We start from the raw sequence: 68,904 nt of genomic DNA on the forward strand, positions 1-68,904 counted from the left end.
ACCCAGGAGTCCTGGCTCCCACCCCACTGCTCTATCCACTGGACCAGTTTTCCACTCTGCTATTGACCATTATTTTAAAAGTTGACATTGTTCCTCATGTGTCTGACCAAGCGGGTCTTCACCCACAAAACCCTCTGCTGGGAAATATCTGTTCGTCTATAAGGTGCCACAGGACTTCTCCTTATTGTTCCACGGGGTCATCTTGCAATTTCTCTTGCCAAAAAACTGGGCAGCAGATTAGGATCGGGGGCACCAGCAGCGTTGGAGAGAGGAGGAGACCCCAGGGCTATGTTAGCAGGGGGCGCCAGGTTGGCATTTTGGGGCACTGACAGAGTGGGGAAGGCAGGGAGGGACCCCAGGGCTGCGCTAGCAGGGGACGGACGGCAGCTCGGGACTCAGCCAAACAGTCAATAATCAAGTGCATGTTTCCTGCTCACTTGGGTGAGTATAAACATTTCACAGGATGCAGAGCTATTACCCCTTCCTTCCCCAGGGCCTTCAGCACCCTTCAGAACTACGTTTAACCCAGCAGCCCTTGTAGTTAGAACAGGGAGGGAGGCAGAGGAAGGGGAGCTGGTCAGAGCTTCTGGGGCAACAGGAAGAGGCCAGCACAGCAGAGTAGGTGAGCTCATGGGCCTGCACTCAGAACTGCAGCTTGTGTTTTCCCCAGACACCCACCCACCCCTGGCTATATAGAAAATGAGAACTGGTTTCCCCCTTCATGTCCAGCCGAATAAGGGAGCCTTGCCCATGCAGGGTATATATGGAGATACACCCCTAAGGGCTGGAAGGGACCTCCAAAGGTCATCAAGTCCTGTCCCCTGGCCTCTTGGGAGGACCAAGCATCATCCCCTCTGGATGCTTTATACACTTCTTGACAACCCCAGTTAGCACTGATCTAAAATTCAATTTGTTCCTCAAAGAGCCAGACACCAGTATTAGAGACAAAAGGTGAGTGACGTAATACTTGTTACAGCAACGAAGGGTCCTGTGGCACCTTATAGACTAACAGAAAAGTTTTGAGCATGAGCTTTCGTGAACACAGACTCACTTCATCAGATGCTGGGCCACTAAAGACAGTACCTCACTCACGTTGTCTCCCTGATTTTCCTGGGACCATCACTGCTACAACAATGCTGTAACTATATATCGTTATTGAGGTCTCGGTGTAATAGAGCGTAAAAATGAGGACCAGGCCTTATGGACTCAGCATGGGCCAAAGCGCTAGTTCCTGCATTGGAACTACAACTTCCTCCGAAGAAAAGTCTCTCCAATTGTTGGCCTCTTCTGTGCTCTGTGGGGCAAAAGTTTATCACCACCCCCTACGCTCTCTTTCTACCAAGGGAGGAAAGGAGAGAGATGCAGTGCAGGATCTAGTTAACGTGTTATTCGCTAAGGTGCCACAGGACTGCTTGTGATTTGTGATTTGTCCTGCACTTGGGCCGGAAGAATCCCAGGCATTGTTACCGGCTGGGGTCCGACTGGCTCGGTAGTAGTGCTGCAAAAAAGGACCTGGGAGTTGTCGTGGATGCGAAGCTGGACATGAGGCAACAGTGTGCCATTGTAGCCAAGAAGGCTAATGGCATATTAGGTTGCATCAAGAGGAGCGTTGCCAGTAGATCCAGAGAAGTGATTATTCCTCTTTATTCGGCTTTGGTGAGGCCGCATGTGGAGTACTGTGTCCAGTTCTGGGCCCCCAGTTATAGGAAGGATGTGGACACACTGGAGAGGGTCCAGTGGAGGGCGACCAAAATAATTAGGGGGCTGGAGCATATGACCTATGAAGAAAGGTTGAGGGAATTGGGTCTGTTTAGTCTGCAGAAGAGAAGGCTGAGGGGGGACTTGATAACAGCCTTCCACTTACTGAAGGGAGGCTGCAAAGAGGCTGGAGAGAGGCTGTTCACAGTGGTCACGGATGGCAGAACACGGAACAATGAGCACAAGTTGCGGTTGGGAAGCTCCAGGTTGAACATTGGGAAAAGCTTTTTCACTAGGAGGGTGGTGAAGCATTGGAATGGTCTCCCCAGGGAAGTAGTGGAGTCTCCAGCCCTGGAGGTGTTTAAGTCTCGCCTTGACAAAGCTCTGGCAGGGCTGATCTGATGGGTTTGGTCCTGCTTAGAGCAGGGGGCTGGACTCGATGGCTTTTTTAGGTCTCTTCCAGCTCTATTGTTCTATTCTTGTATGATTGTGCAGCTGGAAGGGGGCAGGCTACCAGGCTAGGTGGGCCCCTGGGCCTGAGCCAAGGCCAAAGTGTAAAGGCGGCAGCCGCTGACACCAACAGTGGCGAGAATCCCTAGACGATGACTTTCCATTGGTGGCTAAACCTAACCAAACCAAACCCACCTCTCCGCACGGCCACCAGGGGCCCCAGCAGTCTCCACAGCCAGGCCAGTCACGTCCAGCAGCACCCAAACTCCTGCTCCAACAGACGCCACCACCAGGGACCGATGTCTGGCAAGCCACCAACTCATTGCAAGCCACGGGCTCGAGCCATGTGGCACCACCCTCTAGTGGCCACACTGAAGAGTGGCAATGACCTCTTGTATTGCACCCGCTCGGGTGGGCGTGTCAAACTATGCTGCCCCCTTGTGGCGAGGGCTGGTATGACACCCCCTTGAAAACAGGAGGGAAACAATGCAGATCAGGTGATCTGGAGTCAAACATGATAATGAGGCATCACGTCATTTGCATAGCACGTCCAGGGTTCCTAGATGCCAGAGTTTTGCTTGTTGTGATGTAAAACAGAGCCAATGCCAGGGCTGAAAGGGGGATGCCTCTGTCTCTACAACAGAATTAACCTATCAAACTGCATTGTCACTATTTTGGAGCAGCTCGGTGTCTCTTCCTCTGGGGGTTCAGATTCTGATGGCCCCTCCTGTGGGGGGAACCCATCACCTCCACCATGCCCAGCTTCAGGGCCTTCATCCCCTTCCTCCTCTTCATCTTCCCCGGGGCCGTCTCCCACTGTCACACAGCCACAGCCAGCAAATGCAAGAGGCACATGGACTTCATGCCTGGGCACAGCCTGCTTGGCGAGGGCGTCGACGTGACCACGATGGGCAGGAAGGGGGCCTATCTGGTGGACAGCAGCACTTGGCAGCGCCCAGACGGCACCTGCACCGTGTGCCAGAACCAGCTGCAGGGAGGGCACTGGCAGAGGCTGCCGCTGGCCGCGGTGGACTGGCGGGTCCATGTCAGGTGCCGCAGGAAACTCGGCAGCTCGGTGCAGCAGTCGGCGATGGGCGTGATGGAGTTGGCAGCGTCCGCTGTGCAGAACGACTGGAAGGTGGGGCTGGACGTGCCGGTGAAGCCCAAGGTTAACATCCAGGTGGAGCTGGCCGGGTCGCACTCCACACTGGCTAATTTTGTGGTGGAGCATTCACGGAAGGACAAATACAGCTACGTGAGCCACGAGGTCTCCTGCAGCTACTACTGGTGAGGGCTGGGCTGGGCTGGGCTGGGCTGGGCTCACCTCGCACTGGAATCACAGCAATGCCTCACAGAGACTTTCCCCTTGTCATGGGGTTCCGGGGCCCCAAGTTCTGCACCTGTCCACAAGCAGGAGTGACTCTCACTCAGCAGGAGTTTATTAGCCAACAGGGCACAGCATCGTACAGAGGAGTCAGTACAGCCAGTAAAATCCCCACTGGGGAGAGGAGGCCCCGAGGGGCCCCCCAAGCCAGGGCCTTGCCTCCTCCTTCGTCTCTCTCTCTCCCAGCCCAGACTAACTGCTTCCCAACTCCCAGGTCCAATTCAAACCCCTCAGTGCCCACCTCCTCCTTTGTCTGCAGCACAAAGGTGTCACCTGGTCACATGAGTTACCCTCTGTCAGACACACACACACACACACACACACACACACATCCATCCCCCACGACATCACACACCTCTAGGAGGTGCTCATGGCCAGCAGGTTTGAATAATTTTTGGTGAGGCCCAGAACTGGTCCAAGCAGACACAGGCATCAATGTCCCCTCTAGCCGGGTGGTGATCAAGCCCCTCCCTCAGTACGCCCCTTCCCCAAGCCCTTCTCCCCTGGTCTTCTGCCCCATCCCTCCCCGCATTAACCTCCCACTTCTAAACCCCCGCCCCTGCCCTATCTCTTCCCCAGGTGTGTCCCACGCTCCTCTTACCCACCCGCCCTGAGCTTTCCGAATACCACGACCCAGCTTCCCGCAGCCCTCTGGACAGGCAGGAGAGGAGTCGGCCTGTGGGGCCACCAGCATGTGAAAGGGCAGGGGAGGGTGGCAGAGGGGCCGGGGTCTTGACTGCCAAGGGTAGCTCAGCACCCACTAGTTTCTTCCCACGGGTGCTCCAGCCCCAGGGCACTCACAGGCTCCGCGGGGGCACACGAGTTCAAACACCGGCGGGGCCGGGCTCACGGGGCTGAATGCCGTGCATGGCGTGGGCCCATGTATGTCGCCGGCTGCGGAGGTGCTGACTCCAATCCAGGCCAAGCAGCGGGAGGAGCAGGCTGAGGAGCACAGGGCTGGTCCCCTCTAGGGCGCGCCAGGATCGGTCTGACCCCAGGGTGCGGGAATGGCTGGTCCAGGTGGCACCCTCCTTTCCAGGCTGGCCCACAGAAGGGGACAGGCTTCAAGGGAAGCAAGCAACAGAACAGGGGCTTTCCCCTCTAGGGGCCACCAGCTGTCACCTGGGACTGACCAGCTGTGGCAACTCCCTCCTCCTCAGTGTGAGGACAGCTGGGTGACCGACCATGGGCAGAGCATGGGCCGGCTGTCAGGAGTACCAAGTCGCTGGCAAAGTTCCCAGAAGAGCTGTGAGTTGCAGCAGACCGGGTGGCTGCTTTGAGTGGAAGTCGCCTGCTCAGATCCTGGCTTGTGGGTGGGCCTGGCCGAAGGATGCGCCGATATCTCTGCTCTCTCCCAGGCTGAGCTTGCTCCCCTCCTTGTGTCCCTGAGCAGGTTCCGGGTCAGAGGGATGCCCCCACTCACCAGCCATTTCACTCTGGTGCTGGAGAACCTCCCGGACCAGTACGATGGCACAGTTCCCTTGACTGGCGTTAGCCACGTGACACTGGATTCCCCATTGTAGCAGATTCATCCAGCTGTTCAGTTCCCCTCTCTTGCCATGTGCCAACTGTAGCTGGGGGGCCGGGCGCGGGACGTGACAGCCGGGCGGGTCTGCAAAGTCTTGTTCTAGTAGAGTCCAGACATGTGGAGGCTGAAATCCTAATATAGTGATATTACTAATATAATCTCTGCCATCCTGTGCCAGCAACGCCCAACTGCAATTTACATTGGCCAAACTGGACAGTCTCTACGTCAAAGAATCAATGGACAGAAATCTGCCATCAGGAACGGTAACATGCAAACACCTGTTGGAGGACACATCAATCTCCCTGGACACTCAGTAACTGATTTGCAAGCAGCTGTCCCACAACAAAAAATCTTCAAAAATAAACTCCAAAGAGAGACTTCAGAGCTGCAATTCATTTGCAGATTTGACTCCATCAACTAAGGACTGAAGAGAGACTGGGAGTGGCTGGCCCATTACAAAAGCAGTTTCTTCACTCTTGGGCTGTGTCTACACGTGCCCCAAACTTCGAAATGGCCATGCAAATGGCCATTTCGAAGTTTACTAATGAAGCGCTGAAATGCATATTCAGCGCTTCATTAGCATGCGGGCGGCAGCCGCGCTTCGAAATTGACTCTCCTTGCCGCCGCGCGGCGCGTCCAGACTGGGCTCCTTTTCGAAAGGACGCTGCCTACTTCGAAGTCCCCTTATTCCAATGAGCTCATGGGAATAAGGGGACTTCGAAGTAGGCGGCGTCCTTTCGAAAAGGAGCCCCGTCTGGACGCGCCGCGCGGCGGCAAGGAGCATCAATTTCGAAGCGCGGCTGCCGCCCTCATGCTAATGAAGCGCTGAATATGCATTTCAGCGCTTCATTAGTAAACTTCGAAATGGCCATTTGCATGGCCATTTCGAAGTTTGGGGCACGTGTAGACACAGCCTTGATGTTCACACCTCCCCCTTAACTGCTGATAATGGGCCACATCCTCTGTGACTGAATAGACCTTGTCAGCTCTGGCCGTCTCCTTGACTGAAACTCCCTCTTTATACCCTCCCCTGAAACATCCCCAGTCGTGCATCTGACAGGTGCAGGTCTTTGCCCACAAAAGCTTATGCTCCTAAATGTCTGTTAGTCTATAAGGTGCCACAGGACTTCTTGTTGGTTTTGAAGATACAGACTAACTCAGCTCCCCCTCCGATGCCTGTCACCATCAGTTGAAATGAGCAGCTGCAATACACACTCAATAACACTATGGAAAGCTCTGGGCTGGAGGGGACCGAGCATGGCAAGAGAGGGGAACTGAACAGCTGGATGAATCTGCTACAATGGGGAATCCAGTGTCACGTGGCCAACGCCAGTCAAGGGAACTGTCTTCTGTTGGATTCAGAGTCGGCTCCTTTTGGGAGACCCACACTGAGACAGCAGCTGAGTCATTTCTACGCTTGCTTGGCTGTGGCGGCCACCTGGTCCTCCTCCATCCTATGGACCAAGAAGTTGGGGGTTGCAGAGGTCGGGATGGGTCACCTGAGGCCCGCGTGGAAAGGCTGACGTCAAAGCTCATCCGTGCCTATTTTCCGACACCAGATGCAGAACGGGTGCATTTCTTCCAGATGGCGCTCACCCTGCTTGGCACCTTGTATCTTCACGAGCGCCTTGTCCTGGGCAGTGATTTTAACATCGCCATTGAGGCGTGGGACTGCACCATTACTGAGGGCAGCCAGGCCACTGAGGACATCTTCAGGAAGATCATCGATCATCACTCTCCGGTGCACGCCTGGCACAACCACCACCACAGCAAGGACTCCACCTTCGACTCTGCCAGGGTGGGGGTGGAGTGGTTGTGCCTCTCCTGGTGGCACCCTGTCCATCTCTCTCTTATCTATCTTGGGTGGGCCCACACCTCCATTGTTCATCTGGCCCCATGATGGCCATTCTCACCACGGAGAGGCCAGGACCGGCCTGTGGGTGGTTCAGTAATCTCTTGGTGGAGGATGTGGCTTTGTGGCTCTTTCTGGGAGTTCTGGCTGGCCGGGTGAGAGCTGTGGCATGCTTTTCACCCAGCACAGTGGTGGCGGGAGGCAGGGAAGGGGCGCACCCCACTCTTCTGCTGTGACAACCCTTGGGGCACCAGCCAGCGGACGGATGGCATCAGGCAGCTGTCAACAGTAATTGATCATGGAGCAGAAGAGTCATCTGGCTTGCAGCCCCAGGGATCCATCCACCTGTGAAGCACACGAGGAGGAGCTCCAGGGCCTGGCCAGCCATCGGATTTGGGACACATTCATTCGCAGAGTCATACAAAACGAAGGTTGGAAGAGATCTCAGGAGGCATCTCGTCCAGCCCTTTGCTGAAAGCAGGATCAACCCCAACTAAATCATCCCAGCCAGGCCTTTGTCAAGATGGGAATGAAAATCCTCTAAGAATGGAGATTCCACCCACCTACCCACCCTCCCACAGAAACCTATTGCAGTACTTCACCACCTCCTTGTGAAACAGTTCCTCCTAATATCTAGCCTACACGTCCCCCACTGCTTCTTGAGACCACTGCTTCTTGTTCTGTCATCGGTCACCACTGAGAACAGCCTGGCTCCGTGCTCTTTCGAACCTGCCTTCAGGTAATGGAAGGGGGCTTTTAAATCCTTCATCACTCGTCTCTTCTGCAGACTGAATGAGCCGAGTTCCCTCAGCCTCTCCTCCGCCGTTGTGTGCCTCAGCCCCGCTCCCCATTTTCATTGCCTTCCACTGGACTCTCCATTTTTCCCCATTCTTTCTGAGGTGGGGAGACCAAACCTAGATGCAATATTTCAGATGTGCCAAAAAAAAGAAAGCTCATGTCAGGGTTTTCCCACTTTACCTAGGTGGCCTTCCCCATTCCGTAAGGGTCGCACAGTTTACCTGACCTTCTTGTTGCTAACATATCCATAGAATCCCTTCTTGCTATCCGCACATCCCCTTGCTAGCTGCAACCCTGATTGTTCTTTGGCCTTCCTGATCACACACCCCTGCATGCTTGTGCAGTATTTTTATATGCCTCTCTAGTCGTCTGTCCAAGCTGCCACTTCTTGTAAGCTTCCTTGTCGTGTTTAAGCTCTGCATAGACTTATCTGCTAAACCAAGCTGGTCACCTGCCGTATTGGGTAATTCCTTCTGCACATTGATATGGTTTATTTCTATACCCTCAGTAAGGCTTCTGTGAAATACGCCTCTCCTGGCCTCCTTTCCCCCTCATATTGCATTTGCAGGGGATCCTATCCATCAGCTCCCCGAGGGAGTCAAGGTCGGCTTCTCTGAAATTACGAGAAGTCCTGTGGCACCTTGTAGACAAACAGATTTTTTGGAGCATCAGCTTTCATGGGCAAAGATCCACTTGGTCAGATGCATGTAGTGGAGATTCCAGAGGCCGTGCTCTCCTGCTCTTCCTTCCTGTTGTCAGGATCCTGAACTTGCTCATCTCATGGTCACTGCTTCCCAAGTTGCCACGTCCATTTCCCCTACCAATTCCTCTCTGTTTGTTAGCAGCAGGTCGAGAGGAGGGCTTTGCTGGAAGGGTAATTCCCCTTTTCTAGACATTCCAGCCACTCCATTTTTGAAATTCTTTTCATAGTTGTTAAATCCTGAACCCTAATTATAGATAGATAGATATCAAAGTAATATCTAATTATTAACCCACCAAATGTACCAGATCTCACTGAGACAATATAAAACAAAATACATCTCGTGTTTCTAAGTCCATCTGAAGTGCTAAGCCAGTAAAAAGTATGAAACTTTCCTCCATGTGAAATCTCTATTTTTTTTATTCTCCCATCTAAAATGACATCTATGATTTTCCTAAAACTCTGGAAAAATGTCAACTCTTTAATCTGCTTGCACATAGGAAAATTTCATTCTGATAGCTCTCATGTGTAGATAAGTTGGTTTTATGAAGGAGAGGTGTCAAACAGTGGGTCTGAAAATGAATCTAATCTTCATTATTTTTATGCTGAAGTGAGCATCTCCACAGTTATCAGGCCTCTTTTTAAAAGTGATATTTAAACTACACAATCTGTTAACCTATATATTTTCTAGCTCCTTTGCAGAGAATACCCAAAATTATCTATTTAAGACCCAGAAAATGAATTGTTGTGAACTTCACTTCTGAGGGCTTTTAGTGAGAGATTGACAATCCTGCCCAGATACATTCAGTGCAATATTTCTAGAAAAGTGTACTGTACTTGCAAGATGGTATTGCTGTGGAGAAACAAGAACATAAACTTTAAAAAGCAGCCATTTTGTAACTTGTTTTTAGAAGTACTTAATTCTAGCAGAAGTCTGAAGTTGTAGGAAAAAGTTAAACCATATGAAGCTTTCTGTCCTGAAGAAGCACTTGGAAGAGGGGAAGGTGATCAGGATTAGTCAACATGGATTCACCAAGGGTAGGTCATGCCTGACCAATCTGATTAGCTTCTATGATGAGGTAACAGGCTTTGTAGACAGGGGGAGGTCAGTGGATGGGCTATACTTTGACTTCAGCAAAGCTTTTGATACAGTCTCCCACAATATTCTTGCCCATAAGTTAAGGAAATATGGATTGGATCCATGGACTATAAGATGGGTAGAAAGCTGGCTGGACGGTCGGGCCGAACAGGTAGTGGTCAATTGCTCAATGTCTGGTTGGCAGTCGGTTTCAAGTGGAGATCTCAGCAAACTGAGTGATTGGGCAGCAAAATGGCAAATGAAATTTAATGTGGGTAAGTGTAAGGTAATGCACATTGGGAAAAATAACCCCAATTACACACACAATGTGATGGGGGCAAATTTAGATACAACAGATCAGGAAAGGGATCTTGGAATTATAGTGGATAGTTCTCTGAAAACATCCACGCAGTGTGCAGCGGCAGTCAGTAAAGCAAATAGGATGTTAGGAATTGTTAAAAAAGGGATAGAAAATAAGACTATCATACTTCCCCTATAGAAAACTATGGTACGCCCACATCTTGAGTACTGCGTGCAGATGGGGTCTCCTCACCTCAAAAAAGATATACTAGCATTAGAAAAAGTTCAGAAAAGGGCAACTAAAATGATTAAGGGTTTGGAAAGGGTCCCATATGAGGAGAGGCTAGAGAGACTGGGACTTTTCTATCTAGAAAAAAGGAGACTGAGGGGCGATATGATAGAGGTATATAAAATCATGAATGGTGTGGAGAAAGTGAATATTGAAAAGGTATTTACTTGTTCCCATAATATGAGAACTAGAGGACACCAAATGAAATTAATGGGTAGTAGGTTCAAAACTAATAAAAGAAAATTTTTCTTCACACAGCGCACAGTCAACCTGTGGAACTCCTTGCCGGAGGAGGCTGGGAAGGCCAGCACTCTAACAGAGTTTGAAAAAGAGCTTGACAAATTTTTGGAGGTTAGGTCTATAAATGGCTATTAGCCAAGGGTAAAGTATGGTGCCCCTAGGCTTTAGTCAAAGGCTGGAGACAGATGGCAGGAGACAAATTGCTTGATCATTGTCTTCGGTTCACCTCCTCTGGGGCACCTGGCACTGGCCACTGTCGGCAGACAGGAAACTGGGCTGGATGGACCTTTGCTCTGACCCAGTATGGCCGTTCTTATGTTATGTTCTTATGAGTGCCCCAGGGATTGGTTCTAGGGCCAGTATAGTTTAACATCTTTATTAATGAGCTGAATGAGGGGATGGATTCCACCCTCAGCAAGTTTGCAGATGACACTAAGCTATGGGAACAGGTAGATACATTGGAATAGGTACAGAGAGCCCTAGAGAAATTGGAGAACTGGGCCAACAGTAATCTGGTGATGAGGTTCAACAAGGAGAAGTCAGTTACAGGCTGGGGGCCGACTGGCTAAAGAGCAGTACAGCAGAAAAGGACCTGGGGACTATAGTGATGGATATGAGTAAACAGTGTGCCCTTGTAGCCAAGAAGGCTAAGGGCATATTGGGGTGCATTAGGAGGACCATTTCCAGCAGATCCAGAGAAGTTATTATTCCCCTTATTCAGCACTGGTGAGGTCACATATGGAGTATTTTGTCCAGTTCTGGGGCCCCCCGGTAAAAAAAGGATGTGGATGTATTGGAAAGGGCCCAGCGGAGGGCAACAAAAATGATTAGGGGGCTGGAACACAAGACCTATGAGACGAGGCTGAAGGATTTGGGCGTATTTAGTTTGCAGAAGAGAAGAGCAAGAGGTCCTGCCTTCCGGGAGAGGGGTAGCTCAGGGGTCTGAGTATTGACCTGGTAGACCCAGGCTTGTGAGCTCAGTCCTTGAGGAGACTATTTAAGGCATCTGCAGCAAGTAGTTTAAAAAAAAAAAACTAACACAGATGGTGCTTGGCCCTCCCAAGGGTGACTGAACTCAGCTTCCTGAGGTCCCTTCCAGCTCCATGATGTCTGTGCAATCGCCTTGCTGCTCAGGGTGAGAACCATGGATACAGCAGGTCCTAGAGAGTCACTAGGAAAACAGGAAGTGAATTAGCAGGGAAGCCAATGGAAGCAGAGGGTGGGTTTTGGATTCGGAGCAGTGACCGTCCTGTTCCAGCTGTTATGTAACCAGAGGAGAAGTGGTTGGACACCAGAGAGCCAGGCATGGAGAATCCAGCAACATCCATGCCTTGGGAAGGGCTAAATCTTGAAACTGCAGGTATGCAAGTAGAACTGGGAATGTTCCATCAGACACAATCAAGTTATTTCCCTTATCTCGAGGTTTGTTGGACTTCTCTGTGCTGGGCACATGTAACTCCCCCATTACACTGTAACTTTCCAAACTGAGTCCCGGGGAAGGAATTCTCTGAGTTTTAATCCTTTTTCTTCTTAGCAGCCCTGTGACACCCAGCAACCAAGTAATGGTTCACCAAGTGCGTTTTCTTTGTTTTCGTTAATAAAACATCACCTTTTTAAGGGAATGGTCTGATTCCCGTGTCCTAGAGGGCAGGAGTTTCCGTGAGCACGTGTTTCACACTGCAATCCCACACTATTCGGAGACATTAGTTTTCTGAGTCTCAGAGCAGTAGCCGTGTTAGTCTGTAGCTTTGAGAACAACAAGAAGTCTTGAGGCACCTTATAGACTAACAGATATTTTGCAGCATAAGCTTTCGTGGGCAAAGACCTACTTCGTCAGAGGCATTCACTGAATAGCCTGTAGCAAGCGTGGAAGGAGCTCATCTACCACTTGTACCGGATAAAACCACACAGCAGTCACGTCAACGCATTTTGTTAGCCTTTAAAGTGCTACATGACAACTGTTTGGTTTTGTTAGAATACAGATTAACACGGCGACCTCAGTTGCATCTGATGAAGCAGGTCTTTGCCCACGAAAGCTTATGCTCCAAAATATGTTAGTCTCTAAGGTGCCACAAGACTTCTTGTTGTTCTCTAGTTTTCTGAGCTCACTCCGGAGGAAGAGTTAAAGATCTCAAGGGTATCCCACAGGCCCAAATGTGTCCTCTGGGGTTCTCAGAGGGGTTTTTGCATTTGGGTGGTGGCCGTGATACCAGACCAAGGTCAGGGAATCTGTGACCTTGGGGAGATTTTAAACAGAAGCTTTTTATCTTGCATGCTCCCACCTTCTGCACTGGGAGTGCCGGAGTGGGGAATAGCCTTGACAAGGATCATGACCCCAAGCTGGTCCTTCCAGCACTTGCACCAGGAAGTTGTCCCCAGCACGCTCTAAAAAGTTCCTGCATTTTCTGTGCACAGCTGGTTTGCTCTCCCAAGAGATGTCAGGGTGATTGAAGTTCCCGTTCTTCCTGTTCCTTTTCCAGGCTCCGGGCACTCATGTTCACACACCTGAGATAACTAGCCAATGGCGCTATGGTCACAGCCTCAATCAGGAGACCTCACCTGTTGCACCCTCCTTCTTGTATATCCTCCTGGGATCCCACTTCCCCACTTACCTCAGGGCTTAGGTCATCGTCCCCTGGGGAACCTAGTTGAAAGCCCTCCTCACTTGGTTAGCATCACTGCCTGTGAAGAAGCTCTTCCCTGTCTTCGTTAGGTGGATCTCATCTCTTCTTAGGAATCCTTCTTCCTGGAACAACATCCCTTTGGGAGATGGATCATAGCTCCCACTTCTATGTCCTGGAGAGAAGTGGGGGTGTGGAGAGAAGCACCCCCCAGTCTCTTGATGGTGGATCCACCCATCCACCCCTTACCTGGAGGAGATGCATGGAAGGGCCAGAGCCTTCAACACCAGCTTCTCCTCCCTCCATCTGACAGCTGCTGTTGCTTACAGAGTGCTCCAGGACAAATTCTCGAAGGTCAGCATGTGCAGCCAGGACCGACTGGAGCTGTCTCTCACTCTGCACGAGTTCTCAAAAACCCTCCATCTCCTGCCCCTAAAATATTGCTGGGGTTGGACTGGGTGACCGCAGGATTCTACCTTGTGTTCTGTCACCCTCTCACCCCCCCTTACCATGTGGATCTCCCCTTTTTCACCCCCACCTTGCTACCAACGAAGGGGTCATCCATGGCCTTCAGAACTGGTGTCCCATCTCACTCCTCAGCGGTCTACAAAGTTATGGTGAAAGCCATCTCCCTATTGTCAGTGCTGGAGAACGTGACCCATCCTGATGGGTCTTACGTGGTCCTGAGCCATTCCATGTTTGGCAACTTGTATGTGGTCTAGGACCACCTAGAGTGTGGTTTCAGGGATGATGTGTGGCCTGCCCTCCCGTCTGTGGACCAGGAAAAGGCATTTGACAGTGTGGACTGCGAGTATCTCCTTGGTACGCACAAGGCATTCAGTCTTTGGCCCCAGTTCGTGGGGGTTTGCTAGGATCTGTACACCTCCACAGAGTTTGGTCAAGCTCAACTGGTCCCTGATCAGCTTGGTCGCTTTGGGCAAGAGCAGCAAAGGGTCCTGTGGCACCTTATAGACTAACAGAAAAGTTTTGAGCATGAGCTTCCGTGAGCACAGACTCACTTCATCAGATGCAGCATCTGATGAAGTGAGTCTGTGCTCACGAAAGCTCATGCTCAAAACTTTTCTGTTAGTCTATAAGGTGCTACAGGACCCTTCGTTGCTGTTACAGATCCAGACTAACACAGCTACCCCTCTGATACTTGGGTAAGAGGTGTGCCAAAGCTGACCCCTCCCAGACCAGCTGTATCCTCTGACAGTTCAGCCCTTCCTTTGCCTCCGTTGCCAAAGGAGGTTGAGGGGGTTGGAGCTTCGTCAGCTGGAGTTGTGGCTGCTCCTGTCAGTGAATGCTGACGACTTTCTTCTCAGTGTACAGGATCTGGGTGACCTGGTGCAGGTGGAGGCCTTCCAGGTGGTCTAATCAACGGCCTCCTTTGTCTGGGTCAACTGGACCAAGAGCTGTGGCCTCGTACTTATCATGGACAGCAGTGACAGAGAGGTTGCCGTGTTTGTCTGTATTCTAACAAAACCAAACGGTTGTCATGTAGCATTTTAAAGACTAACAAAATGCGTTACGTGACTGCTGTGTTGTTTTATCCGGTATGAGTTGTAGATGAGCACCTTCCATGCTGGCTACAGGCTATTCAGTGGAGCACGGGCGCACTGCTCTATCCCAGCGTTTTCCTTTCGGCCGTGCATCTGTCTCACAATGCTTTGCTGATCCCAAGCAGCAGGCACATCCAGGAGCTGTGATCACTCAGCCAACAGCAGCAGGCAGGGAGGGCCCCAGCGAAACTGCACGGCAGTTCTAATTGTACAGGGACAGACACCAGCAAGTTCCCCAGAAATATGCTATGTTCTGTGGCTCAAGGCCTTTGCTTTGACACTGCAAGCTCACTGATTAGTTCACTGCTTTGTCAAAGGACTGTGGCTGCACAGCAGCCGTTGCAACCCGAGCTGATTCCCCAGGCCCTTCAGATGAACTCCCGGGTCATAAATAAACCCTCACCATCAGCTGATCGGTTATAGCAGGACAGGGTGTAGATGCGTGTAAGTGTTAGAGCCAGAGGCTAATCTCGGTTATACAAGAAATAAAAAGAGAACTGCCGTGTAAACTGCTCAGGCTGCATCTCTAGTGGCAATTGAGCGACAAAACTTTTGTAGTTCAAAGGTGCTAATTCTCAAATGCTCCAACAACCTAGGTTTAGCTGTGGCAAGTGCTAGGGTGAACAGTGTATGCAAGAGGCTTGGGGTCGCCCAGCAGGGGTGAGCTGAATTCCTGTGACTGGGGAGAGGAGGACCCTTTGGGGCCCTGGACTTGGGGTCCCAGGGGGTGAAAGGACGGAGAGACCAAAGCACCATGTTCCCCCAGCTCATCTCATTGTCCCTTTTCTTTGCCTCCCAGAGCTGCTACAGGGGCTTACTTCAGCTTTGCCTGGAGATCAGAATGATTGGGTTCAGTGGGGTTCTTCTGGGTTTAGAGTGGGGCTCTGAGGCACCAGGTGCTGGTCCCTTTGACACTGGCAGGGTACTGTGCTGCAGGGTGAAGTCTTAGCAAGGGGCACTCTCCCTGGGCAGGCAGTACTGGACTAGTGTGTCACTAGGGAGTGCTGTGCTGCAGGAAGGGGGCAGAGCCCAGCAGGGGGCACTGAACTGCGGGGAGGGGGCAGGGCCCAGCAGGGGGCGCTGTGCTGCAGGGAGGGGGCAGGGCAGGGCCCAGCAGGGGGCGCTGTGCTGCAGGGAGGGGGCAGGGCAGGGCCCAGCAGGGGGCGCTGTGCCGCAGGGAGGGGGCAGGGCAGGGCCCAGCAGGGGGCGCTGTGCTGCAGGGAGGGGGCAGGGCCCAGCAGGGGGCGCTGTGCCGCAGGGAGGGGGCAGGGCCCAGCAGCAGGCCCTCTCCCCTCACAGGCAGTGCTGGGCCCAGTGCCCTGGTGCAGGGTTGTCTCAAGGAGGGTTCCCTGCAGGCTCTCTTGCTCCTCACACCCTGGGTCAAGACCCAGAGGGGAGACATTTGCTCCACCCTGGAGGAGAACAATTGCCGGCCACAGCTTCCTACCCTGCTGGCTGTGGCCGGGGGCGTGAAGGGGGCAGGAGCTAATCGCCGTGGGGAGCACACTGAGCAGTGAGAGGTTTAGTCCAGTCCTCCGCCCACACGACAGGGCCAAGCACCGTCTAGACCATCCCTGAGAGACGTCTGTCCAACCTGCTCTTAAACATCTCCAGCGATGGAGATTCCACCACCTCCCTGGGCAATTCACCCCAGTGCTCACCCACCCTGCCAGTTAGGAAATTGTTCCTAATGTCCAACCTAAACTCCCTGGCTGCAGTTCAAGCCCCTTGCTGCTTGCCCTGTCCTCAGAGGCCAAGGGGAACAATTCTTCCCCTCCCTCCTTGTTGACCTCTTTTAGGTACTTGAAAGCCAAGAAGTCCTGCGGCACCTTATAGACTAACAGATATTTTGGAGCATATTTCATGGGCAATGACCTGCTTCGTCAGCTGCCCACGAAAGCTCGTGCTCCAAAATGTCTGTTACTCTATAAGGTGCCACAGGACTTCTTGTTCTCAAAGGCTGTGGCCACACTTGGCCAAAATTCGAAATGGCCGTGCAAATGGCCATTTTGAAGATTACTAATGAGGCGCTGAATTGAATATTCAGCGCCTCATTAGTAATATTTGAAATGGCCATTTGCACGGCCATTTCAAAATTTTGGCCAGGCTTGGCCACAGCCAAAGATACAGACTAACACGGCTACCTCTCTGGTACTTGAAAACCGCTATCATGTCCCCTCTAAGTCTTCTCTTTTCTAAACTAAACAAGCCCAGTTCTTTCAGTCGTCCCTCACAGCTCATGTTCTCTAGACCTTTCATCATTCTTCTTGCTCTTCTCTGGACTTTCTCCATTTTCTCCACATCTTTCTTGAAGGCCCAGAACTCCAACTGAGGCCTAGTCAGTACAGAGCAGATCGGAAGAATGACATCTCATGGCTTGCTCACAAATACAGGAGCCATGCAAGGACAGCTTAGTGGCTGGAACATTGGCTTGCTAAATCCATGGTTATGAGCTCAATCCATGGGCGGAGAAAGCCGGGGGGGGAAAAGGGGACGGTGTTTGGCTTGGCCAAGAGTACAGGGGGCTGGACCCAAAGATTTCCTGAGGTCCTTTCCAGCTCTATGAAATACATAACCCCAAGGGGAGCCAAGCACACAAAATTGTTATGATACCAAGTGTTATTTACCTCTAATGACAGAAGGGGCCAACCCGTAACTGATCATGCAGGGCAGAAGACAACAGGGAGAGAGCTCACCACTCTTTGAAGGCAGCGATGACAACTAGAGTCCAGAGTGTTGGAGACAGGCAGACCAGAGCCCCCAGCGTGATTGGTGGGGAGGAGAGGAAGTCCCAAGGGAACTGATGCAGAAGTCAGATGCAAGCATGAGAACCCATCACTTCACTGGGGGGAGGGATTGTTTGTAGGCAAACAGCCATGGTTCAAGGGGAACACTAGATTTACTTATGGGCAAGGGAGTTCAAGGGAGTATCCCAGAGTGGTTCTGTTCAGGCTGGACAATAGAACTGCTCCTCCTGGCCATGGGCCGGGGGGCCTTCGCCGGAGCTCGTAATGCAGTCAGGCAGCTTCAGTATTTTGGACACCAATAGAAGATTTCTTGCTAGAATTGTTCCGACAATGACTGACCCGCCGTGCGCCGCTGCAGGTTCATTAGTGTCCAGAGCAGAGATTCCCCATCAGTTGTGACAGGTCCCATTGTGACGGGGCCTCCTGCCCTGCCCCCCTTCCAAGGGGTCCCGCCCCCTAGTGGCTCTCCCTTGTTAGTAGCCCTGTGTGGCTTAGTCCCCCTCAGTAGCGCCCAGCGGCTAGTCCTTTAAGTTCCAGCCCCGCAGGCCACTGTGGCCTAGTTACTCCCTGGGCCAGCTCCCCTGTGACCCCACGCACCTCCTGAGCCTCGACCTCGGGGCCAGGACCCAATCGACCCCACGCTGCTGGAGCAGCTCCTTATATGCAAAGCTGCCCCAAGAAGCTTCCCTTGGATTGGCTCCCCGCAGGAGCCCTTTCCTCATTGGTTGGTGGACCAGTGCAGGCTCCCTCCAGCCAGCCTTAACCCGTTCTTTGCAGTGCGCTGGCCCCCCCGCACTCCCGCCCCGTGAAGTATCGCCCGGGGGCTGTTTCTAGCAGCCCAGCTTTCCCCACAGCTGGGCCCCCGGACTGCCTCTCTGGCTGCAGGCTCTGGAGCAGCCCATTGGCCATACTGGATTGCCCAGTGCAGCCCAGCCGCATGGAGACCACTGAAAAGGGAAGGTGTAGCGGCACGTGGCTCAGCTCCTACGGTCGTGGGTTCTAATCCTACCTGCCAACGCGCTGCCCTGCTAGTTGTGTCCCAGAGGCTGGTGCGGTCCTTGCTGTGGAATGGCCGTGCTTCCCTGTGACGACGCCCACGAGTGTTCCCTTTGCCCAGGGGCTTTAGCTGTGCCTTCCCCTGGCTCGTCCTAAGTCTTTCTTCTGACCTGCTGTGGTTCAAGCAGAGCCGGTTTAATGAGCTGGGCAGACAGGACATTATGCCCTGTGTACCCAAGAGCACAGGGGCTGGAGGTAACAGAGGGAAGGGACCCCCAGGGCGGGGCTGGCAGGGGCCATGGGTCGGGGCCAGAGGCAGAACCAGGCAGTCAATATTCAGATGTGTTTTCCTGCCCAGGGCTGCTAGGGTGAGTTCACCCGTTCCCTGCCCCCAACCCCCCAAGGCCCAGCCCGCTGCCATCACCGGAGCAAGTGCACCTGCCCCCCACGCTCCTGCCCCATTAAGTATCTCATGGGGGGGGCTGTTTCTAGCAGCCCAGCTTTCCCCACAGCTGGGTCCCTGGGCTGCCTCTCTGGCTGCAGGCTCTGGGGCAGCCTGTTGCCCCCCACGAGGCTCTGGATCCCCACCGTGGCCCTCTGCCCTCTGGTGAGGGTTTCTGCCTCGGTTTGGGTCCCCACCGAAGTGCGTCCTGCTCCCCGTGGGCCCCCGGGAAATGCTGGGGCTGCTCTGTCCCCGGCTTTCTCTCAGCCGGGGCCTCGGGCTCCACCCTCCTCCCTCAGGGCAGTCCCAGCCCCGGCCCGCATTGCTGGCGTGCCCCCGCCCTGTCTGTGGGGCAGTGCCCCCTTCGGTGGCCAAGGCCGTGCCCATGGACAGAGCTCCTGTGCCTTGCCCTTCCCACTGCCCCCCGGGGCTGAGCCCTTCCCTCAGGGTTAGCCGGGGCCTGGCAGGTTCCCTCAGGGTTCTCCCTCACCACAGGCCCAGTTTCTGGGTGGGGCCTCCATGCTCCCACCCCATAGGGGCGCTCCCTGTCCAGGTGACCCCTCCGCCCCTCGGTGCCTGAGCTCAAACCAGGCCTGGCCAGCTGGCCCCGCACAGCCCCGGCTGAGCACCCATGCCCTCTGCTAGTCGTCCATCTTTCAGCAATGCGAAGCCCCCTCCTCAGGGCAGCACGGCCTAGTGGCTACTGCCTTCTCTGCGGAGCCTTCCCCTCCGTGGCACAGCCTGGCCCGTCCTTACGCGTGGCGGACCACAGCTGCTCACCGCCTCCCACGCGCGTCCCCGGGCGAACTCACAGCCGCCGCGCCCCCCTGCCGGCAGATCAGGGAATTAGCTTGCAGTCCTCAGCAGGGTGCTGCCTTCTGGTTCCCTCCATGGGATCAGCTCTGCACCCGCCTTGCTGTCTCGGCCGTGGCGCCCCCTTCAGGACTCTGCCCTCTGCCAGGGCCCGCTCTCCTAGTCCCTTGCCTGCTTCCGGGGGGGTGGTGTCTCATTTCCTTCTGTAGGGCCCCTCCGAAGGTCCCCAGTCATCCTCCTAGTACCATGGGGGCAATCAGTTACCTGCCCACATCCTCCACCAGTTGTGACAGGGCCTCCAGGCCCTCCCTTTGTTCAAGGGGTCCCACCCACTAGCAGCTCTCCCTCGTTAGTAGCCCTACTCAGCCTCATCACCCTGCTTCATTGCCTTACTCCCTGGACCACTTCCTCTGCGACTCTGCAACTTCTGGGCCTCTTCCTTGGGGCCTGCAGTCCGGCAGGAGTCAGGCTGGGACCTTCACAGAATCACAGGACACTAGAACCGGATGGGACCTCGAGAGGCCAGCAAGTCCAGTTCCCTGCGCTCACAGCAGGACCAAACACCAGCAGATCATCCCCGATCGGTGTCTCTCTAACCTGCTCTTAAATATCTCCAGCAATGGAGAGTCCGCAACCTCCCCAGGTCATTTATTCCCCCTACACCGCCCAGCTCTGCCCTATTGAAGGTGCTAGCTCTCTTCAGCAGCTGGTCCTGCACCGCCCTGGGCCACGACCCACCTAACCTCACTCTGCTGAAGCATCCCCTTATATGCAAGGCTGCTCCAGCAAGCTGTCCTGGGATTGGCTCCCCGCAGGAGCCCTCCACTCATTGGCCGGTGGAGCTGCACAGGCTCCCTCCAACCGGTCATAACCCCTTCCTTGCAGTAGGGGGCACTTGCCTCACTACAGCCCCCCATGCAGGACCTACGTACAAGCCATGGGCTCTATCTGCGTGGCACGGCCCTTCGGTGCACCGATGGAAGAGCTCTCATGTGGGTTGGTCAAACCATGCAACCGCCTCATGGTTAGTGCTGAGATTGCACCACTTGGAAAATGGGGGAAGGGAATGATGCATGCAAATGAGAAATCACATCATTTGCATAATGCCTTCAGGGCTCCTGGGGCTGTCGAACACGGCTCTTGTTGCAGCTGGGAGGAGGATGCCTCTGTACCTACAACAGAGTTCACCTATGGAGCTGGGTGGCCACTAATTCTGGACCTCTCTGTGTCTCTCCTTCTAGGGGGTTCAGAGCCCCACGGCCCCTCCTGTGGGGGGAACCCATCACCTCCGCCATGCCCAGATTCGGTGCCGTCATCCCCCTCCTCCTCTTCATCTTCCCCGGGGCCTCCTCCCACTGTCATACGGCCACGGCCAGCGAATGCAAGAGGCACGTGGACTTCGTGCCTGGGCACAGCCTGCTTGGCGAGGGCGTCGACGTGACCACGATGGGCAGGAAGGGGGCCTATCTGGTGGACAGCAGCACTTGGCAGCGCCCAGACGGCACCTGCACCCTGTGCCGGAACCAGCTGCAGGGAGGGCACTGGCAGAGGCTGCCGCTGGCCGCGGTGGACTGGCGGGTCCATGTCAAGTGCCGCAGGAAACTCGGCAGCTCGGTGCAGCAGTCGGCGATGGGCGTGATGGAGTCGGCAGCATCCGCGGTGCAGAATGACTGGAAGGTGGGGCTGGACGTGCCGGTGAAGCCCAAGGTTAACGTCCAGGTGGAGCTGGCCGGGTCGCACTCCACACTGGCTAATTTTGTGGTGGAGCATTCACGGAAGGACAAATACAGCTACGTGAGCCACAAGGTCTCCTGCAGCTACTACCGGTGAGGGCTGGGCTGGGCTGGGCTGGGCTCACCTCGCACTGGGATCACAGCAACACCTTGCAGTGACACAGGGTTCTTTCCAGTTTAGCACATGCTGACTCTGTCTGGCTCCAGAGCAGTGGGACTGCCTGTCTCGGGGTGCAAAGAAAGGGAGGAAGGGCCTTTCATGTGTCAGGGCACCAGATGCCCTCTGGGACTGGCCAGCTCTGGGGGATTTTCCTCTCTTTTATGTCAGGACAGTCAACAAACTGACATGGCCAAAGCAGAGGCAACTGGTGAGAACTATCCAGGAGCTGCCCATGTGCTTAGTGGGTTTTGAGATTCAGCAGACTGGGTGACTTCTTTGAGCAGGAGCCACCTGCTCAGACCCTTGCTGTGGGTGGGCTGGCCTGGAGGATGCACCAATATCTGTGCTCACTTGCCAGGCTGAGCTCACTCTCCTCCTTGTGTCCCTGAGCAGGTTCCGGGTCAGAGGGACGCCCCCACTCACCAGCCATTTCACTCTAGCGCTGGAGAACCTCCCGGACCAGTACGACGGCACATCCGAGCTGGAGTACCAGCAGCTGATCACCAACTACGGCACCCACTACGTGTCCCAGCTGCAGCTGGGGGGCCGGGCGCGGGACGTGACGGCCGTGCGGGTGTGCGAAGCGGCAATGAGCGGTTTGACGGACGACGAGATCAAGGACTGTCTGAGCGCGGAGGCGGCCGTGAGCATCGGAATGGGCAAGATCAAGGGCGGGTACAGCAAGTGCGAGGAGGAGAAGAAGAAGGGGAAGGTCGGGGGGAGCTTCCACGAGACGTATCAGGAGCGCCACATGGAGGCGGAGGGAGGACACGGCACGACTGATCTGCTCTTCTCCGGGAATGACACCAAGGTCTTCTCAGCCTGGGTGGAGAGCCTCAAAGCCAGCCCCGGCCTGGTGTCCTATTCCCTGCAGCCCATCCACACGCTGCTGGAGCAGGACGACCCCAAGCGAGAGCAGCTGAGGCGGGCGGTGAGCGAATACATCACCAAGAGAGCCCTGTGGAGGAATTGCACCCAAAGCTGCCCCCCGGGGACCCAGCGCAGCGCCCACGACCCCTGCTCCTGCTTCTGCCCCGGGGACGCCACGACCAACACCATGTGCTGCTCGCGGGAGCGCGGCTGGGGGAGGCTCACGGTGACTGTGCAGAAGGCCAGAGGCCTGTGGGGAGACTACGTTACCGCTACGGATGCCTTCGTGAAGGTCTTCTTTGAGAAGAGGGAAATACAGACTGGCGCCATCTGGAACAACGACAATCCCGCCTGGAACGTCGATGTGGATTTTGGCACCGTCCGCATCACCAGCGCCAGCAAGATCCGCGTCCAGGTCTGGGACGAAGACAACAAGTGGGATGATGACCTGCTGGGCAGCTGCGACATCCCGCTGGAGGCTGGTGGGCCCCACCGGAAGGATTGTTACCTGAACCACGGCCGCATCTGGTTCCAGTACAGCCTGCGCTGTGGGCCCCACCTCGGGGGCCGGAGCTGCTCTGACTATGTCCGCCAGCCACCGCGGCAGAGCACAGCCAAGGGGAAGGAGGTGGAGGCCTTCTGGTGAGCTCCTGCCATAGGGGATTGGAAATCCCCTGCGCAAGGATTTCCTGGCTCCTGCTTTGCTGAGGCTTCTGGGGTTCTTGCTGTCACTTCTGCTTGAGAATCGGCATCTCCCACTCCCAGCGGAGACAATCAGCTGCTGTTAGTTTATTATCCTCACCGCTCCCTCTGGGAAAATATTCTGTCATGAAAAGCCCCTTCTGAACCCATCAGACCCAGGTGTCCAGCTTGTGGGATTAAAGCATCTTCCTAGCTCACCCCTACCTGCATCTGCTGAGAGCCTCGAGGAACAGCTTCACAGTGCAGTTAATGGGTGAATAAGGGTTGATAACTCTGAACCCTACTGACTGCAAGCTAAATATCTCCAGCCTGGAAAACTGCCCTGCAGCTTTGCAATTTGCTTCCGGGAGGATTGCAGGTCTCTGGATCTTAGCAAACGTATCTCCCCGCTCCAATAAACACTTGTGAAAGCAAATTTCTCAGCAGGAAGTCTTGTCTCTCTTCTGACCTCGGCAGGTGGGCCCCAGACGGAGAGTGGAAATGAGCAGCTGCAGTGCAGGCTGGAGAACGCTCCAGAATGTGCTGAGCTGGGGGGCGTGAAGCAAGGCAAGGCAGAGGTGCTGGGTGAATGTCTTGCATCAAGGAATTCAGCGTAAGGTGGCTCAGGCCCATCAAGACAGTGGCTTCTGTCAGGGCCAAGTGGGCTAAATACAGGGCCAGAGGAGGAGGGGCGGAGTTTGTAGAGGTACCAGCATCCTTCAGCTGATGTTTGCCGTGGGGCGGGGACTTGCTGCAGATTGCTGGGCAATGCTATCAGCTGGCGAAGGTGGGAGTCCAGTGGGGGTGTACTCTGGAGCCAAACGCCGTGGCCACGGAGCCAGGGCAGGAGACCGGGAGCCACAGGGCACAGAGCGCTATGGAGCTGAGAGGTAGACCCAGCCCCACAAGAGGAATCATGGAGCACAGCCTGGGAGCACGGGGGCCCTGGGAGACATGGCCCAGGTGGGATGGGATTCCCGTAGCCCCCTCCCCTGGAGTCCTGGCCCCCTGCCTGGCACATGTGGCCCCTGTGACTCTCAGGCAGTGCTACAGCCGCACTTCTGAGCGTCTAGAGGCAGGAAGAGCTGGTCTGACCACAGGCTCCTCCTTCTCCCCATGAGAGAGCCTGTGACGTTAGTGGGGAGAGGGCAGAGGAGCCCAGAGCTGAACCCCACACCCACTGCCACGCCAGTCAGAGCTGCACCTCTGCCCAAACCTGGCTCCTTCCCATCAGCTCGGCCAGCCCCGGACGGTCGCCACCAGCAGGTGAGTCGAGGGAGGGTTGTGAATGGGAGTCCAGGAGCCTCACTCCCAGCCTCCCCACCCTCCACACATCAGCCTTTCCCCACTGGTAGGGACTGGAGAGAGAGAAAGTGGCACTTGGGGATCTGCTGAATGGTTTCTTCCTTCCAGAGCTAGAGCCCAGAGACGAAATGCTTAATGTGCTCAGAAGGTCTGTGTATGTCACCTCCCACCTCCATATCTATCTGCCCCCATACACCTCCTCTATCTATCTGTCTGTCTGTCTGGGTGAGAAACTGTTCTCAGTGGTGGCAGATGGCAGAACAAGGAGCAATGGTCTGAAGCTGCAGAGGGAAAGGTGTAGGTTGGATATTAGGAAAAACTCCTTCCCCAGGAGGGTGGTGAAGCACTGGAATGTGTTACCTAGAGAGGTGGTGGATTCTCCATCCCTAGAGGTTTTTAAGTCCTGGCTGGACAAGGTCCTGGCTGGGAAGACTTAGTTGGGGTTGATCCTGCTTGAAGCTCCTCCTGAGGTCCCTTCCAGCCCTGGGATTCTGTGATTCTGTGTACCTATCTATACCCACACACCTCATCTGTCTGTCTGTCTGTCTGTCTCTTTTTATCACTCTAGAAAGCATCTGCATAGGTGATGGGCACCAGCAGAGCCGGGGGGGGGGCCCAGTTCTGTGTTAGCAGGGGGCTGCAAATTGGGATTACGGAGAACCAGACGAGCTGGATGGGGGGAATCCAGGGCTGGGCTAGCAGGGGGCTGTGGATCCGGACATCTCTCTGATTTCTTACTCAGACTTTCCTTTGTAGAGGTCAGAGTTCCCGCTCGCTCGCGTGTGACAGATGGAAACACACTCACACACAAACACCCTGCAGTGACACCCCACCCCCGCCCCTCAGCAGCTCCACTCTAAGTTTCTGTTTTGTGTTCTGAGACATCCTGTGCCAAACAGGTTTTCACACCTTCAGCATCAGCCTCCGGGACCCACAAACAGACTGTCAGGGGCCCCGTCCCTCCCGCCCCTGGTACAGAGCATGTGCAGGAGCAGGACACCAGGCCAGCCGGGTCAGTGGATCGAGGGAGAGCAGCTGAGAGAGGCCAGGAGACTGTGCCAGAGGAGTCCCTGGGTCTGATCTGGGATCAGGGGGTGAGGGCAGGATGCCAGACTTGATGGGCCCATGAATCTGGTCCAGGGTGGCAGGGAGGGGGCAAGATAACCAGCTAGCTGGGCCCAAGGATCTAAACTGCCACTGCGCGCCTACAAGAAAATGTTGAGAAGTCCTGGGGCACCTCATAGACTAGCAGATATTTTGGAGCATGAGCTTTCATGGGCAAAGACCTGCTTTGTCAGATGCAACAATGGACTCCCAATATCCCTGGTCTTCGAACCCCACAAACAGGAGCCCAGGATACATGTAACTTTAATAGCCCATTAACCTGTGGAACTGCCTCACACAGGATTGTGGCTAATGCAGGATCTCTCGCTGGTTCTCTCTCCAGGGTGGTTCACAGACTGGCATCCCCTCTTGGCCATGCCCAGAGCTTCCTCCTTCTTCCCACTCCTCTTCCTCATCCTCCTCCCTGGGGTGTCCACCCACTGCCACACAGTCACAGCTGAGGAGTGCCAGGAGAACACAGCCTTTGTGCCTGGGCACAACCTGGCAGGGGAGGGCATAGACGTGACCACGCTGGAGAGGAAAGGGGCTTATTTGGTGGACACCAGCCACTGGCAGCGCAAGGATGGGACCTGCACCCTGTGCCAGAACCCGCTGCTGGAGGGGCAGCTTCAGAGGCTCCCGCTGGCGGTGGTGGACTGGAGGGTGAACGTCTCCTGCCGCAAGAAGCTCTCCAGCGCGGTGAAGGAGTCCGCCCTGGGCGTGGTGCGGGCGGCAGGCGCCGTGGTGCAGAACGACTGGAAGGTGGGGCTGGAGGTGACGGTGAAGCCCGATGCCAAGAACCAAGTGGCGCTGGCGGGGTCGCACTCCAAGCTGGCTGAGTTCAGCACCGAGAAGTCTCAGCAAGACAAGTACAGCTTCACCAGCCATGAGGTGTCCTGCAAATACTACCAGTAAGGGGCAGGGAGGGGCAGAGGGGAGCTGGGGTGCAGAGGCCGGGGTAAGAGGTAGGGTGAAGATTAGAGGTTATATGTTGGGTGCTGGTGGAAACTCAGGCTGAGAGGGGAGTGGGGATTTGGGAGCCAGTGTAGGCTGGGGGGCTGAAAGAGAGTAGTTCGGGGGTTGGGTGAAGGTTGGGTGTGAGGGGGAAGGTCGGGGGTTGGGTGCTGGTGAAGGCTGGGGGTGAGGGGGAAGGTCGGGGGCTGGGTGCTGGTGAAGGCTGGGGGTGATGGGGAAGATCGGGGGCTGGGTGCCGGTGAAGGCTGGGGATGATGGGGAAGGTTGGGCTGAGTGCCGGGGAAGTTTGGGGGCTGGGTGCCGGTGAAGGCTGGGAATGATGGGGAAGGTTGGGGGCTGGGTGCCGGTGAAGGCTGGGGGTGAGGCAGAAGGTCGGGGGCTGGGTGCCGGTGAAGGCTGGGGGTGAGGGGGAAGGTCGGGGGCTGGGTGCCGGTGAAGGCTGGGTGCCGGGGAAGGTTGGGGGCTGGGTGCCGGTGAAGGCTGGGGATGAGGGGGAAGGTCGGGGGCTGGGTGCCGGGGAAGGCTGGGGGTGAGGCAGAAGGTCGGGGGCTGGGTGCCGGGGAAGGCTGGGGGTGAGGGGGAAGGTCAGGGGCTGGGTGCCGGGGAAGGCTGGGGGTGAGGCGGAAGGTCAGAGGCTGGGTGCTGGTGAAGGCTTGGATGGGGGTGATTCTTAGATTTTTCCAATGATTCATTCGTGTCCGTGTTGAAAACTTACCCCTTATTTTCAGTTTCCATGTGTCTGGCTTCAGCTTCCAGCCATGTGCTCTTGTTACACGAATGTTACACAAACTGTCAGCTATCTACATAACAAAGCTATTGGGAAGTTATGACACCAAGGTTTGGATGTAGGCACATCACATTGAGAAATATGTACTTTGGCCTGAGCCATCTTCAAACGTCTAAGAAACTCACGCATGCAACAAAGCAGGTGTTTGCCCACAAAGGCTCATGCTCCAACATATCGGTTAGTCTATAAGGTGCCACAGGGCGTCTTGTTGTTTTTTAAGAAACAGAAAGTCATTCCTCCAGAAATAGGCATGTTAGCCAAATCTTCTGGAGAACTTTTCTCCACCATCAGCATTCTCCTTCAGACTGAATCAACACAGACTTTAGCAAGCTCATTGAATTTCATCCTATTTACCTCAGACCATTTCCTTAGTTTGTACAGATCATTTTGAATTATAACCCTATCTCCTAAAGTACTTGCAACCCCTCCCAGCTTGTTATCATCCACACACTTTACAAGCACACACTGTCATTTCCTAAATCATTGATGAGGAAATTGAACAGAATCCAGTCCCAAAACTGGTCCTTGTGGAACACATTTGTTACATCCTTCCAGCAAGACAGTGGACCATTGACATCTACTCTCTAGGAAATCATCATCCAAGCAGTTATGCACCCACCTTCTAGTAGCTCCATCTAGGTTCTAGTTCCCTAGTATACAAGTTCATGCAGGACAGTATCAAAAGCCTTATTAAAGTCATGATATACCACATCTACCACTTCTCCCTATCCATACCATGAGCAGCAGGTGGCTACGCTGAATCAGGAATGCCCAGACCCTGGCTTAACAGGACCTGGGAAGAGGTAGAGAAAATGCGGTTGCCTGGGTTTTTGCAGGCGCTTGAAGGGTTAGGAATGGACAGAAGTGCTTGTTGAGTTTCTTGAAGAGGCCAAGAAAGTGAGATGTGCTGCCAGGAGCACAATCGCAGGCCATGGGAGGGGGCATCAGTTACAAACAATGACATCACAGCATATAACATACATTATTATCTTCTCCAACCATCCAGTGTAACCTGTGTAAAAATAGAGTCTCACTTCCGTTCAGTAAAGGCGAAGGCAAGATATAAGACTCAGTTATCAGAGGGAGCAAACCTTTGGCCAGGGGGTCTTCCATCTAGAAGACAAAGGTCTAATATAATCCTATGGTCGGAAACTGAAGCTAAACAGATTCAGTTGGAAAATAAGGTGAGAATTTGTAAAAGTGACAGGATTAATCACTGGAATGATTTACCTGTAGGGTGTGATGGATTCTCCGGCATGGCCAATTTTTAAACTGAGATGAGATTTTCCCCTTGCCAGAATACTGCTCTAGTTCAAACAGGAATTTATTCATGGCCATTCTCAGGCCTGTATTATCTAGGTCAGACGAGGTGACCAGAATGGCCTTGTCCAGATTTACGATCTGTGGATTGCTAACTTTGAGCCCTACCCCTACAAGACACCAATGTTCCATGTACCTCACATGGTGGCCATTTCTCTTTCCCAGGTTTCGCGTTACCCAGAATCCTCCACTCACCAGCCATTTCACCCGGGCCTTGAGGAACCTCCCGGAGGACTACACCAGCAGCTCACGCCTGGAGTACCATCAGCTGATCAACACCTACGGCACTCACTACGTGTCCCGGCTGAAGCTCGGGGGCCGGACACGGGATGTGACAGCAGTGCGGATCTGCGAGGCAGCCCTGGATGGGGTGACGGCGGATGAGATCAAAGACTGCCTGAGCTTGGAGGCCTCTGTCAGCATTGGGGGTGGGAAGGGCAGTGCCCAGGCAGCCTTCAGCCAGTGTGAAGAGCAGAAGAAGAAGAAGAACTTCAAGCACACCTTTCACGAGACTTACAGCGAGCGCTACACAGAGGTGACAGGCGGCCAGCATCATGCCGACCTGCTCTTCTCCGAGGCACAGGATGGGGGGACCTTCTCGGCCTGGATGGAGAGCCTCAAAGACAGCCCCGACTTGGTGTCCTACTCTCTGGCACCCATCCACACGTTGGTCGAGCAGGAGGACCCCAAGTGGGAAGCTCTGAGGCAGGCGGTGAGCGAATACATCACCGAGAGGGCCCTGTGGAGGAACTGCACCCAGAGCTGCCCCCCAGGGACCCAGCGCAGCGCTCGTGACCCCTGTTCCTGTGTCTGTCCTGGGGACAGCTCCACGAACACCATGTGCTGCTCGCGGGAGCGGGGCCAGGGGAAGCTGACCGTGACGGTGGAACGAGCCACCAACCTGTGGGGCGACAGCACCACCCGCACTGACGCCTACGTCAAGGTCTCCTTCCAGGACCGGGAGGTGCGGACGGAAACCGTGTGGAACACGGACAACCCGGTTTGGGGTGTGCATCTGGACCTGGGGCTGGTGCGGGTGTCGGAGACCAGCCAGCTCCGCCTCCAGGTGTGGGACGAAGACAACGGATATGACGACGACCTGTTGGGGACCTGTGATGAGCCACTGCATGCTGGTGAGGGCCGGCGCCGGGTCTGCTACCTGAACCATGGCCGGTTGGACTTCCGCTACAACCTGGTGTGTGGCCCCAGCCTGGGAGGGCCCCACTGCTGGGACTACGCCCCCCAGGGCCAAGGCAACCACAGAGCACCCCACGGTTAGCTCAAGAGGCTGTTGCAGGACACACAGGTCTTCCCACCTTCCAATGAAGGCAGAGTTCCTTCCCTTCGCCCAGAGGGGGCTCTGGGAGATGGGGGGGTGTGAGCATGTCGGGGGGTGAGAGCGTGAACGTCCTACCCAATAAAGGAACTGCAGAGCTAATTCAGTATCACTGTGCAGCCCCCACCCCACCCAGGACTGGTCTCTCAGCCCCCCTATGTCCCCCAATCTCCTCCATCACCACTTTTCCACCCCCAGTGCCCCTTCCCCCCTTCTTCTCCTGCTCCCCATTGTCCCCAGCTCTGCCCCAATAAAAAATGGCCACTCAAGCCCAGCTCCCAGCACACACATGGAAGGCAAGAAGACAGTCCCAGCCCCCCATCCAGGTAGGCACATGTGGGCAGAGAAGGGGAAAAGCCCCCCCCCACCAGACCTTGGGGTAGCTGCCCATAGGCAGGCTTGAACCTGGGACCTCTGGTGCTTAGTGGGGGAGTCTCTGCCTTTGGAGCAAAAAAGCCAGTGGGAGCTCAGCTCAGGCTGCAGAGGTGACTCAGTCTTCCCATCTGTAAGGGATCCAGGTGCCGCTCCATGGGACAGCGACGCACACCCCTAGGTGGGTGAGTTACACTGGCTCACGCACAGGCAAGGCAGGCTAAGCCTCACCCCTCTTGGCATGGTGGGAGGAGGCAGGGCTGACCCCCCTCCCTAACCTCTTAGCTCTGTGCCCGGGACCCCTGCTCCCACCCACACCCGGTCCTGAACCCCCACCCCCCCTGCTATATAGCCCCACCCCCATCATGGCCCCCAGCTCCTCCCTTTAGGGGACCTGTGCCAGGTGCTCTTAATTCTCTGCTCTCCCTCACCTGGGGCTGGGCTGGCTGTCGTTGCCATGGGCAACCAGGGTCTTTAATTTTGGTGGCACCCAAAACAGGCCTGAGCAGAGCCACTGTCTGTCCATGGGGTGGGTTGGGGTAATCGCCCCAGCTCCCCACAGGGGGGCGGCTCTGAGCAGGCGGGGGACAGGGTAGCTTGGGGAGATACTCAGCGTTCCCTCTAATCTCACCCCCCATGGGCAGAATAAATTTTGTTACATGCACTGGGACCTGTGCAGACGTGCACCAATGGACGCACAGGCTGCCAGCTGCGGGCGCTGCTATCCGCTGGGGGAGACCTGATTCTCCCCTGGACAACTGCCCCCGTACTCAGCTCGCAGGGAGCCCTGGGGTTAGCAGAAGCCTGGCTCCAGCAGCACTGAGTGACTTGGCCCCAGCCCGCCTCGCTCCACCCCATTGGCTCCCGGCCCCCCGGGGTAGGGGGAGGATGCCAGAAAGAGGCGGAGCAGGGGCTGGAGGAGGAGGGGCTGGAGCAGGGGCGCAGTGGGGGTGAGGAGGGGTGACAGCCCGGAAGAAGCAGAGCAGAGCCTGGCAGGCTAGGGCCAGGTTGCTCTCTGCTCTTGGTGCCAGGGCCCCTGCAGACCTCCCAGGACCCCCAGCCCTGCACCCCCCCAAAGCACAGGGCTCCTCCAAGTGCAGGGCCAGGGGCAGTTGCTCTGGTCCACCCTACGGGTCAGGAATATTAGCTGATCTCAGGACCAGGGGACCACATAACTCACTGGCCATGGCCCTTGTCCTGAAGCTGCATTAAAGCCATCGGCCAAAGCAGCCGCCAACCAGACCCTTTGGTGGCACGCTCAGGGTTCTGCCAGAGGCTGGGGGGAGCTCCCCACCCCGACCCTCACCCCCCAGGTCTAGGGCCAGGGCCTCTGCCCACAAGCACAGCTTGTCTCCCTCCCCGGCTGGGCATGCGGGGGTTGGCTGAGGATGGGGCTGGCCACCAGAGCCGGGGTGAGGGGGCAGGCAGCTGCCTGGGGCACCACAAAATGCGGCTGGCTGGACCATTAAGCTAATGAGGCTACAGCCTTAGGCCCTCCTGTGGCTTGGGGCCTGCTGTGCTGGGGGATGCGAGGCAGGTTACGTGGCCCAGGGAGACCCTGGCACCAGGAAACACAAAGCCCCCCTTGTGGGTTGGAAAGCGCAGCAGGAACACGCTGCCGACTGCCAGGTACCCGCTTAGCAGAGCCAGCTCCTCCATAGGACGCTTCAGGACACACGCTCCAGTCCGTGTGGTTTGGGGGGAGGGGGGCAAGTTTCAAGGGGGTTTGAAGGCCTGGGGCCCAGGGCAGCCAGGGGGGTTATTGAGGGGCCCGGCACTGGCAGCAGAGGGTCACACGCCAGAGGTGGCTGCATTCTGTGTGCTGTTGTGTGTGCCGCTATTATTCAACTGTCCCGCCCCAGAAGGGGCTGCATCCCAGTCCCGGAGAAGCGTCCCTGTGCGCTGCTCTGCGTGCAGCTGCCAGACACCCCACCACAGAGCTTGCTGCATCTCAGGCCCAAGGGAATCGTCCCCAGGCTTCATTGCTCACTGGCAGGACCGCTCCAGGCTCGCTGGTCCCAGCGGCCCCACCCCAGAGCTGGCCGCATTGTAGTGCCATGCGAGGGATCCTGGCTCATACAGCAATTTAGGGTGTGGGAAGTGACGGGAATTCAGGGCTACAGTGTCTGGTGCAAGGTGGCCTGTCCCCTCTGCCTCAGGGCCGATCATGCTGATCACCCCCCCTGCCTGCCTGGGGCCCTGGCCACTGCTCCAGCACCCCCTGGTGTGTGAGAATCTCTTGCTGGGCTCATTCCTTGCAAGGCATTAAACAAGGGCTGCCACCGGGGTGCTCCTGCATGTGAGCTCATTCCACCAGCACCAGAGTCTTCCCTGCATTTCCTCTCCCTTCTCATGCCAGGACCTCTCCGGGCCCTCATCCCCCTCCCCTGCAAGCCGGGGGTTGATCTGCCCCCTCATTTCCCCCTGCCCCCATTGCACAGGCTCCACCTCCTCTCATTCCCTCCCGCTTCTCATGTCTCCCCTTCCTGTCACAGAGCTGGGTGGGTAGGGGCACTGGTATTTGCTCTGCCAGAGGGACACCGGGCAGTGAGAACTGGGCCCTTCTGAGACACTGGCGGGGTTTCGCCCAGCCCCACCACAGGGAACGGTTTGATGCCGGGGGTAGGAAACAGGGTCTTTCCTCTCGAGGGGATGTGGCTCCCATTGTAACTCATCTGCCGTTTCCCACCCCAGGGGGGTATGAGATGCAGCTGCCTCTGGGGTAAAGCAGAAGGGACCCAGCCGGATGTGGCCATTTCCTACTCGTTTCAAAAGGGACGTCCCAGTCCGCATCAAAGCCCCCACATGCTTGGGGCTGGGGCTGGGGCTGGGCTGCAGAGACAGGATGCTGTGGTCTCTGGGGCCTGACTCTCTGTGGCCATGTGAGTCACAGCACTTACCGGTAGCATGTAGCAGAAGCGGTACCAGGATGTGAGAAGACGCCTTCACAGCAGAGCACTGCACCGCTCCTGTCCCTCCCTCCCAGTGGGGAGGGTGAGAATCAAACCCACAGAGGTCAGCACAGCTTGTGGGGCAGAGCCACATCAGAGCAGGGCTGAGCCCCCGGCTAAGGGATACCATCGTCAGATGGAGTGTTTTACAAGTAGGGAAACTGAGGCACGTAGTGGGGTGGGGTAGAGCAGAGTTAGCAGTCCCATCCCCCCAACCCCAGACTGCACTCCCTTCCCATAGCCCCAAAAGGAACCCAGGAGTCCTGTTTCCCAGCCCCCTCCCCACTTCCAGCCCCTCCCAGACCTGGGGACAGACAGGACCCTAGTGGGTTACATCTGTGAGGCCGGATGTCACAGACCCGGCTGAAAGAGGAACACTGGGAGCCCTTGGGCTGGGAAACAGGCCATGGAGACGTATATTGGACCAGCAGGCCAGACTCCCTCTCTCAGATCCAGCACCAGCTCTGGGGTGGAAGAGGGGCTGGTTGGGAAGGGGACATGGAGCCTTTCCTGGCTAGGAGATGTCAGCTCAGCTCAGCTCAGCTCCAGCCCTGTGAAGGGACGGGCTGGCTCAGTGGGGTGGGAACGGTCCTTTCCGCTCTAAGGGTTGCTTCTCTGCTCCAGCTTTACCTTATGCTTTGATAAGGACCCACACACACAGCCTGAGGTGAGGTTCTAGCTACAACAAACAGACCTCTGGGGGGAAGAGGGCATGGGTGAAGCTGGAGCACACCAGAAGAACGATCAAGATGAACACACAAAAGGGGAGAGACAAGACCATGAACTTCACTGGCATCAACTGTCCCTTGTAGCCTCAAGGCTGAAGAAATGCAGCTCTCGACATGGGCACAGCTGCCGGGGGCCACTTATGGAGTACCAGAGGGGTCTGTAGCCCCACCTTGCATTTTGAACTAGGGTCCTGCTCACCCCAGCCCCAGAGAGAGCTCTGACCTGCAACCAGCCTGGGTGTGATTGGGGTTGGATTCAGAAGTTGTAAGCAGCACAGCCCTTGTGGCAGGGAGGGTGTTTATAGACAGCAGGAGGCTGATTAAAGACAGAGGTGGGGTGCATGAAATTTCTTAAGCGGAGCACAGCATGACCGGCTGCTGGGTCTCAGGCTCATTCAACCCATTAGAAATGTGGCAATCTGTTACTGTTTTTATGTGTGTGTATTCCCATTGAGATACCCATTCCTCGAGTTTTTACATTCTTCATACGGACGTAAGGAACGTGGCGGCAGGAGCTCAATCCTGCTGACAGAATTTGAAGAATGTGCTCTTCACAGGTCGCTTACATGGAAATGGGAAGAGTTTCAGGGCGTGTCTGTGTAAATAGTTGCTTTGTTTGCAAGACCTGCTGGGGAGCGGATGAAGCAGTGGTGCTTTGCTTATTGTAAGCAACTTGTTGTTGTAAAGTCACCTTTAAAGATAAACATAATTATTTATTAGCTAACGAGCTTCCGTGGGTAAGATGTGTGGAAGGAACAAAGCTTCACTCTGCCTTTGGGTAAAAAGCTGTCAGAGATTCTTTATTAGAATATACAAGCAGCTTCAGGGGAGAGTGGCAACTGACAGCGTTTGGCCTAGCCAGGGTCTCCCCAAGCACCACTTTGGGCAGACAGATGCCCTTTTACAAGTAAAGAAAATGATAGTCCCGTGGCTCAGTGTGCTGGAGTGGGGGGAGTGCAAGTGTGAGACTCAGGCTGGATGTGGGAGACAAGCAGAGCAGCTCCCAGCCGCTAAGGATGACCCTGGGGCTATAACCTGGGCGGGCAGGTAAATACCTCTGCCCTGAACAAAGAGGAGGGAGGATCCGAGGTGTTTTTGAATTGGGGGCGGCAGTTAGAGGCTGGGGGGAAGAGGAGCTGGAAGGCAGCCAGCCTGAGGAGGGGGAAAGCTACACCCCAGAGGGGCACCCCTCGGGCTCCTCTCCCCAGGACGGGTTGGAATGACTGTCTCTGACTGCTGTACTGACGCTTCTGTGAGAAACTGGGCATCTGTTGCCTAATAAACCTCCTGTTGTACCTGCTGAGTGAGAGTCACTCCTGCCAGCGGATGGGGTGCAGTGCAGGGGGACCCCTGAACCCCATCACACCTAGTAACAGACAAACTTCAAAGCTCACTCTCCTAATTCACAGGGAGCTGGCGCTGCCTGGGTCTGGCTTATCTCAGAGCTGCTTGGCATTATCAGTATGCTAGAAGCGTGGGCGTCTCATCTCTCGTCTCCGCACGCCATTAGTGTAATACCCGTCACTCCTTTCAGGTCAGGCTATAACTTGACCAAACTTTTGCTTGGCCTCTGGTCTCTCGCATCCACAGGTGAAAACTCATTACCAAAGAAAGAAAGAAGTTGGCTCGTTTTTGAGGTGCCGCAGGACTGCTAGATTTGCTTTGTGAAGAAAAAGCCTGAGGCAGCTGCCCCCGAGACCATTCACCTGGCCAGCATGTTAACAAGTGGGTTTAAAACAAATGGAAGCATTTCGTGACCCAACGCACAGTCAGCCCCGGTGACCCTTTCCCGGGGGACGTTGTGGAGGCCTAGATTGTGACAGGGCTCACAAAAGAGCTCGATGCATTCGTGAATGCTAGGCCCATCCATGGCTCTTTGCCAGGCTGGGCAGGGGTGGTGTCCCCAGCCTCTGCTTCTCAGAAGCTGGGAATGGATGACAGGAGAGAGACCACCTGACAGTTCACACCCTCTGGGGCATCTGACCTTGGCCTCCGTTGGGGAACCAGAGACTGGACTAGATGGATGTTTGCTCTGACCCAGTCTGGCCCTTATGATGTTTGTAACCACTGAGCTCTGCAGTAGGAGGAAAAGCAGGAAAAGTGGGGGGGGCTAAGAGGGGCTTCCAGAGCCGCTGGCATGGGAGGATGGGGGGCACAGAGAGCCCCTGATGTGGGGAAGGGGTGTGGAAGGCACACAGAGCCCCTGGTACGGGAGAGGTGGACGGGGCTGCAGAGAGCGGCACACAGAGCACTGGTGGAGCTACAGGGAGCTCGAGAGACAGCAGTACTGGGGAGGGGAGAGGGTCCCTATTTTAATGCTTTACAAGCACAGAGTCTGCAGAGGAGAATCCCAGTCACTGGGATGGCACCGGAGCAGCAGCAAACGGGGCCCCAAGATGACAGAGGAGGTGGTCCCAGGAGGGGGCACTAATGTGTACCCAGGAGGACTGAGCTGGCTTAGTTTAAAAGTCACTTGAACTCTTTGAGAGTTGCGGGGGGCTCGGGGGCTCGTTTTAGTGAGTGTCTTATCTTTGGGCTTTTTTGTGCTGGGTAATCACCAGGTGCATCATGGACACCTGTCATTACAATACGAGAGGCCTCTGATCCCATACAAAGAAAAAAACATCCCCAAATTCTGGGACTTTTGGGCCCATCCACGTGCCAGACGCCATGCGCCGATTTTGTATTACGCACCAGGATATGCTAATAAGCGGGAATGTGCCACGTTGTCTCTCTCTCAGTGGCTGGCGAACACAACAAAACGCCTTTTACCAAAACAATGCAAGTACCCCACATTTGGTGTGCACGGGGGGCGCTGCAGCTGATTCTTACCTGTTATACACACTGGCCAACTCCTGGAGCACAAACATGGACTTGTCCTGCTGCTCCTTCTCGTAGGCGTAGGCGGCAAGCTTGGCTTGGGCGCCCTCCACGGCCTGGCCCTGGGACCCCTCAGACAGCTCCAGCTCTATCTTCCAGTTGTTGTTCGCTTTCACCACCACTGCCTGGGCCACGCCCACAGCTGACTCCTCCACTGAGTTCCTGAGGTCCCGTCTGCAAAAGGTGTTCACCTTCCAGTCCGCCATGGTCGGGGCTCCCGCTGCAGTCGCCCCCGCAGCAGGTTACAGCACAGGGTGCAGGTGCCATTTGGGCTGAGCCAGAGGCCTGGGTGCACCAGGTAGGCCCACGTCCCGCCCAGCGTGGTGATGTCAATGCCCTCCTGGACCAGCTGGTGCCCGGGCACAGAGGCCACGGCCATACTTCACTCTCAGCTGTGCCCATGTAACAGCTGGGGCAGACCCCAGGGAAAAGGAAGAGGAAGAGGAGAGGGATGAAGGCTCTGGATCTGGGCATGGTGGTGTGAAGGCCGCACCCCTCCTCAGGAGCTGGGTTCAGTCTCTGAGCTGCCCTTGCGAGAGAATCACAGTGACAGCCTTCCTGAATGACCGTCTAGTAGCAGGCAGTTCCCCAGGCACAACCAGACACCTCCAGGCTCCTCTCACCCTCCCTGCATCTGAGAGGAGAGATGGGCCAAGTGCCTGTGCTATAGCCGGCCCCGCCCTTGCCCTCCAAACGAAAGGGAGAATTGCTGTTGGGTGTGTGCAGTAGAGGGGCCATGACACACACAAGCAAGTAGTTCTGATTCTGTCTACAAGGGGGCAGTTGTGTGTTGTAGGGGGTGTGAAATACATGGGGGAGCAGTTCTCAGTCCGATCAATAGATGGCGCTGCAGACGCGCCTGTGCACAGCCCCACTCCCCACCCACCTCCCAGGAGGAATCTCCCCTCCTTATGCCACTATCTGAACCCCCTGCCTGAGTGGCTGCCATTAGTGTGACCTTACTTCACAGGACACAGCCCCTGTCCCTCCTGCAGGGGGAGAGAGGAGACAGCCCACGAGCATCCTCAGTTCCCTTCCTGTCCTACCCCCTATTCGCTGTATGTGCCGTGATCCTTTCTTGGCACTGAGATGCAGCCAGCTCTGGAGCGGGGCCGCTGGAAAACAGCCAGACAATGACACTGCCCAGGGGTAGCTCAGCCAGTGCTGAGAGGCAGCCAGCTCTGGGGTGGGGCAGAGGGAATTGCTACTCAGAGCCCTGGGGAGCATTGGCTCGGGGTACGGTGGTGTCCCCACCTTCACAGCATCCTGCCCCCAAGCCTGGTCCTGGCCCTGCCCTCTGGGTTACCTGCCTGCAGCAATGCTCAAAGCTTATATCTGCTGATTGGGGCCAGCTCCCTGCTCACTCCCTTCTGCTCCCAGCGCTGTGTGACTCCCACCCGGGGCTGCCCGCTGGAGCGTGTGCACACGGGGCCTCGGCCTTTCCAGGGGCTGTCCCAGGGCAGGTGCCAGCTGGACCGGAGCACAGGGAATGGAGCTCTCTGGGCGTGTGTACTGGGGCGGGGGTGGGGGGCAGGAAGAGCGACCTCCACCCTGCCCTGCAGCAAAGTCCCTCGCTAATGACCCCCGTGCGTAGAGCTGCCCTTGCAAGAGGGGGAGCCGGCTGGGAGGAAGGGCCCCATGTGGATCCCATTGGAGAGGTGGAGTGGGTTAGTGCTCAGAGCAGGGGGCGAGAGCCAGGTAAGCCCCGAGCCACCTTGACAGAACAGACCTTGTCAGCTCTGGCCCTCCCTTTTACTGGGACCCCACTCTTTAAATACCCCTCTGGACCCCTGTGCCCCCCCTCATGCAGCTGACAAGGCAGGTCTGGCCCATGAAAGCTCATGCTCCAAAATATCTGTCAGTCTCTAAGGTGCCACAGGACTTCCTGTTGTTCTCGAAGATACAGACTAACATGGCTACCGCTCTGCTACTTGTCACATGCAGCTGGGCTGCAGGGCCATGAGATCGCTGGGCTCATTCCTCCTCGGAGCCCGCGCCCCCGACTCGGACATGGCCCGAGATGGGCGACTGCCCCACGCCGACCCCTCTGCTAGTTGCTGGTGGCCTTTGGAAAGAGAAGCTCTGACATCCAAGCCAGCGAGCGCCCCTGGCTCACCCCAGGACGGCTGCGCTCAGGGGAACTCGGACAGGAGCGCTGGGGCCCCGAGCCTGGACACAGATCCACCTGATTCCCCAGGGAATACGGGAGTTGCAAATCAGAGGCCTCCTGCTCCAGTCTGGCTCCCCCGGGGCCGGGGCCAGGACCCTGGGGAGCTCCGTCTGAAAGGGGCTGCAGCTCAGCATGGTCACTTGGAAGCTGAACCAGGAACTTTATTCATATCTGTAGGTTTGACTTACGCTCTTGTGCTCTGGGTGGACCACAGGCCATCTACAATCACCTCCCCCTACATCTCTCCTTCTTGACAGAGAACGGGCGGGTGGGGGGCTCAGGCACTGACATGTTACCTGCCGGAGGGACACCAGGCAGCGAGGACGCTGGGCAGTGAGGGCTGGGCCCTCGTAAGATGCTAGTGGGGATTCACCAGGCCCCAGGGCAGGGAACGGTTTGGTGCTGGGGGTAGGAAATGGGGTTTTTCCCCTCGAGGGGATGTGGCTCCTATGATAACCGACCTGAGGTTTCCCACCCCAGTGGGGTGTGAGATGCAGCTGCCTCTGGGGTGGAGCAAAGGGGACCTGAGAGGCTGTGGCCATTTCCTACCCATTTCAAAGGGGACCTCCCAGGCCACATCAAAGCCCCTGCATGCGTGGAGCCAGGGCAGGACTACAGGGGCCGAACGCGTTGGTCTCTGGGGCCCCACTCTTGGTGACATGAGTCACGCGCTGGAAGTCAGTGTCATAACAGAGGCAGCACCAGGAGGAGAAGAGATACCCCCACAGCAGAGCCCTGCAGGGCTCCCTTCACCCCAGTGAGGATCGTGAGAATAGAGACCACGGAGGTCAGCCCAGGCTGGGGGGCAGAGCCACATCAGAGCAGGGCTGAGCCCCTGGCAAAGACATGCCATCATCAGATAGAGTGTTTTACAAGTGGGGAAACCGAGGCACGGACCAGGCAGGGGTAGGGCATGCTTAGCAGTCCCATCCCCCTGGCCCCAGACTGCACTCCCTTCCCAGAGCCACAACGGGAACCCAGGAGTCCTGTTTCCCAACCCCTCCCCCTGCTTCCAGCCCCTCCCAGACCTGGAGACAGACAGGACCCTAGTGAGTTACATCTGGGTGGCCGGATGTCACAGACTCAGCTGGAGGAGGAACACTGGGAGCCCTTGGGATGGGAAATAGGCCACAAAGACCTTTATTGGACCGACAGGCCAGATTCCCGTTCCCAGCTCCAGCACCTGATCAGGGGGCTGCAGGGGAGCGGGAGACTGGTTCGGAACAGGACCTGGGGACTTTCCTTGCTAGGAGATGCCAGCTCAGCTCTGGCCCAGTGACGTGGGACAGGCTGGCTCAGCTGGGTGGGGAATGGGGCCTTTCTTCTCTAGGGGTCGCTCCTCTGCTCCAGCCTGGGGGACAGGGGTTTGCCATGTGTTTTGATAAGGACCCCACACACCCACAGCCTGAGGTAGGGCTCTAACTGGAACAAACTGACCTCTGGGGGGAAAGGGGCCATGGGTGGAGCTGGCGCAGATCAGAAGATGCAGCAAGATGAACGCAGAAAAGGGGAGAGAACAGACCAGCAGCTGTCACTGGGGTTGACTCTCCCTTGTTGCCTCAAGGCTAGAGCAACGCAGCCCTACACATAGGCACAATTGCATTTGGAGGGGGCAGAGGGGTATGTTGCCCCACCCTGAATTTTGAACCATGGGCCTTGCCAGCACTATTCCCCACTCTGACACTCCAGATGCAGAAAGTGAGGTCCGGCAAAATCCCCGTCAAATACCTTGCTTGTAAAAGGGTTTGCTTAAAAAGCTCCCCAAGGTCACAGATTCCCCGACCCACAGCTGGTAATTGCTGCCACCACCCAAGTGAGTAAAAAACCCTTTAGCCCAGGAAAGAGACCCCCAGGAAGTCTCCCGATCGGGTACCCCAAGCTCTTAACCCTCCCTCCGGAGGGAGCTTGGATACAAAGAGCTGTAATCTAGTAGCTAGCCTTTCAGCCTAAGGCCTGAACAGACACAGGCTCTCCTTTAGGGTACAAGGATTAAATCATTCACTTTAAAAAGTAATTTATGCCCAAAACAAGAGGAAATCAAGTCACACCAGTTGCAGCACACTTCCCTGGCATTCAGCTCAGAAGTACCCATTACAGGAAAAGGGATCAAATCATTAAACAAAGCCACACAAAAATATATAGTCCACACCAAATCCTAAATAACCATAACCTGATCACATCTACCTACACATTTCCCTTCAACTGACATAGCTATGGCCGATTTTGCGACGGTCAAGGATATTTAATCAGATCTCTGTCCCCTCCTCATCAGCCATGCAGGCAAAGACCCCTCCAACTGCAATTGTTCTCAGCTCAAAAAAGTCTCTCCTTCCCATTGGCGTCCTTGACCACCCCCTGCTGCGAGTTGTCTCTGGAAGGTTAACTAAGGTGACCATCCATCCCGTATTAGGCAGAACGGTCCCATACTTGGGACACCAAAAGGGAGTCCCTCCTTAATTTTTAAAAGGGATTAATTGTCCCGTATACGTGCTCTCCCTGCTGACCTTTTCTGCCAGCAACTGTGCAGGCACAGCCGCTGGGAGGAGTCACTTCCCTGGGCCTCCAGGAAGTGGAGGGAGCATGGGCCGCTGCCACTTCCCAGCTGCTTCCCGGGCAGGGAAGGCGTTCCTCACCTCTGTTTGTCAGAAGCTGGGAACAGGCGACAGGGGAGGGATCACTTGATGATTTCCACTTCTCACTGCTTCAGGGGCACCTGTGACTGGCCGCTGTCGGGGGGACAGGAAACTAAATTGGAGGGATGTTTGCTCTGTCCCTGTCTGTTCATTCTTATTTCATGACCCCTGAACTCTGCAGTAAGAGGAAAAGCAGGAAAAGGGGGAGGGCAAAGAGGGGCTTCCAGAGCCACTGGTATTGGGGGATGGGGAACACGTAGAGCACCTGATGTGGGGGAGGGAAGTGGGAGGCACACTGGTCCCCATATGAGACAGGTGGAAGGGGCTGCAGGGAGGGGCACACAGGCCACTGGCAGGAGTACAGGGAGCTCCAATAACAGCAGCACTGGCAGGGTTTGGAGAGGATCCCTACTTTACAAAAGCCACTTTAACTCTATGAGAGTTGCTGGGACATTTGAGGGTTGTTTAATTGGGGGCCTTGTGTTTGGGCTTTTTTGTGCTGGGTGATCACCCAGTGCCAGTGTGGACACCCATCATTACAATACAAGAGGCCTCCAATCCCATACAACAAAGAAATCATCCCCAAAGTCAGGGACTTTCGGGTCCAGCCCTGCGCCACTCACTGTGCGCCGATTTTCTGTTACACAGCAGGATGGGCTAATAAACGGCACTGTGCCTCATTGTGGCAATGCTCCCCCATCCCCAGTGGCTGGTGAATGTGAGGAAACACCTTTTACCAAAAATGATGCAAGTACATCCACATTTATTTGTTTAAACTCCATGTCGTCGTCAGAGCAAAACTAGCATTACACAGATTAAAGAGGAAATTTGCATCAGCACAACCCTGCATGCCCACAGGGCTGAGCCAGGCTTGTTGCGAAAAGCAGCGTGGCTTGATTTGCTCGGTAGCCTTGGCAATATACGCTCAGGAAAGGGAGCTTGAGCGAAGCAGATTCGAGTAGGGGGCTGGAAGTCAGGACTGCTTGGTTCTATGTCCAGCTCTGGGAAGGGAGTGGGGTCTAGCGGTTAGAGCAGGGGGAGACAGGCCAGCTGGGTTCTACCCTCTTAGCCTCTGACTGGCATGTACTCCTGGCAGACATCACCGCCCAGGTTGGGCCCGCACTCCAGCAAGTAGGAATACGTCACGAGGCTGGATGAGAAGGCACAGGTTAGCAAGACATTCCTGCCCACCTTAAGGGGGATTTGGCAGCTTCCCAGAAGCTGGTCTTTCAAAGGCCACGCATCGCTATCCCACACCTCCACTTTCAGTTCAGGCTTCGACCACAGCTTCACTGCCCCGAAGTCCAGGTCCTCCATCCACACGGGGTTGTCATTGTCCGTAATGAGGCTTGTCTGCAACTTCAGGCCTTGGAAGAAGACACTGACGTAGGGGTCACTGGGAGACATGAGGTCCCCTTTCAGGTCTTGACCTGACAAGACACGAACCTTCAGCCGCGCCGTGCCCCGCTGGAGCGAGCAGCACTTGGAGTTGATGAGGGGGTCACCAGAGCAGTGGCATTTGCAGGGATCCAAGGGGTCGGCCCTTCCACCCTGTGGGCAGCGCCGAGGACACTTCCTCTGCCCTCGCTCCAACACGTACTCCTTCACAGCCTGCCTCAGCGCCTCCCGCCTGGGGTTGGCCGACCCCAGCAAGGTGTGGATGGGCGCCAAGGAGTAGGAGACCAGGCCGGGGCTGCCTTTGAGGCTCTCCATCCAGGAGGAGAGGGCTGCAGGGTCTTGCTTGGTGGCAGAGAGCAGGTTGCCATGGCCATGGCCCCCTGTCACCTCAGCATTACCATCCATGTATGGAGCCTGGGAGCTCCAGCTGTCCTGGCTGCTCTGCTCATAGTCATGGGGGCTGGACAAACTCTGGGCCAAGCCCAGTTCCTGCCGGAACTGTGAGACCAGGCGCTGCTGGATTTCTGTAGTTGTCAACCCGTCCAGCACCGCCCGGCAGGTGGGGATGGCCGACAGCTTCCGCACGCGCCCGCCCAGCACTGCCTGGCTCATGTAGTGGGTACCGAACCTGGTCAGGAATTGTCGGTAGGTGGTTGACTCGTAGACAGGTGGGAGTTGGCTCACGGCCCAGGAGAAGTCAGGCATTAGAGGAGGGTCTGGGCGGACCCTCATGCTGCCAGAGGGAAAAGAGAGAGGAGTTAGGGGTGAACCAGAGACCCTGGTGTCTTCCCCCAGCACAAACTGGCCTCGTTTCCCCCAGTGCCCAAAGTCCAGCTAACCTGGGGCATGGGGTTCATGGGGAGGCAGGTTCCCCTCACCCTCCGTGCTGCAACATTACCCCAGTGCAGCACCAGGGAGGTAAGCGGGGCAGGCCCAGCAGAGGGCGCTGTGCTGTGGGGGAAGGGCCAGGGCCCAGCAGGGGGCGCTGTGCTGCAGGGAGGGCAGGAGGGTTTAGAAGGGGGCGCTGTGCTGCGGGGGTGGGGCAGGGCCCAGCAGGGGGCGCTGTGCTGCAGGGAGGGGGCAGGGCCCAGCAGGGGGCACTGTGCTGCGGGGGGGGAGCAGGGCCCAGCAGGGGGCGCTGTGTTGCGGGGCGGGGGGCAGGGCCCAGCAGGGGGCGCTGTGCTGCAGGGAGGGCAGGAGGGTTTAGAAGGGGGCGCTGTGCTGCGGGGGGGGCAGGGCCAGCAGCAGGCGCTGTGCTGCGGGGGCGGGGGGGAAGGCCCAGCAGGGGGCACTGTGCTGCTGGGGGGAGCAGGGCCCAGCAGGGGACGCTGTGCTGCAGGGCGGGGCAGGGCCCAGCAGGGGGCGCTGTGCTGCGGGAGGGGCAGGGCCCAGCAGGGGAGGCTTCAGCCAGCTCTCACCTGTAATACACACATGACAACTCCTGGAGCACAAACATGTGCCGGTCCTGCTGCTCCTTCTCGTAGGCGTAGTTTGTGAGCCGGGATTGGGTGCCCTGCACGGCCTGGAGACGGGGCTCCCCAGGCAGCACCAGATCTTTCTTCCAGTCGTTAGTCACATCTGCCGCCTTCACCCGGGCCGCACCCACAGCTGACTCCTCCACTGAGCTGCTGATGTCCTGGTTGCACAAGACGTTCACCTTCCAGTCCACCACGGCCAGGGGAGCCCTCTGCACCTGCCCCTGAAGCGGGTTCCGGCACAGGGTGCAGGTGCCATTTGGGCTGACCCGCAGGTCGGTGTCCACCAGGTAGGTCCCCGTCGCGCTCAGCGTGGTGATGTCAATGCCCTCCCGGACCAGGTGGTGCCCAGGCACAGAGGCTGTGACCTTACTGCACTCCTCAGCTGTGCTCATGTAGCAGTAGGTGGAGACCCCAGGGAAAAGGAAGAGGAAGAGGAGGAGGATGAAGTCTCTGGATCTGGGCATGGTGGCGTGAAGGCCGCACCCCTCCTCAGGAGCTGGGTTCAGTCTCTGAGCCACCTAGAGGGAGAATCACAGCAACAGCCTTCCTGAATGACCGTCTAGTGGCAGGCAGTTCCCCAGGCACAACCAGACACCTCCAGGCTCCTCTCACCCTCCCTGCATCTGAGAGGAGATGGCCAAGTGCCTGTGCTATAGCCGGCCCCGCCCTTGCCCTCCAAACCCAAGGGAGAATTGCTGTTGGGTGTGCGCAGTAGAGGGGCCATGACACACACAAGCGAGTAGCTCTGATTCTGTCCACAAGGGGGCAGTTGTGTGTCGTAGGGGGTGTGAAATACATGGGGGAGCAGTTCTCAGTCCGATCAATAGATGGCGCTGCAGACACGCCTGTGTACAGCCCCACTCCCCACCCACCTCCCAGGAGAAATCTCCCCTCCTTGTGCCAGGATCTGAACCCCCCACCTGAGTGGCTGCCATTAGTGTGATCTTACTTCAGAGGACACAGCCCCTGTCCCTCCTGCAGGCAGAGAGAGGAGCAGCCTATGGGGTATCTCTAGGCAGCAGCATTATTCTAGCATAGCTTATTCCAGAGTTGCTATTCCAAAACAACACGTCTACACAACAGGGAAGCCCTGGAATAAGCAACATGTATTCTGAACCAGCGTCTGCGCACACAGAGCCGATGTGACCTACAGCCATTGGGCGCCCTGGGGCTTATTTCGAAATCAGCTCTCTTCCCTGTTCACCCAGCCCCTACTTCCCAGCAGGCGCTGCTCCCTGCACAGGGAGTTTTACCTATTTCGAAATAAGCCACCTTCTATTTTGAAATGATCTTGAATAGTGGTTGCGTTGCGTTGTGTTGTGTTGTGTTGTGTTGTGTTGCATAGATGCTCAGAAAGTTATTTTGAAATAACTTTGCCGTGTAGATCTACCCTGAGTGTCCTCAGTTCCCTTCCTGTCTTACCTCGTAATCTCTGTGTGTTCCAGGATCCTTCACCAGGCACTGAGATGCCGCCAGCTCTGGGGCGGGGTAGGGGGAACTCCACTCAGAGAGCCCTGGGGAGCACTGGCTCAGGTGTACACTGGTGCCCCCCACCTTCACAGAGTCCCACCCCACAGCCTGGCCCTGGCCCTCCCCCTGGGTTACCTGTCTGCAGCAAAGCACCTGGCCAGCTGGACCTGAGCTGAGCTTTCTGGTGCCCTCTGGGTGCATCGGTTGGAGGCCAGGGGAGGCAGAATGAGGGATCCTGACCCCCCACCTTCAGCAAAACCCCCTCCCCAGTAAATCTGGCAGGAGTAGGGCTGCCCTGAGTGAGGGGGCGCGGTCTAGGCAGGGAGAAGGGCCAAATGCCGACCTCAGTGACCCCGTCGTAAATCCAGAGTAGAGTCTGGCAAACTAGAGAGGGAGGGTGGGAGCCGGGACCCTCCCAGGCTCTGGGAGCAGGATGGTGTCTAGTGGTTATAGCAGGGGGCTGAGAGCCGGAACTCCTGGGTTCTCTCTTTAACTCTGGAAATGGGGGACCCTGGAGTCCGGCCTGCTGGGTCCTCTCCTCGGCTCTGGGAGGGGAGCGGGTGAGGAGGGCGTGGAGGACACAGAAGAAGTTAAACACCAGCGGAAGTGCTCCAGGGTCAGTCATTAGAGCAGGGCTCCCAAACGCTTCAGCATCACCCCCGTTAGATTTTTGAGAAACCTTCACGCCCCCCCGACCTCTTCTCTCCCATCAGCCTCCCCCACCCCGTTAACAAAAAACACAAATCGTAGTTGGAAATAAACGTGCCTTGAGGGAAAATGTTATTGAATATTAAAAATCAGCACAAGGAGTTCTTCTTGGCCCCTTGCGGGTGCCTGGTGCAGTCCCAGCTGGCTGGGTGCCTGAGCCCGGTGCCAGCCGCCAGAGCTGCCCACACCAGCCACCTGCCAGCACAAGACCTGCAGTGCCAGAGACGCCCGCCGAATCCCTGCGCCACCGAAGCCAGCCACTTACCCACCAGCCACCCGCCCCAGGCTGGCAGGGTCAGCCACCCCGCCCCACACCATCCCCAGCCGCCCAAGCCCCACGCTGCTGGGGTCAGCCACCCCGGCCCACACCATCCCCAGCCGCCCAAGCCCCACGCTGCCGGGGCCAGCCTCCTGAGCCCTGCAAGCCAACCACCACCAGAGCCCCACCTCTCTCACAGAGCCAGGCACCATCAGCCCCCTGCTCTTACCCCATTCCCATCCCCCTCACCCGAGCCAGGTACCCCCAGCCCCCGTCTAACCCCACGCCCTCTTCCCCCCACCCACACTCCCTCCCCTTTGCAGGAGGCAGCCAGCCCCACGTGGGCCTTCCCCGGCTGCCTGCTCCTCACAGCGGCTGTGCCAGGTCGCCCGCGTGAAATGGCCGGGCTGAGAGCCGGAAGCAAAGGTCGGAGCTTTCTTTGGGTGGGGGGGATGGCGGGGGGCTGGGCCACCTCACACCCCCCCCACACTATTTCTTCATACCCCCCCAGAGGGGCACGCCCCCCATGGTGGGAAACTGCACGTTAAAGACACATGAGGAGATGCGCCCGTACCTTTGTGTTTACATAGCCAGGGCGAGAGGTTCACCGTGGACCCCAACGGCCCCGACAGTCGCGAGGCTGCGAGCCCAGAGATACAGCCGCCACGCTCACATGCAGCTGGGCTGTGGGGCCGTCAGATCGCTGGGCTCATTCCTCCTCAGAGCCCGCGCCCCCGACTCGGACATGGCCCGAGATGGGCGACTGCCCCACGCCGACCCCTCTGCTAGTTGCTGGTGGCCTTTGGAAAGAGAAAGCTCTGACATCCAAGCCAGCAAGCGCCTCTGGCTCACCCCAGGACGGCTGCGCTCAGGGGAACTCGGACAGGAGCGCTGGGGCCCCGAGCCTGGAAACAGATCCACCTGATTCCCCAGGGAATACGGGAGTCACAAATCAGAGGCCTCCTGCTCCGGCCTGGCTCCCCCGGGGCCGGGGACAGGACCCTGGGGAGCTCCGTCTGAAAGGGGCTGCAGCTCAGCACGGTCTCTCGGCAGCTGAGCCAGGAACTCCAATGCACCAGGGGGCTTTGGGAAGCTCCGGTGGGTTCCCGGAGCTGGAGGGAGCATGTGTGATCTGCTGGGATGGGCAGAACCTCCTGCGCAGGGAACAAGAGTTTCAGTCGCTCTCGTCGCAGGTCGCTGGGCTCTTGGGCTGGGAGTCCCAGGCTGGGTGGCGCCGGGGCCTGGGTTTGTTGCTGGCTAACCAGGCAGGTGCTGCAGAAGCTGCTCGGTGCTGGTTCGGGGATGGCAATTCTCAGAGCTCCCCCCCGCAGGGTGTCTGCCCCACTCTGCCATGTGCCCTGCCTGGGAATCTGGGGCGGGGGGTCCCTGGGGGCTCACAGGGGCCAGGAGCTAGGACTGGGGGCCTCGGGGAAGGGAGCCAAGGGGGCAGACGAGTGGGAGTGGTTAGCCCCTCCCTCAGCCCCCCAGCTGTGCCCAGATCCATGGGAGACCTGAGCCCCCCGTCCCAATGTTTGGGCCAGGATCTAGAGGTGTCCTGAGTCCTACTCCTGCCCCTCTGGGTGTGCAGATAGAATGGGGGCTGTGCCCCACTCCTGCCCCCCTGCATGTGCTGGGAGCTGGGGGTCAGGAAGGAATTTTTCATTGGTGTGGAGTGGGGTGGGGGCCAGTCAGGAGTAGGGGTGAAATAGGGGGGCACTTGGAGTGCGGGTGGGGCAAAGAAGATCAGGTAATGTGGGGGACTGAGCACCCAGTGCTGGGAGGAGCAGGGGGGACCCACACAGGAAAACATCAGAGCGGCTCAGTCAGCTCAGCAGCTCTGTACTGGATGGGAATTTCAGCCTCTCCCACCCCCCTGCCTGGGCAACAGCATCGCCTGTGGGCTGGGCCCTGGGACAGCCACCCCGGAGAGATTCAGGCCCCAGTCAGCCAAGCGCCCACCACCGGGTCCGGGTCTCTTTGGGTGGTGCGCATGAGCTGCTGCTGCGGTGCACAGAATAAAATTATTCCCCACCTGAACGGGAAAGAGGCGCAGGAACCTGCTGAGCACTCCCGGAGCCACTCACCCGCTTTGGGCAGAGCCCAGGGAGTGGGGCGGACCCTGGAGGAGGCTTCAGCTCAGGAGCCAGACCCTGCCTTTCCTCGTGGGTGGCGCTTACCTGTCCTGCATCAGCCAGCGGGATCCCAGCCCCGGCCCCGCTCGCTGCTCTCTGGGCTTTGCTGTGTGCCATATATATACACCCGGCCGTGCCGACTAGTGGTTTTCTTCAGGCAGCCCCACCCCCGTGGCACCCGGAGGCCACACCCCCTCTCCAGCACTGTCCCACTCTGGGCAAAGGCATGCCCTGACCCCCCCAGCTCACCACCCTGCGGGGAGGCAGCACCATTCCCAGGAACAGCCCCCAGCCCCTCTCCCTGTAATGCTGGGGCTGGGGGAAGCCCAATCCCCTGCCCTGCCCCCCTGCTGAGCCCAGAGCTGGGTGAATGCTGCTGCCCACCCTGGCTGGCACAGAGCTCTGCACCCGGGGCTGGCGTGGCTCCCTGCTCCCCGGGCATGTGGGGCCCCCCTACTTTTATCATCGCAGGGCAGAATAAATGTTATTACGTGCACCGAGGTCTGTGCGGACGTGCACCACCTGCAGACCCACACGTTGCCAGCTGTGGGCGCTCCGCTACCCACTGGGTGGCACCTGTCTCTCTCCTGGGTGCCCACCAGAGTGGACAAGGAACCCGGTAGGGTCCCGCTCCCAGTGCTGGCAGAGGAAGGGGAGATGGGGGGTTACCATCAGCACCAGGCCCGACACCACAGCTGACATTTCCTGGGTTCCCCTTCCCCAGTGCCCACCTCCAGCCCCCTCTTTGTCCCCCAAGGCTCCCCCCATGTGCCCCTCATTTCTCTCCCCCCACCCTGCCCCCAGCCGCCACACTGCCACCAGTAGCAGTGCTGCAGAACAACTGTGGTGGGGTGCTGGCTGGCAGCCATGACTTTTTCTGTGGGTGCTCCAGCCCCAGAACACCCTTAGGTCGTCCCCTATGAACACAAACAAGAGGGAGCCGAAGGTACAACCCTGACTCAGGGGACGCTGGCTCCGGCCTTTCCTGGCATTAACCAGAAACCGCAGCCCAGAAGAGTTCAACAGACTTCTCCCGCTGGCCTTGGCCCCGGCATATGGCAGGATGCCCATGGGACAGCGTAATCCCGACTGAGCCATGCAGTGCCATGCGACAGGGCCCCTCCGTGAGCCTCGCCTGGCAGGCTGAGCTCTGGCAGTGACGAAGAGTTGGAAGAAGCCCCATCCCTCAAGGCTGGATGGACCCCATGGAGCAGGAGCCCAGGTTGGGGCTGGTTTGGTGGTCTCACGGCTTGGAGGAGAAGAGCAGATCAGTGTGCCCATGGCTGGCCATCCCTGGGACCACCACATGGCCAATTCTCCGGACCTTCAGGCCCCCAGAGAGCAGGCTCAGATCTAGTGAGACCCAAGAGCCTGGGTGCACCTTGAGCTGGTGGCCATTAGTGGCTACATGGCCTCCACAGCAGCCGGCCTTGCCTAATGGTGCCCAATGTGGCCAGGAAGAGCTAGTGCATAAGATGCAGGCCCTGGGAGAAGTGGGGTGTCCATGGGAGACTTTGGAGCCCCTTAATTAGAATTAGGAGCCAAACAGGCCCTCCCAGCTTCCCTGGGGCAGGGCTTTATGCAGGGAGCTCTCCCCTGGAGGTCAGTCCTGGCCTCACGCTGTTCTCCAGAGAGAAGGGAAGGGGGCTCGGTAGAGGGTGCTGTGCTGCAGGGGTAGTGCTGGGCCCAGCAGGAGGTGCTGGGCTGAGGGATGCAAGCTGGGGTGGCCGGCCAGGGGCGCTGTATGGCAGGGAGCAGGGCAAGGGCCCAGCAGGGGGTGCTGCACGGGATTCTCCTGCAATACACCCCGGACACGTTGTGGTGTATGACTGTCAACGTGGCCCAAGCGCCTTCAGGCAGGTGTAGCTGGTGAGCTCCGATCAGCAGCCCCCAGGGCCAGGATGGGGGGCTGGTCTGGCAGCTCCAGATCCAACTTCTAGTCATAAAATCATAGACTCATACAACACTAGAACTGGAAGGGAGCTGGAGAGGTCCTCGGGTGCAGCCCCCTGCGCTCATGGCAGGACCAAGCACTGTCTAGACCATCCCTGAGAGACGTCTGTCTAACCTGTTCTTAAGTATCTCCAGTGATGGAGATTCCACAACCTCCCCTGGCAATTTATTCCACCGTTTGACCACCCTGACAGTTAGGAACTTTTTCCTAATGTCCAACCGAAACTCCCTTGCTGCAGTTTAAGCCCATTGCCTCTTGTTCTATCCTCAGAGACCAAGGAGAACAATATCTCTCCCTCTTCCTTGTAACCATCTTTGAAGTACTTGAAAACCTCCATCACATCCCCTCGAAGTCTTCTCTTTTCTAAACTAAACAAGCCCAGTTCTTTCAGTCGTCCCTCACAGCTCATGTTCTCTAGGGTTTTGTTATTCTTGTTGCTCTTCTCTGGACCTTCTCCAGTTTCTCCACATCTTTTTTGAACAGAGGTGCCCAGAACTGGACACAATACTCCAGCTGAGGCCTAATCAGCGCAGAGTGCAGCGGAAGAATGACTTCTCGTGTCTTGCTCTCAACACACCTATTCGTACGTCCCAGATTCATGTTTGCTTTTTTTGCAACAGCATCACACTGCTGACTCATATTTAGCTTGTGGGTCCACTATGACCTCTAAATCCCTTTCCGCAGGGCTCCTTTCTAGACAGTCACTTCCCATTTTGTATGTAAAAAGCTGATTGGGCCTTCCTAAGGGGAGTACTTTGCATTTGTCCTTATTAAACTTGCACCCACCTTATAGTAGCCCCATCTAAGTTGTATTTGCCTAGTTTATTAATAAGAACATCATGCGAGACCTTGTCAAGTGCCTTACTAAAGTCTAGGTATACCATATCTACCACTTCTCCTTTATCCACAGGACTTGTTATCTTGTCAAAAAAAAGCTATCAGATTGGTCTGGCATGATTTGTTCTCCACAAATGTTACCTATCACCTTATTTTCTTCCAGATGCTTGCAGATGACTTCCTTAATTACTTGCTCCATTATATTTCCCAGCACAGAAGTTAAACTGACTGGTCTGTAGTTTTCTGGGTTGTTCTTTTTTCCCTTTTGATAGATGGGCGCTATATTTGCCTTTTGCAGTCTTCTGGCATCTCTCCTGACTTCCAGAACTTTGTTCCAGGTCATTGTTCACATCCAACCACATTGCCCAGGCTACGGCCATGACTGACTGTTCCACCAAGCCACTGAGGTCCCCATTGTAGGAGATGTGAATCCTCCAGACCATCACGGCCATTGACACACTCTACAGCTGCCCTCCCTTGCAGCAGGTTCTGGCCTTGCTACAGACTAGTGTCTACCAAACATGGTCAAGTCAATGGCCTTCCCCACAAGGCTGTACACGTGCAGAGGCCACATTCTCATTGCTGATTTCAGCCTTGCCTGCATAGGAGCAGAGAGAGAGAAACCCATATGAAAAGAAGGGTAATTTAGGTTAGGTCGGTCCTGCTTTGAGCAGGGGGTGGGACTCAATGACCTCCTGAGGTCTTGTCCACCCTTCTATGATTCTATGAAACACTGGATCTTGGTATAGCTGGTGCAAAGGGCTGGGGAGGAGACGTTGGCCTGTGATCCTCCCTGAAGGGAGAGAAACAGAGTGAACTCTCCCTAAGGAGAATCCAGGTGCCCCCATGGCTGCGGTGTGTTTGGGGATACACTCCCAAGGGTCAGCTACCACTCACTCTGGCTGAGTTCTCAGAAGCCATCCATCTTGTGCCCCCAGTCAATCTCCAGGCAGGGACAGGATGAGCCTAGAGTTCTACCAGGCATTCTGGGAGATTCTCAGCTCAGACCTTGCTTTCATCCTGTCTGAGTCCATAGGGATCACAGTGCTCCCTTGGTGGTGCAGGCAAGTTGTGCCAGCCTTGCTACCCAAGAAGAGGGACCTCCATGACCTTCAGAACCAGCATCACTCCTCAGCATGGACTACAAGGTCATATTAGGCTCTGTCTGATCAGACCTACAAAGTCCTAAAAAGTTCCCTTTTTGACAACCCTTATTTAATCTGGGTCCTCCTCGAGCTGAGGCTTAGGTTTGGTCTGTCATTCACCATCACGGAGAAGAAGGTATTTGACAGGGTGGAGTGTAGGTACCTCCTGGGCACTCTGTGGGCACTCAGCTTTGGGCCATGGTTTTGGGGTTTTCTCCAGGTTCTGTATGCCCCCCCCCCGAAGGGTCTGGTCAAGCTCAGCTGGACCCTGGCTGAACTGGTCAGCTTCAGATGAAGGGTGCATCAAGGCTGTCAGCTGTTGGGCCAGCTGTGTACTCTGGCCATCAAGCCCTTCCTCCGTCTCCTCTGTAGCAGCCTGATGGGGCTGATGATCTTCAAGCTAGAACTGGGGGTTGACATACACCGATGATGTCCTCCTCGTGGTGCAGGACCCACCTGACCAGGTGTGGGTGGAAACCTGCCAGGCTGTCTATTTGTCAACCTCCTTCTCATAGGTCAGGGGTCAGCGTCCTGTGGCTCTGGAGCCACAGGTGGTACTTTAAGGAGCCATTTGTGGCTCTGAGCTGACTCCTCCTGTGACTCCAAGCACTTCTGGTGCTCAAATAAAAACTCTAAACTGAGTTGCCCGCCATTGAACCGAGTGAATTTAGTTTTGTGTAAGCGGCGGCAGCCCCTGGAACCACTGAGCAGCCAGCTGTGGCAGGGCAGGGAGCTGCCCAGGTCAGGGAAGCTTAGCTGGCAGGAAAGTGGGGGAGGGGCAACTGAGCCTCCCCCTGCCAGAGCCACACAGCCCCCCGAGAAGGAGGCTGGGAGCAGCGGAGGAGTTGCACGCACTGAGGGAATTAATCCTGAGGGCAGGGAACACAGAAGGTTACGTGTAGGGATTGGGTAGCTGGTGCAACTCATTGTGTGTGCTGTTCGGGTTGCGCTATTTATTAAGGACCCATCACGCATTCACAGGCACTGCGGCTCTTGAAGGATTGACTTTGTGACCGGATTTGAAAAAATGGTTCTTCTGGCTACTTCGGTTGCAGACCCCCATCACAGGTCACCTGGCCCCAGAGGTTGGCTCTGAGTTCTTCTGGGTCTCTGCAGCGGATCTGAGCCTTCCCCTGGAGGCCAGAGGCCAGGGACAGATCTGCCCCTGTGGCAAGGACCATATCTTCTCCTCCAGGCCCTGCAGTGACTCCTGTTGACACACAAGTTCCTCCACAAACCCCAGGGCGCCAAGAAGACTGGCAGCTCTTTGGTCTCCACCTGAGGGACCAGGCGTGAGGCCTCACTGTGCTGCCAGCAGCGCCTATGGGCCTGGACAACAGAGTCAGCCTCTAGGTGCATGGCAGCCACTGAGGGGGGAGATCTCATGGCCTAGGCCCAGCCATGCCATCCCCAGGTAGGTGTGCAGCTGGTGGGGTTCCTCACTGGGCCAGAAGCTGGTCCTGGTGGAAGCAACAGGAATGGAGACGTCCTGAGACTACCACCGTGGGGGACTGGGTGGTCGGCTCATGCAGCTTTCTGCCTCGCTTACCCCGTGGCATGTGCACCCAGAGGACAGGGCAGCCGTCCTGCCTTCCTGGCTGGCTCTCCTGGAGCAGGTTCTGTGGGAGGCAGCTCCTTGCCCAACATTCATCCCCACCCTCATGGCCTTGCTCTCAGGCCCCCACCCTGCGAGCTCCTCCGACCCACCTCGGCTCACAGCTTGAGTTGGCCACATGAGCTGCAGCGCTGACCCGCCCCAAGGAAAGAGCTATACGCCCTGCTGCTCCCACGGGTCATCGCCTCACGAGGAGGTGCCACCTTGTGCCATCTGTGGGGGCTGAGGGACCCCCGTGGGCAGCTAGGATCCTCAGCCCACCAGGGACACCAGCTGGGGGGATCTTCCCTGGAGCCTCAGCAGGGCTGCGTGTGGACAGGTTCAGTCCCACCCCAGGCCTTCTGGCAGCACAAGGGAGCCTCTGGTGCCTGTTTACCCAGCCCCTTCTCCGCTCCTCCAGAAATGTCTTCTAAGGTCCTGGTTGCTCTTGTCCCCTTTACGCACTCCCTGTCCATGGCCCCCCAGGGTTGCGTCATCTCCTCACCCACCACCTCCGGGTGCTGTCCGCAGCAGCTGTTAGAGTTAAGCTGGAATGTTACAGCACTGTGCAATTTCTTTAACTAGACATCCTTGTCGAGTTCTGTTTCAAAATGGATTCCCTGTGCAGTTTCCATTTTTAAAGATGGCCACGAGCTCGTCTCCTTCCCCCAGGCAAGGCAGGGAAATTAATGAGCGAAAATTAGGGTGGGAAGTGATTGTAATCTGCCCAGAGACACAAGCCTGTACAAAGGGGCAGAGCCTGCCCCTCAGGGCCTTTTTCCCTCAGTGTGGTAGTTTCCTATGGGGCACTCTCTCAGGCCCCCATCAGGGCTGGTAGCTAAGGGGGACAGCTCCAGGCTGCTGGGCCTCCTAGGCCAGTCTGACAGGGAGAGCTAGAGAGAGGCCGGCTGATAGTGAGGGCAGCCGTCTGAAGCTTGCTTGGCCTTGTAGGTCAGTCTACTTTGGTATTTACTTTATCTTATTTCCGAGTTAGAGACAATTATTACACACACCTACACACATCCCAGCAGGTCGTTTTCTTTAGGTGTTCCACACACAGGACGGCAAGTCACAAGCTGAAGAACGAAGAGGGAAGAAGATCATGTCTTCACTTGACAGCTTCTGTCTTCAGGCCGGAGCATCCCTGAAGGCTAATTCCTGAACCCTGCTGTCGCCTGAGAACATGGTGCTGTCCAAACTATCCTTACCCTGCGGTTTTCTTTCGAAGGTTAATTGCGCTAACAACCGAGCCGTTATTCAGTCTATGTTGTGTGCTCTGGGGAGTCCCATTTTCTGTTCCTGTATTGTATTATAGTGAAATGCAACACAGTTCTCTTTTCTCCACTCCCTTGTCATAACGACACATGAACCGATGATCGAGGCGGAGGGCGTACAGCCTTGCAGACCAGCCCATCTTCTGACAAATTTGGTAGCGTTTGCAATTCTAGCTGTCTCAGGCTACCAGCAGCAACACCAACAAAGGAGCTGGAGAGGGAGGGGTGCAGCTACTGAGGGACCCATTTCTGTCCTTCCGTCCAACCTTATGTCCCGGCAGTGCCTGCTGGTTCCCTGGACTTGTCGGGGGTAGGCGCTGTCCAGGCTGTCTGCGGCGTGCTCCCCTCACAAGCCCTTGTTAGGCTCTGTGACCCTCTGTCCTTCTCCTGCCTGGTCCTCTGTTATCCCTGCAACGCAGCTGAACCTCGAGGTCAGTGGTTTCAGGGGACTTCACTGGGGGGGAGGGTTTCCCCCCTCCACCCACTTTCCCGGGGCTTTGATAGGCGGGTTTGCTTTGTACAGTGAAAAGACAAACAGCGCCACTGGGAAGCTCAGAGTAAACCTTCCAGGGACGCTGGCTCCCAGCCTCAGCCCTTCCCAGAAACCACGCAGCTCTGGCGGGAGGGGCCACCGCAGAGCCCAGGGAAGGTCAGCAGCTCACCCCGGCTGACCCCAGCCCCAGCACACGGGGAACAGAATAGGGGATTGTCATTGCTGCAATGGGACCATCCACAGCCTGTGCACCAGGGCACCTGGGTGAGCTCTGCTGGCCGGAGAGGCTCTGGAAGGCACAGCAAAGGGTGGGAGGGAGACCCCTGTGAGGCTGTCCGGCCAGGCTGAGCAGGGGGCTGGGCTCACCAGGGGCAGGTTGGTGACCTCTTCTGGGCTTCCTGTGCTGCCCCCAGCCAAAGATGTGCAATTTCTGGGGCGTACGAAGGAGGGGGAAGGAACAAGCCTGACACATGGGCCTGGGCCAACGGCAGCTGCGTCACAGGCAGATCTTTGCCCTCCTGTCAGTGTCCAAGGCATGGACTCAGCCCCGGTCTGACCAGCAGCCCAGACCACGTGGAGCGTGGGACATACCCCAGCAGAGCAGCACACGTACATGGGATGGGATGGGACCCCTGGGGTGTCGTCTGATCGCCTCAGACACTAGGGAGGCCCTGTCTCTGCCACCCTGGGCCCCCTCTGACCTGGTCTTGCTGACCCAGGCCTGCCGGCCTCCTTCAGCAAAGCTCACAGGCAGGGCCACCCGCAGCTGCAGACAAAACCACTGGGACCAGCTCTGAGGACCCAGGTCAAGAGGGTTACTTCAGCCCTCAGCTCGGAGCCATCCCAGCTATAGAATGAATGGGGCAGCTGCCCCGGGCCCTGTGCTTTTGGGGGCCCAGCGGTGGCCACCCCAACTGTCCCAGGGGTGAGGCCAAGGAACCAGCCTCCTGCAGCCTGCAGTGGGGGAAGCTGGCGTCCCTTCAGGCACCCCCACCTTTGGCAAAGTGAGGTAAAGGGGCCAGGAGGGCAGCACAGTGCAGCGGGGCAGAGCAGGCTGCTGTTCCCACCACCAGCATGGTGAGTGGTGGGGATAAACTGAGGCAACCGCTACTGCCTTTGTCGCACCGGGCCCTTGGTCCCAAGTAAGCCCCACGCCTTGTTGCCTGGGGGGGAGGAAGTAAAGGGGCAGTGCCAGAGCAGGGGAGGGAGAGAGCCGGCAGTGTAGGGGAAGTCGTCTCCTGCACTTGGGATGGCCCTGGCCCAGATGCTCATCCATTGGCGAAAAAACCCAGATCAATGGCATTCGCCTCCTTTCTGGGTGTGAAGACGGTGCACACCCGCGGCTCCCACTGTCAGTAACACGGCACAATGCAATGAGACAACAATTCCACGGCACGCCAGCTCCAACAGGCTTCCACCCTCCCTCCTCCCCCCTTCCCACGGCAGGGAGTGGAGTCCAGCTCCCCGCCAGCCCATTCGGGCCAGGAAGCAACATGTCAGCTGCCTCCTCGCATGAAGTGGCTCCTGCAGGGTCGGCATTTCCCCTCGCAGCAGCTCTGCAACGAGCCACCAGAGAGAGAAACTGACCAGCCCTGCAGCAGCTGGGGCTCAGGCAGCCTTGCTGCTTCAGCCACTGCTGGTGCAGGGTCCTCAGTTTCCCCCCACAGGGTGGCCCTGCAAAGAGCCACGGGGAAGGGAAATGGACAAAAGTTCCCGGCACATTCGGACAGTTCTCAGGGCGCACCAGTATGTTGCAATACTGGGATACTCAGCCTCTCATCAAGGGTGCCCATGATGGGGAGACTGGGGGGGTCAGTAGCCCACCCTTAACGTTTGAACCTGCTGGATTTCACCCGTGAGGGCTGCTCTAAGTCACTTCCCTAGCCCCAGTGGCAGCTCTTAACTGGAACAAGCTAGATAGAGCGATAGAGAGATATAGGAGGTGTGTGGGGATAGGTAGATAGATAGATAGATTGATAATAGAGTACATACATCTGTTTATGCTTCTGTGACTCCATTTGTTCAAGAGCTCCCCCTCAATAGTAAGCACTAACTATGCAAATTGGCTGTGCAGCTTCCTCCTCTCCTAACTTAAAGCGAGGTTGGGATTTGGCTGTGCCAGGAAAGTGGGAAGTGCAGAGAATGGGATTGTTTTCCATAACCCGGGAAGAGAGGGGCTGTTTGGAGGGATGCTGTACTGACCGTGGCCACTGGGGGCAGTGAGCACAGGGGACAGCTGGCCTGCAGCGTGAGACCCCTAAGGGAGTAGCCAGCAGGGCTGGGACTCTGCCATCTTGTCATCCAGCACCCCAGGTAAGTAGCCCCCTGTCCCAACTTTCCCCCCCACCCTTGGCTGCAGCACTGGAGAAGTGGGGAGAAAAACCACTGGCAGCTGAGGAAGAGAAAAGTCTCACAAGGGATGGGACCCGCTCCCCTGAGCCCCACCCCCGCCCCCACCCCGACTCTCACCCCCTGGCCTGGGCGTGAGGGCGAGCTGGCCAATCCTGGTGCCGTGGTGTCATGGGGCAGCACCAGTTAGACCACGTTTGACCAAACTGCCAGGTGTGCCGGCAGGAAGCAATTCTGGGGGGGTTGTGAGGTGGCCCAGCCCCCCTAGTCATTCCCCCCACCCCGCCAAAGAAAGGTCCGGCCTTTGCTTCCGGCTCTCAGCCTGGCCATTTCATGTGGGCTACCCGGCGCAGCCGCTGTGAGGAGCTGGCAGCCAGGGAAGGCCCACATGGGGCTGGCTGCCTCCTGCAAAGGGGAGGGAGTGTGGGTGGGGGGAGGGAGGAGGATGGGGTGAGACAAGGGGGCTGGCAGTGCCTGGCATTGGGGGAGGGGAGGGGCTCAGGTGGGTGACTCACAGGCGGCTGGGGTTGTTGGCCAACAGCTCAGGAGGGCAGCTCAGGCAGCTGGGTCTGGGATACAGGGGCTTGAGCCATCAGTGTGGGACTCAGGCGGGTGGACAGGTGCGTGGCCTCAGACAGGAGGCTCGAACGGGTGGTCCCAGCAGTGTGGGACTCAGGCAGGTGGCTCAGGCGGGCAGGTGGTCCCAGCAGCACAGGGCTCAGGCAGCTGCCCAGGTTGGGCTGCATCAGGCACCCACATGGTGGGCCTGTGCCGTTAGCCCGGAAGGTCCCTAGCCAATCCCCTAGGACTTCCCAGCTTGTGAAGCAAATGCGGCTTTATCTTTCACCTGAAATTCATTTGTTTCTGCTGTTTCTGATGTTAAATTCCATTTTCACTAAATTTTGGGGCCAACACAAACTCTGTGAGCTCAGTCTTAACTTTAAAGACCATTTCAATGTGAAGAGTTTGTGTTTATTCTAAATGACCAGTTGAATTTTTTGTCCGGGGCAGGGTTGGCTGATGGTAAAGAAGGCGGGACAGGTGCGTGATGCTGAAAAGTTTGGGAACCACTGAGTTAGACACACTGAACCCACCAGCAGACTCAGAAACGCCCCCAGCCTCGCCCTCGTAGGTGTGCGGGGCTGGTGCCGAATGGCGTGGTTACGTCCTTTTCTCGTGGGAGGCCAGCAAAGGCTCAACTCAGGGCGCGGTGCACGCCGGGGGTTAGCACGTGGGGGCAGGCCTAGGAACCAGGAGTTCTGAGTTTGATACCCCCCAGCTCTGGGAAGGGAGCGGGGACCAGTGGTTAGAGCAAAGGGGCTGGGCGCCAGGACTCCTGGGTTCTCGTCCTGCTCCCCCAGGTTGCTCTGGCATCCCTGGGAGTCAGAGCAGAGCCTGTGGCTGGGGGAGGCAGAAGAGGCGCACATGACCTTCTTGCTGGCCTGAAAGCTGGTGTTGGGCACGCTTAGCGGGTCCCGCCCCAAGGGGTTGCTGCCCCCGCCCCCTTTACACTGCACCATCACCAGCCCAAAGTCCAGGCCTTTGACCCCTGGGGAATGGTTGTTATCAGCCCAGCACGTCCGCAGCTGCTGGTGTCAGCAGACCCTGGTAGGGAGACCACTGGCGGCTGTGGGGTCCCACCCTGGCACGCGAACCTGCAGCCGGTCTGGGCCCCGCGGGAGCGAGCAGCACGGGGAGGTGGGGGGGGTTTCCGGAGCAGAGGCGTTGGCAGGAGTCAGTGCAGCCGCCTGGCGGGCAGCTCCGCAGGCACCTCCTCCACCCTCGCTCAGCCACGATCTCCTTCACAGCCTGCCCCAGCGCCTCCCGCCTGCGCTCGCCCGACCCCACCACGCTCCACCACATGGGGGTGCTGTGCTGTGGGGGGTGGGGCCCAGCAGGGGGCGCTGTGCTGCAGGGAGCGGGCAGGGTTCAGCAGGGGGCGCTGTGCTGCAGAGAGGGGGCAGGGTTCAGCAGGGGGCGCTGTGCTGCAGGGGGAGGGGCAGGACCCAGCAGGGGGTGCTGTGCTTTGGGGAAGGGCAGGGCCCAGCAGGGGGCGCTGTGCTGCAGGGGGAGGGGAAGGACCCAGCAGAGGGCGCTGTGCTGCGGGGCCCAGCAGGGGGTGCTGAGCTGCACAGAGGAGGGTGGGAGCCCAGCAGGGGCGCTGTGCTGCAGGGGGAGGGTGGGAGCCCAGCAGGGGGCGCTGTGCTGCAGGGGGAGGGTGGGACCCAGCAGAGGGCGCTGTGCTGCAGGGGGAGGGGCAGGACCCAGCAGAGGGCGCTGTGCTGCAGGGGGAGGGGAAGGACCCAGCAGAGGGCGCTGTGCTGCGGGGCCCAGCAGGGGGTGCTGAGCTGCACAGAGGAGGGTGGGAGCCCAGCAGGGGCGCTGTGCTGCAGGGGGAGGGTGGGAGCCCAGCAGGGGGCGCTGTGCTGCAGGGGGAGGGTGGGAGCCCAGCAGGGGGCGCTGTGCTGCAGGGGGAGGGTGGGAGCCCAGCAGAGGGCGCTGTGCTGCAGGGGGAGGGTGGGGCCCAGCAGGGGCGCTGTGCTGCAGGGGGAGGGTGGGGCCCAGCTGGCGGTGCTGAGCTGCAGGTGCGGGGGGGACATTGCAGTATTTTTAAAATGATGAAAACCACAACAAAACATTGTTGCTCCCACTTTCTAAGCCGGCCCCAGCTCTGGTGCCAAGTGGGCCAAGTGGGGCATCCAGCAAGAACCGACACGTCACTGGTTCTGCCTGTGCTGCCCATCAGCAGATGCCAGTTTGGCATTTGAAGTTAGTTGCGTATTGGAGGCTAAAGGCCAACACAACCCCCACGTGCAAGCGGCAATACCTGCCTCAGACCGGAGCAGCTCGCCAAGGGGGCAAGAGCCCGTTTGGTCGGCCGGGCCATTGAGGACAGGTTTCCGGTACACAGCTGTAAGGCGCAGGGGGCTATCCCCTGAGCTGGTCCAGGAGCCGTCTGCAGTGGTTGCTTCGTACCCACCCACCTTCCCCAAACTTTGAGAGGCGGGTTTGCTTGGTATGGTCTAGAAACCAGAGCCAATAGGACACTGAATGTAACCATCTTTAGGGACACTCAGGCCCAGCAGCAGGGGGAGACGAGGGGAAAATTACACCTCGGCCCAGAGATTCAGAGGGATCTGGAGCCCCCAGCTGCCACCAGTACTGCAGCAGTGGCGCTACCTGGAGTCTCAGGCCCCTGTGAATTGCAGCCAGAACGCTGCGCCCAGGGCTTGGAGGTCCTGGGGGTGAAGCACACTGATGTGTGGGCAGCACTAAGGCTGACTGACCCCAGCCTCACCCCTTCCAGGAGGCAGAGCTGCCCTCCCCAAGCTTGCCCCTGGGCTGGTTAGTCTGCAGGCGGGTGTTTGCTGTCTCTGGACAGGCAGCCAGGACCACAGGCTCTGGCTGCGCTGCCCAGTAAGGCAGTGCGTCCTCCAGAGACGTCACTCCCATCTATGTTGTTGGGCCCTTACACCGTAGAAACGCTGAGGAACACGAGCACACAAGAAAATGGTCGGCCAAAAGTGGCAAAAAGTGATATTTTGTCTGAACCATCAGGCAGGAAGCCGAATGCTCACCCAGCCGTCAGGAGATACTCACAGTCCACCCTGTCGAACGCCTTCTCCTACAGGACGGTGAACGACAGACCATCCCTAAACTTGAGATTAAGGAAATCCTGGACCACATAAAGGTTGTCAAAGGTGGAACGGCCTGGGACAGTGCAGGTCTGACCAGGAAGGACCACGTCTGCCAGTGCAGACTCCTCACACAAGATGGCCTTCGCTAAGACCCTGTAGGTGCTGAGGAGTGAGACATGGAAGTCTCCTTTCCTCAGTAGCAAGGTGGCCTTAACAGAGGGCTCAGCTATCTTCTGCATTATGAGGGCAATTTCCTCACCTTTGATAGTCACAGGAATGGGACACATCCAACTTAATTTGCTTCATCAACTGTTCCTACATGGTTGCTGCTCTTTCTCCCATAGCCCTTCAGCCTATCTTAAGTGCCTTTGCAGAAGTACACGAGAATCTTGGCCTCACACTGAACAGCAAGAAGTCCAAGGTGGTTCACCAACCCTCGCCGACAGGACAATCTCATGGACCTTCTATTGAAGTCAATGGAGAACTGCTGGAAGATGTGGAGCACTTCCCATGCCTTGGAAGTCATCTTTCCACTAAAGTCAACATTGATGCAGAAATGCAGCATCGCCTGAGCCGTGCAAGCTTTGGTTTCGCCTGGCTGAGACAAAGAGTCTTTGAGAGCCAGAACATCTCTCCCAAGACAAAGCTCCTTGTACACCGCGCAGTGGTTGTTCCAACACTACCGTACGCATGTGACACCTGGACAACATAGAAGTGACATTTGAAGGCACTTGAACAATATCATCAACGCTGCCTCAGGAGACTCCTAAATACCTCTGGGGAGGACAGGGGCACGAACACGAGCGTCTTGGAAGAGTCCAACGTGACCAGCATTGAAGCCATTGTCATTCACCGACGACTTCACTGGACTGGTCCCATGGTTCAGATGTCGAATCAGCCCCTCCCCAAACAGATTGTTTCCAAGTTGGAGGAAGGACAGTGGCGCCTTGGGGGCCAGCGGATGTGATAGAAGGACGCGCTGGAGGCACACATGGAGAAGTGCACTGTCCATGTCCACCTGTGGGAGAACCTTGCCCAAGCTCTTCCCCCGAGGAGAGTGGAGATCTAGGAGGGGTTGGTGCAATCTGAGAGGCCCTGCAGCAGCGGAGACAAGGAGAGGTGGAGAAGGAGAAAAGAGCCTCAAAAACTGCTCCACACCCTTCCAACAGCGCCCACCACCTGCCCTGGCTGTGCTAAGGCCCGCGGCTCCTGGTGCTCAGCCACCCATGGACTCGCACATGGGCAGGTGGCATGAGGCCGTCCTGCTCCTTATCGAGTGGCCGCTGAGAGATGAGTGACAAACAGCCCCTTCTCCTCTGCCCCCACCTGCTCTACAAACCCCAGGTTCTAGGTTTTTTTCTGCTCCAGTCATCTGAGGAAGTTTTACCGGCGGAAGCTCATGGCCTAATAAATGGGCTGGTCTCTGAGGTGCTACAGGAGTGCTTGTTATTCGTCACAAGAGCAAGTCAGCTGTCCAGCCACGGCTCCGTCCCTTTGAGGCGGACGCCACAGCCCCGTGTTCCAGTTGGAAGCTCTGCCAGGAAGGCCCATCCGTGCAGTCGGTCCCTCCCAGGCTCCGCTGCTCATTGAACGTTCTCCGACGGGGCGATCAACTCGCGCAGCCTCTCCCAGACATGCCAGCTCGGTGGCCTGTGGCCATCACTCCAGGGGTGGATACTTGAACACAGACACGCAACCAGCGGTCACACACTCGAGTGCAAAACGGACACATGCAGACGAGTGGGCCGAACAGAAGCAGGAAATCAGCTTCCTGCAGACACCGCACTTGGCCCACTTTGTACAGGAGTCGGTGCAAGCGTAGGGCAGCGGGAGCATTCAGATTCCCAGCCAATGGGAAAGGTCGGTCTGTTTCGTCCCCTCCGGGAGGATCACACACCAACCCCAGTGAGGGACCCCTGCCCACCAGCCATGCCCGGTCCCAAGCGCTCGGCTGATGGGGTATGACGACGGAGCGGCACTGGGGGCCTTGGAGGGGGGCAGAGCTGGGGTGGGTGGGGGATTGCAGGCGGCGGGCACAGGAGGTGACGGCTGCTCTTAGTTCACCCACTTTGGTGCCACGATGGCAGTCTCGGTGGTGACTCCTCCAGCACTGGGAGCTGGACTCCACACACCACGTACCACAGGGCACCATGCCAGCCAGGGACGGCAGCAGGATCCCTTAGCTCTGGGGAAGGTGAAGCTCTGGGCCAGCCAGGGACGGTGGAGCTCGGGGGCAGCCAGGGATGGCAGCCAGCTCCCCCAGCCCTGGGGACAGCAGAGTTCTGGGCCAGCCAGGGATAGCAGAGCTCTGGCCACCCGGGGACAGCAACCAGCTCCCCCAGGCTGGGAGGCAGAGCAGGCGGAAGTGGGAGCAGCGCAGCTGGCCAGAGCTGCAGGTCGGGAGGCAGAGCAGGTGGGGAAGGGGATCGGTCTCCAGCTCGTGGGCACGGTGCAGATGGGAGGTCTGCCCAGGCATGGGAGGGCTGAGCTCCCCCAGGGACAGTGGGAGAGCTGGCCAGTCTGGGCATGTCTCTGGCCGGACTGGGGGGCGTGGCCTCTGGGTGGCACAGGGGGCGGAGCATCCCGGGAACACTAGAAGTCAGCCCCCACCTGAGTGTATTTATAAGGCCCAGGGAGCAGAGCCCATGTGGGGAGCTGGGATCCCCCCGGCCCATGCAGAGCAGGAGAGGGCCGGGGGCTGGCGCCACGCAGGGCTGAGGGCGCCCAGGCAGAGGGGCAAGGCAGGAAACCTCCCACCCGACAGAGGCGCTGCAGAGCGGAGCTGGCAGCCCCTGGGTCACCCTGTGTCTCCCCCAGCCCCGGCCCCTCTGAGCCCCAAGCTTCCCCTTTGCCCCTTTTCTATCCCAAGTGCCCCTTACTGGCCTTCACCCCCTACTCTGCCCCAGTGAATAACCCCCAGATCCCAGTACATGCTGGGGCAGGGCTCCCTCTGAATTCTGCGTGCACACCCAGGGGGCGGAGAGGGGCTCAGGGCACCCCCAGAACAAACCCGGGGGGAGGCTCAGGTCTCGGCACAGCTGGGGGGATGTAGGAGGGGCTAACCACTGCCACTCAGCTGCCCCATTTTCTCCCCAGCGTCCTACTCCTCCCCACACCCTGTCCTGGGGGTGGAGTCAGGAACAGGCACCGCACCTCTGGGCAGGCCCAGCACCCACATCATCAGCCCCTCAGCTGGTGCTTGGGGGTCAATGGACCCCAGGAGTCCTGGCTCCCGGCCCCTGTGAGCCCCCAGGGACCCTCCCCCGCCCAGATTCCCAGGCAGGGCACATGGCAGAGTGGGGCAGACGCCCGGGGGGAGGGGGGAGCTCTGAGAATTACCGTCACCAAACCAGCACCGAGCAGCTTCTGCAGCACCTGCCTGGTTAGCCAACAACAAACCCAGGCCCCGGCACCACCCAGCCTGGGACTCCCAGCTCTACGGACCCACAACCTGCCGGGCAGGGGCTCCAGCCGCGTCCCAGCCTCGCGGGCGGCCAGCTGCAGGGCGCTGTGCTCGGCCCTGTACAAACACAGGGGAGTGAGTGGGAGGTTCAAAAGCAGAAAACCTGCAGCTGCGAAAGAGTTTTCGGGTCGGCTCCTACCAGCGAGGGGGGTTAGCGCTGCGGAGACCCTGCCTGCGTCCGGCCAGCGGGGTCTCGCCCAGCAGCCGGGAGAGCCAGGCAGGAGTGGGAGACCTGGGAACCTGGGGAACCAGGCGGATCTGTTTCTAGGATCAGGGCCCAGGAGCTCCCTGCGGCCCCTGAGCACGGCCGCCCACGGGCGCAGCAGAGGGCTCATCTCGGCTTGGGAAGAAGCCCTGCGGTTTCCAGAGCACACCAGCCACTGGCAGCAGGAGGCAGCTGCCTGCCCATCTCAGCTGGTACCACGTCAGGGGCGCGGGCCCCGGGGAGGAAGGAGGCCAGCGATCTGACAGCCCCACAGCCCAGCTAGATGGGGACCCCAGGCCCGATCCCTGGGCTCGCCGCCTCGTGAGGGAGGGGGCCGCTCGGTTCCAGGGTGCACCTCTCACACGAGACAGGAGAGCACCCAGGGCAGCGTTGGCCCCAGACTGGTAGCAGAGCCAAGCCGGGCAAGTCTGTATCTTTGAGAACAACCAGTCCTGGGGCGCCTTAGAGACTAGTGGATATTTCAAGAGTTTATGCTACAAGTTGCCACAGGAGTTCTTCTCCCCAGACTGTGAACCTGGGCGGCTAATTAGCCAGCTAGTGATTAACTCCTGCATCCCCCTGCCCCTTTCTAGCCCAGCAGATCCCACTCCACTCCTACAGCCAAGGAAAGAACCCAGGAGTCCTGGTTCTCACCCCTCCCCCCCACTGTAACCCCTAGGCACCATTCTACTCCTGGAGCCAAGGAGAGAACCCAGGAGTCCTGGCTCTCACCCCGCTGCTCTGAGCACTAACCCAACTCCAGCTTTCCAATGGGATCCACATGGGGCCCTTCCCCACAGCCAGCGCCCCCTCTTGCAAGGGCAGCTCTACGCACTTGGGTCATTAGCGAGGGACTTTGCTGCAGGGCAGGATGGAGGTCGCTCTTCCTGCCCCCCCCCCCCGCACCCCAGTGCACATGCCCGGAGAGCTCCATTCCCTGTGCTCCGGTCCAGCTGGCACCTGCACTGGGACAGCCCCTGGGAATGCCGAGGGCCAGCGGGCAGCCCCGGATGGGAGTCACACAGTGCTGGGAGCTGAAGGCCAAGGGAGTGAGCAGGGAACTGGCCCTGGTCAGCAGACAGGAGCCCTGCACTTTGCTGCAGGCAGGGGCAGGAGAGCCTGGCGAGTACGCTGGGGGCTCAGAACTAGGCTTGGGGTCAGGACTTTGTGAAGGTGGGGGGCATCACTGTGCCCCTGTGCCCATGCTGGGGCTCCCCACTGCTGTCTGCCTGTCCCCCTCCCTGCCCCGCCCCAGAGCTGGCTGCATCTCAGCACCGCCTGAGCTATCCCTGGGCAGTGTCATTGTCTGGCTGTTTCCCAGCGGCGCCGCCCCAGAGCTGGCTGCATCTCAGTGCCAGGCAAAAGATCCCGGCACATACAGCAAATAGGAAGTAGGACAAGAAGGGAACTGAGGACACTCATGAGCCATCTCTTCTCTCACCTCCTGCAGGAGGGACAGGGGCTGTGCCTGCTTCAGCCAGGGCACCCCAGCGGCTGCAGCTGGGGCAGGGGTTCAAATTCGGCAAAGGGCAGGGGGAGGTGCAGCTTGGGGCAGGGCTAGCAGAGGGGAGGGCCTGCAGCACCCTCTATTGGTTGGAAGGAGAACTACAGACCTATGTGCCTGCACCCTCCAGGAACCCAGCCACCCCAGAGCAGCGCTGCCCGACCCATCACTGAGACACCCACTCACCCCCTCCATCCTTCAGCTCCCCGACCCCCCCACTTACTGACACGTACTGTGAGTACGGCCGTACCGGAGAGCTTTGCAAGTCGGGCAGCAAGGCGAACGGAGATCACCAGGCCCCGCTGGGGATGTTGAGTGACCACTGAAAGCAGCTCCCCTCCCGCCAGCTCCTGCGTGCCTTGCTGCCGGGAGTGGGAACGGGGTCCCCACCTGCTCCTCGGCTCCTCTCGGGGGTTCTGCAGACAGCCACCATGGGGGGAAACTGACCAACCCTGCAGCAGTGGGACTCAGGTAGCCTTGCTCAGGGTCGTCTGTTTCCCCCCGTTGTGGCTCTGCAAAGGGAGAAACCGGTGAAATTTCCCAGCCAGGGCACACTGGTTGAAAACCGCTGTCCTAGAGGATCGAATCAAAACCGCCAGCTTGTGTGTGTCATGGCCCCTGTACTGCGCAATCCAGTGGCAATTCGCCCTTAGGTTCGGAGAGCAAGGGCTGGGCTGGCTATAGCACAGGCACTTGGCCATCTCTCCTCTCCGATGCAGGGAGGGTGAGAGGAGCCGGGAGGTGTCTGGTTGTGCCTGGGGAACTGCCTGCCACTAGACGGTCATTCAGGAAGGCTGTCGCTGTGATTCTCCCTCTAGGGTGGCCCAGAGACTGAACCCAGCTCCTGCGGAACGGGTGCAGCCATGACACCACCATGCCCAAATCTAGAGCCTTCATCCCTCTTCTCTTCCTCTTCCCCGGGGGTTTCCCCCTTCTGCTACACTGGCACGGCTGAGGAGTGCAACACGGTCACAGCCTCTGCGTCTGGGCACCACCTGGCCCGGGAGGGCATTGACATCACCACGCTGGGCAGGAGCAGGGCCCACCTTACGGACACCAGTCTGTGGCACAATCCAGGTGGCACCTGCCCCTTGGGCTGGAACCTGCTGCGGGGGGGGGCAGGTGCAGAAGGTGCCCCGGCCATCGCGGACTGGAGGGTGAACGTCTTGTGCAACCAGGACATCAGCAGCTCAGTGGAGGAGTCAGCCATGGGCATGGCCCGGGCAGTGCAACGACTGGAAGACAGAGCTGGAGCTCCCTGAGGAGTCCCATGGCCGGGCCTTGCAGGGCACCCGACCCCGGCTCGCCACCGATGAGAAGGAGCAGCAGGACAAGTACGTTTGTGCTCCATGAGTTCTCCTGGGTGTATTACACGTGAGAATCACCTGCAGCGCCCCCTGCTGGGCCCTGCCCACCCTGCAGCACAGCGCCCCCTGATGGGCCCTGCCTCCCCCTGCAGCACAGCGCCCCCTGCTGGGCCCTGCCCTGCCCCCTGCACCA

At 57.5% G+C, this 68,904-nt stretch overlaps 3 protein-coding genes and 1 pseudogene across 3 annotated transcripts; 3 read left to right on the forward strand and 1 right to left on the reverse strand.

The window, feature by feature from the left end:
- Positions 1–20,519: 20,519 nt before the first annotated feature.
- LOC142014988 (perforin-1-like) lies at positions 20,520–23,378 on the forward strand. Its single transcript, XM_074998326.1, has 2 exons — positions 20,520–21,324; positions 21,785–23,378. Exons 1-2 carry the CDS (start codon positions 20,792–20,794, stop codon positions 22,905–22,907), a joined length of 1,656 nt encoding a protein of 551 aa, XP_074854427.1. The 5' UTR covers positions 20,520–20,791; the 3' UTR covers positions 22,908–23,378.
- Positions 23,379–24,141: 763 nt separating this feature from the next.
- On the forward strand, positions 24,142–29,862 carry LOC142014989 (perforin-1-like). The gene is made up of 3 exons (XM_074998327.1): positions 24,142–24,208; positions 25,695–26,262; positions 28,599–29,862. Exons 2-3 carry the CDS (start codon positions 25,727–25,729, stop codon positions 29,710–29,712), a joined length of 1,650 nt encoding a protein of 549 aa, XP_074854428.1. The 5' UTR covers positions 24,142–24,208; positions 25,695–25,726; the 3' UTR covers positions 29,713–29,862.
- A 12,393-nt stretch (positions 29,863–42,255) lies between these two features.
- On the reverse strand, positions 42,256–47,498 carry LOC142014991 (perforin-1-like). The gene is made up of 3 exons (XM_074998329.1): positions 47,391–47,498; positions 44,320–44,897; positions 42,256–43,634 (listed from the first exon to the last, which is right to left on the reverse strand). The coding sequence occupies exons 2-3, from the start codon at positions 44,841–44,843 to the stop codon at positions 42,569–42,571; spliced, it is 1,590 nt and encodes a 529-aa protein (XP_074854430.1). The 5' UTR covers positions 44,844–44,897; positions 47,391–47,498; the 3' UTR covers positions 42,256–42,568.
- Positions 47,499–68,278: 20,780 nt separating this feature from the next.
- LOC142014993 (perforin-1-like) overlaps positions 68,279–68,904 on the forward strand; it is a 2,334-nt pseudogene continuing 1,708 nt past the window's right edge.

Source organism: Carettochelys insculpta, chromosome 6 (genome assembly GCF_033958435.1).
Source record: "Carettochelys insculpta isolate YL-2023 chromosome 6, ASM3395843v1, whole genome shotgun sequence".
In the NCBI taxonomy this organism is placed as follows: Eukaryota; Metazoa; Chordata; order Testudines; family Carettochelyidae; genus Carettochelys; species Carettochelys insculpta.

Bases quoted from the DNA above. Each gene is read 5' to 3' on its own strand.
- LOC142014989 (XM_074998327.1), top strand. From the start codon at position 25,727: ATGCCCAGAGCTTCCTCCTTCTTCCCACTCCTCTTCCTCATCCTCCTC. The intron at 26,263-28,598 runs GTAAGGGGCAGG...TCTCTTTCCCAG, and splicing joins GTGTCCTGCAAATACTACCA to GTTTCGCGTTACCCAGAATC.
- LOC142014991 (XM_074998329.1), bottom strand. From the start codon at position 44,843: ATGCCCAGATCCAGAGACTTCATCCTCCTCCTCTTCCTCTTCCTTTTC. The intron at 43,635-44,319 runs GTGAGAGCTGGC...TCCCTCTGGCAG, and splicing joins TTGTCATGTGTGTATTACAG to CATGAGGGTCCGCCCAGACC.
- LOC142014988 (XM_074998326.1), top strand. From the start codon at position 20,792: ATGCCCAGATTCGGTGCCGTCATCCCCCTCCTCCTCTTCATCTTCCCC. The intron at 21,325-21,784 runs GTGAGGGCTGGG...GTCCCTGAGCAG, and splicing joins GTCTCCTGCAGCTACTACCG to GTTCCGGGTCAGAGGGACGC.